This window comes from Molothrus ater, chromosome 24, assembly GCF_012460135.2.
Source record: "Molothrus ater isolate BHLD 08-10-18 breed brown headed cowbird chromosome 24, BPBGC_Mater_1.1, whole genome shotgun sequence".
NCBI lineage: Eukaryota > Metazoa > Chordata > Aves > Passeriformes > Icteridae > Molothrus > Molothrus ater.
The window spans coordinates 6,534,078-6,589,107 of record NC_050501.2 but is presented as its reverse complement, the minus strand read 5'-3'; the positions used below and the strand labels follow the sequence as shown (position 1 = coordinate 6,589,107).

Below are 55,030 nucleotides of genomic sequence, written 5' to 3'. Positions count from 1 at the left end.
CTGCTCCATCAATCCAAGGCAGCAGCAGCGCCTCACTGTAAATGCCAGCAGTGGAGCTGGCACACCTGCCTGCCCACGGAATCCAGATATCCCACAAACACTCTGACAACCCTCTGCTCCCACAGACCTGCACAGGGAGGTTATCAGCAAGACCAGGGCATACATTTCCTTTTAGCCATCATTTTAACCATCACACTTGCATGTTCAGCATTTGACGTGCCTGGAAGGCAAGTCAGAATCCATCTCCCAGCATCAGAGGCCACAGCAGCTCCAGCAAACACAGCATAAACCACATTCCACAAGATCAAAGCTACTGCAAAGCCTGACACCGAAGCCCTGAATTACCCCAGTCAGCAGCTGAACACTTCTGGCACAAACTCCCTGATTCCTCACAGATCAGGTAAGTCACACATCCTGTACCCGAGCAGAGGGATGGTAAAGTGCTGAATACGTTTAGGGTTGAAGGAGCACAAGACTCCTGAGAGTTTCAAGTCTTCATTCCCTGTCTTACTTTGGGAGTGCTCTTTACTGGGTGATGCAGTTGTCTCCCATGTCCTGAGCGTATCTGTCAGATATTGCAGTCCTCAAGTCCTCCACCTCTTTGTGAAGCTGTTTTACCTCCACCAGCTTCTTGGCCAGTCCGTCAGGGCTCAGCAGGTCGTCCTTCTCCTTCACAGGGTGCTGCACAGCTGTGGGGTCAGAGGAGGGAGGAGTTCCTTCACATGCAGTTCTCAGCAAGGACCGCACACATTTGCAAATCAGCCAGAAAAACCAACTCACATTTGCAAAAGAGGTTGTAATAACTGAATGTTAAGTAGAACATGCACCTTTGAAGCAAGCCAACCACAGAAAGAGCATTCAGAAGCCCAGAAAGAGCACTTTGCATTGCTCTGTGTGAGTTATTTCGTTCTGCCACAGCACAGAAGGGTTTGTTCTGCCATCACTCAAAAGGAAGCGTACTCACAGTGAATGCCCAGGAGCAGAGAGAGGTTGGGGTCCTTGCCCTGAGCCCTCTGGGTGACGATGCTGTAGACAGAGTGCAAATCCTGCAGGCAGCTGGCCAGCTCCCCGTGCAGCTCCTGGGCCAGGCGGGCTGTGTCAGCAGGCAGGGGCTGGGCCGTCAGCTGCGCCTGCCGCAGCTGCTCCTGCAGCGTCAGGTTCTTCTCAATCAGCTCCTGGTTCTGCAGGGACAGCTGGACACACGGACAGGGCACGTCAGAGGGCACCTGGGGCAGCGCTGCCACGCTGCATGCAGCTGCTGTGTGATGGGAGCCCTGGGGGCAGGGGCTGGGTGCATGCAGCCCTCAGGCCGTGGCCCGAGCAGAGCAGCGAGTGTCACTGCCACAGGGAAAGTGAGGCTGCACTGTCCCTGCCAGGCCAGAGCAGTAAAAGCTTCCAGGAGCTGCTGCACCTTGCCAAGAGGGCTGGGAGGGGGCTCTGACCCCGGGGCTGCGCTTGGGCTCCTGTTCTGCTGCCCCCAGCTGGCAAACTCGGCCTCCTCCATCCCATCCCCATCAAGTTCCCGAGGCACAACCTGCTTCTCCTGCTTCCCAGCAGGGCACAGCTCCCTTCACAGCCCTGACAGGACAGCTGACTAGCAGGAGAGACTGAGCTGCTGACTGAATTCAGGGCCTTGCTCAGAGACAGTCCATTGCTCATTCAAACACCCCCTGACCTCTTTCACGGCAGCCCGGAGCTGCTGCAGAGCATTTTCCCTTCTCATCGCCTCCTCTTTCAGAGCTTGGCTTGTCCCCTCCTCCTGGGCCACCTGTTCTTCCAGGTTCTGGAACACACCATGGAACACAGTAAGTAACTCCTTTCACAGCATATTCTCAAGTCCCAGGTCCCTCCCCATCACCTCTCACCTTGACTTGCAAGGATAACTGCTCCATCTTCTTCTGCTTTTTGTCCACAATCTGGAATTAAAAGCAGAGGCATCAGAAGTGGCCACCCAGATGCAGTAATACCACCTGGAATTCTCCTCCAGTAGGACAGCATCTCCTTCTCTTTGCTGTCCATTTACTGCTCTAATCACAGATGCTCTCAGGAGTGGACTTGGATAAAAGGCACCATTAGATTTATCAGCTAAAACCAGACACTGTATTCTTGTGGTTTCCCTCTCCCCTCTTCTGCATTCTGCAGCTTCTCCCCAGCATTACTGGAGAAGTGTGTGGTTATCACATCAAGAACAGCTTTTGGCACCCTGCAGTCTGCAATTCCAGGAACTGCTGCTTCAGTGTGTCCTTAAAAGTCCCCGATTTCCTCTGAGTGCCTGGTGGGACTCAGTGAAAGGAAAAATGGGTGATTCCTGACTGGGACAGCCCCTTACCTTCCTGAGGCAGTCACACTCCTTCTTCAGAGAGTCATGTTCCATCTTCTGCCTCTCCCCATCCTGGGCAGGGGGGCCTCTCTCTGCACTCTTTGCATACTGCTGCAACTTGTCCTGCAAGCTGCAATTAGCAGAACACCATGGGGGAAAAACAGCTTTAGTCACCATCCCTCCCTTACTTTAAGGAGGGGAACAATATGAGGAGTGAAATTAATTTCATATCAAATGTCAGCATTGCCCCGTTTGCATCCCAGTCCCCCACCTGCCAGGGCTGTGCATCACCCTCCTCGTGCAGCAACTCCTGCAGTGCCAGGATGAAGCTGATTCCTCGTTCCTACCTGTGCACAGTGGCCAGGAGCTCCCTCTCCTTGTGCTTTTGGGTTTCCAGCTGCAGCTCTTGCTCCCTGAAAGCAGCCTGGACATCTCCAAGCTCTGTTTCCAGTGTCAGCACTGTTTCCTGCAGGGCAGTGGTCTTCAGTTCAGACTCCTTCAGCTGCAACAAAAGGGGAGTAGATGCAACTACAGAAAAGTCACCTGAGCAAGTAAGTGAAGAGCCAGCATTGCAGCTCAGAGGAAGTTTTTACCTTCTGACTCTGTTTCTGGTGGTCCTCAAGGGTTGGGAGATCAGCCAGGTAGCGTTCCAGGGTCTCAATTCTCTGCTGTCTCTCTCTGTTTTGTTCAGATTCCTTCTGGCATTTCTTTTTAAGGTTATTAATGTGTTTGTCTCTTCCCTTTACCTGTAGGAACAGTTACAGACAAGTTTAGTTTATTTAATTTCTTATTTATTCTTCAGTCTTATGTTAGCCCACTCATTTAGCTTTTTTGCACACCACACAATGCAAAATACAAGATCCCCTTTACTCATTTCTGCTCATTTAGCTAAAGACAGGCAATTTTTTGGTTAAAAGAGGGGGCACGGAAATGCTTCTAACTGCAGGAGGAAAGGCTTTTGCTTGTAAACCATAGTCTACAACAAGATGAGAAAATACCTGTAATTACAGACCACCACAGAAAAGTTTCACCTCAGCACTACACTGACAAGAAAACATCTCTAGAGCATCTCTAGAGCAACAGGATCATACCCTTTCCTCCTGTTTCTTTAACTCCTCTGCATGTTTCTGCACCGTTTCCTTCAGGGACTCCCGGACCAGCTTCACATCCAGCTCTGCAGCAGCCAGCTTCCTCTCCAGCTCCATCTTCTCCTTGCTGAGGCTCTCAGTCTTCTCTGTGAACTGTGCTCGCAGGAAGGCGTTCTCCCGCTGCAGCTCCTGCAGGCACACACGGCCCCTCAGTCTGGGGCTTGCAAACTGCCCCAGGGCTGTGTCCTCATCCTCCCCAGTCCCCAGACATCCCCCAGCCCATCTGACACACCCTGGCAGTGCTGCATCACCAGCACAGCTTTAACCCAACCAAAGGAATCTCGGGTGATGGCGACTCCACACAAGGGACAATTTATGATCTGACTGTGCACAGCCCTGCTCAGCAAACTCCTCAGCAGCAGCCTGGGCCATTGCATTCAGCCCCTGTTCCTCCCTGGCACCTGCTGTACCTGCATCCTCAGCATGTAGATGTCTCCATAGGACGCTGGGCAGCCCAGCAGGGCGCTGTGCACCTGCAGCTCACTCTCCCGGACCTTCTGCTCCAGCTGGGAGATGTGCTGCCTCTGTCTGCAACAAAACAGGCAATTCACTGTTCTCAAGCATAGAGAGCAGCGGCGCGGCACCGACGCAGCCGGCGCGGCCCCGCTGCTCCACTCAGTGACAAGCAGAGCACAAACACAACTCTGCCACTCAGGGCTCACCTGCAGAGAAATAAACACTTTAACCTTTTTTACAATTCTTATTAACTTTTCTTCCCTTCCCTCCCTTCAAAACCCTTCCCCTAACCATGATTACAGATAAAACACACAAGCCTTGCATGTTTTGGAGGATCCAGCTGGACTCTGGAGCTTAGGAGTGGAATGAACAGACAACAGATGACTCAAAACAAGGAAGAAAAAGTATTTGCAGTCCAGATGTTAAAGGTACTTTTCATTAGGACTTACTTTTCAAAAAGCTTGTGCACCACTAGCCGTAGATAAGAGAAATGTTCTTTGCCAGCCCAAAGTCACAAAACCCAAATTTAAAGTAAAGGTCTCAAAGTCCTTATGCAAAAGAGGCAGTTATTTTGACATTCCAGATAATCATGACATGAACAGAAATCTTTATCCCTTATAAAACACAGAAAACCATAACTAAAATTAATTTATTTGAGCCCTTCAGGATCATCATCCTAATTCCAAAAAGGAGAGAAGAGCTCAGATTGTTCTCCAAGGTCCTTTTATTGTTCTTTGCAACAAAACAAGATCAGCGGGGCAAAAGGGACTCTGAGACATGAGCCTTCCTTGGTCCTTTCCAAATGGAACGGGACTGGACCCTTTGCATCACGTGCCAGTACCAAAGCCTCACCTGTCAATGAGGAGCTCCTTCTCCTTGAGCAGGTTTTCATTGGAGTTCAGGATATTGATCCACTGGGCTGGGTCAGGTGCAGGCAGGGATGGGGAATACAGTGAGGAATGGGGGCAGGTGCCTCCATTTTGTAACTGCAAGAGGAGACAAAACAAGGAGGGAGAGGTCTGTGCCCCACAGGGGTAATTGCAACACTGCTGCAGCTATTTTGCACACTGTGTGCTCATCTGCATGCCAGGGCAGGGCTATTTCAGTCTCTGTTGATGTCCAAGAACAAGAAAGTTTGCCCAAGCACAACTGGAGATTAACAAATAATTTTAGATCACTGTCCTAGCCCGCTGGAAACAATTTGTCTCCGTTAGGGTACAGCTGGTGGGAGGTAGTAAACAAACTGTTTCCACCTAGTAAACTGCAGCTAATTTCATGCATTTTTTTTTCAAAAAAAGTCCTTCTTAACCCTAGCTAGAGAACAAAGCCATTCTAGACACTGCTTAAAACCTCTTGGCATGCTTTTTCTTCCCAGTTTCTATCAGACAGGGCATTTCAGCTCTTGATCTGGCAGGTGCAGCAGCCCTGTAACACAATCCAGGGCTGCTCTGCACCCGCAGCGCGTCAAACGATACCTGTGACACCACGAGCTGTAAAAACAGACCCTCAGGAGACTTCTGCTGTCACTCAGGGAGAAGCAGGAGACATTTTCCCCCTGGCTCCTTAGTCTGGGACAACAATTCCTCACTACAGAGACAGGAAGGGTTTCAGACTCACACAGGCGCAGCCGCCTACCTGCATCTGCTCCACCTGCAGCCGCACCTTGTCCAGCTGCTGTTTCCAGGCACTGAGCTCGCAGACTCCCTGGTGGGGGTGCAGGGTGCAGCCCTCCTGCGCCCAGGCTCGGCCCGGGGGAGCTGCCGCAGGTTTGGAATAGAAACCGTTGGCCTGGAGTCCCGCTGGCAGCATCCTGCTCCCGCTGGGCCACGGCGCGTCGCGCGGCTCGCAGGCCCCGTTGGCGCCCGGCGCCTGTTTGCTCTCGGGCAGCACCTGGTAATGGTCCTTCCCTGCCTCGGAGCTCGGGGTGAACTGCTGGCACCTGTGCAGAGGCTCGGGGCACAGGCTGTCCAGGAGCAGAGACTGGTTCAGGGTCTGCTCGATGGCAGGGGTGTCGAACTTCCAGGCTCCCTCCGCGCGGGTGCGATCGGGAGGCCGGGCGTGCTCGCAGCCGCTGTCCCCCGAGGCCCTGCAGAGACGCAGCAGCTCCCGGGGGGGCACCTGAGAGGACTTGGCGGTGCTCAGGTCCCCGTTCCTGGCGAGCCCTGGCCCGGCAGGCTGCGCAGAGCCCTGGTCCCCGGCAGGGCACAGCTTGGAGGGCGAGGCACCCAGCGTGGAAGGCATAACGTGGGCTGTTGGAATGGTCACCTGGGCTTTGATGGGGCGGAATGAGGAACCGCTACTGGAGTTGCAAAAGTCTGGGGGAAGAAGAAGAGTGATACTCTGTTTACAGTCCTGAAAACACAATCCTCCAGTCAGCTTTCCAAAATGATCTTAGAACCAGTTCCTTTCCCACTGAAAACGCCCTCCAAAGCAGCAGCGTGACTCAGGCACACACCTATGCTCCCCCTCACTACAAGTTTCAGGAACCTGCTGACCTTTTCCTGCCATCACGTTTAATCCCTATTTTTAATCCTTGTTTTTAAGCTACTCTAGTATAATCTCGAATCAATGTTATCTTTCTCTAGGTTTAGAAGTCAAGTCCTTGATACTGAATAAAAAGGCTGAACTTACAGATCTGAACACTGAGCCCGCGATCCTGCTCTGCCCGTCCCACAGCTCAGCGACTCCAAAGGGTGAGCAGAGCTAACAGGAGCCTTCCCTGAGCCCATGATGAGCCTGCAGCATCGCTGGCCCCGAGGATCTGACCTTCCAGCTCCTCCAGGACACCACCACGGCAGAGCCCGTCCCAGAGCAGAGCAATGGCTCTCACCTACGGCCACAGGAAGTGAGACAGAGCCCCTGTCCTGCCAGCGGGGCACCAAACCTGGCTGCGGGCAACTTGGGTTATTCTTAGCAGCTCTCAGATTTCAATACAGCGACAGCAAGGGCTGAGAAAGGCAAACAGCAAAGTGTCTGCTCCCACTCCTGTCCCGAGACGTTCTGTGTCGCAGGAACTCCAGGTTTGTCCCAGGAACACACACTTGATTTCCTCATGCCTTTGGCCCAAGGCCCAGCCCCACGTGATGCTCCAACAACTCACACCTGTTTGTACCCTCCAAGCACTGCTACAACAATGAATAAACACTACAATTTAAATACAGCCCAAATCAGACTGTGAAAAGACCAAAACCACACTAAAGGAAATGGCAGGAAGCACAGGGAAGTGAAATATTGAGAACTGTCACAAAAAAGGCACTCAATCCTTTCATCACAAATGAGCAGTGAGGGCAGAAAATCTCTCAGCACTCCAGAGAACACCATGCTACTGGGCATTCACCTTGGCACAGGGAAGGGACTGCACCATTTCCTTTTACAGCCCCTAAGTTTATCCCCTGGTGTCACTGCCAGGAACCCGAGGTCCCTGAGCAGCACGACGCGTGGGGGGTGCTGCAATCAGCTCCCTGAGTGTGCTGAGGGCCCTCACAACAACATTTCTGATGGATGTTCTGAGCCCAGCGTGCCCGGCAGCAGCCAGGCCTGCGGGTCACCCTCGGCTGTGCCATCACCAGAGCCCAGAGGGGACATTTCCCTAAGGAAATCATCTCCCCTGCCCCCAGCTGCCAAATGGTGCTTTACCATCCTGAGAGAGGCCTGATGGAACACTTCAGCATGTGCTCGTGTAGTGTTTCCAGCAGGACTCCAACAGCCAGAGCTGCTAAAGCCTCCACTTCACTGCCACATTACTGACATCTACAATCTTAATAATCATTCCAAATGCCAATCTCATTCCAAAGGCTCCCTGGAACACGGGGATGTGTGAAGTGTTTTAAGGAACACCACAAACTCCCTCATTACTGAACACAGGATCAATAAAAGTTAAAAAAACAGGTGGAAGGGATTGCTGGAACCAGAAATTTCACAGAGCGTGCCTCAGCTGAAGGCCAGGCTGCAGAGTTCTCAGCTCTGACACCGCAGAGCCAAACACAAAGGCACAAAAAAAAAAATTAAATCACCCAACAGACTTGCTGATAAATCTGTCACTGGGCAATAAGAACCAGCAAGTCACCAAGGTGGCCTTTGGCCCGTTAAAAGCCCTGCAGTGAGACAATAACCGAGCTCAGGGAAACAGTCAATGTAACACAAGCCTCCCTTGGTCACAGCCCAGCCCCTGGGGTGGAAACAGCTGCAGAACTGTGCCAGGCTGTGCCCCCGGGGTGCCCCTCACCCTCGGTGCTGTCCGAGCAGGAGGTGCCAATGCCCCCGTCCCTGCTCTCGGCCACGCTGGGGCAGCGGCTCAGGGACCTCAGGGACGCCATGGCTGCCTTCCACTCGCTCTCCAGGAAGCGGCTCTTCTGACAGCTGCTGGGGTCTGCAGAGGAAAAAAAACAGGGATATTTATCCCTTAATGGAGCCATATGTAATTACCAGTGCCTCCAAACCCCAAGCTGGTCCTTGCTTCGCTCCCTGAGTTCCTGTTAAAAAATATAATTTGCTAAAGGAAATGGCAGGAAGCACGGAAAGTGAAATAATATCAACAGGAGACTGAAAAACAACCTTGGTAAGGAAGTCAGAATGCAGAAGCTGTAAATTATATTCCCATTGATTAGTTTGGTCATGTTACACCCAGCTAAACTAACTGCTCTGACTAAAAGGAGCAGCAGCACTGGGCAAGTTAAAGAGATATTTTTGCATTAACTCTAAAGAACTCTCCCAGATTCATCAGCTTAAGGGAGAAATTCCTTACCAAATGACTGCTGAAAAAGCAGGCAAGGGGAGAAAATAAGACTTTTTTTGAATAAAAAGCTTCTGGTAGAGAATCTTCTGAGGGCCATGTGTCTCCTCAGAGAAAGTGAAACAGGATCTGACAGCAGCAGGGTTTGGAGAAAGGACTGTCCTTACCCAAGGGATTCTTCTGCAGCAGCCTCGGGTCTGGATCTTTCTCAGGAGCAGCCATCTTATCTACCTAGAGAACTGGATAAATGAATAAAAATCTTATTTTAAGTGAGTATAATCCACGCCCCATTCCCACTAACCAACACAGCAGCTACTCATCAGAATAACACAGCATTTGGTATTTAATTAGCTTCTTCTCCCAATAATATCTGGTTTTTCCCTGCAGCAACACTTAAAATAAAAAAACCCAAACAAACCCTTGTAGATTATCTTTATGCCTGTTTGCGCCATTCTCCAGGTATTCAGCAGCACCTACCAGCTGTTATCTGTGTCTACAGAGATTAAAAATTTCTCTTTAAAAGTCTCAACTCTCAACCAGATCATTTCTGCCCTCTGTAGAGGTCACTGAGCAACTACATGAGGAAAGAAGTCCTTCAAAAATCAGCCTTTCTGTGCCATGAACGGCAATCTTCATCTGCCCAGAGTTTTGGGTTAATTTATCTATTTCTCTGAGTGCTTCAGTCAGTGAATTTCCTGTCTCTGATAATGCAAGTGCAATTTACAAATTACACGCTGGAAATTCAAGGCCTCTACAAACCCATACTCAATCCTCACTCAGCAGCTGTTACAGATTTTTGTTAAACTGATTGAAAGAGCTCAGATAAGATATTCATTCCTAGAAAACATTCATATACACAGATGCTACAACCTAACAGAAACATTGGGAATACAACAGGGTAACGAACCAGAAACAGCATTTTACTCAGCAAAGAAACGAAACGCTTCTACATAAATGCAGTGCTCATTATGGTTAATTTAGGCGTGGCTAATTTAGGCGTGGTTAATTTAGGCATATATCATTTTAGGTCAATTTCTGACGGGATGGAGATCCCGGTCCGTGAGGGTCGGCTGGGGAGGGGCAGATCCTGAGGAGCCCCCGGTGGGTCTGGGGGCTCAGCACCTGATTTAGAGGCGGCGGGGAGGGGGTGTGGGTCCTGTGCGCCCGGTCCCGGAGGGGCGGCCACGAGGAGCGGAGAGACCGGTCCCGGACGGGCGGGAGGGTCCAGGGTGCGGAGCCGGTGTGGCAGCGGCGCTGCCGGTGCCCGGTGCCGGTACCGTGTGGGTGCGGCTCAGGGCCGGTGCCGGTACCGATACCGGGCTCTGTCTCTCACCTGCCGCCGCCACCGCCGCCGCTCCCGCCACCTCCGCGCGCCGCGACCGTTACCTCCGCCGGGAGGGGCGTGGCACAGCGCAGGAGGCGTGGCTTCACGGCGTATCAACCAATCGAATATTCTGACCCCGCCCCTAACGGTGCCTCATTGGTTTGTCTGAACGCTGTCCCCGCCCCCGCCGCGAAGGGCTCTGGCGGGGGAAGAGTGGCCGCGGGCGGCACCCGTAGGGCGGGTGCTGGGGGGGGCTCAGCCCGGGGACATGGAAATGGAGGATCGGGGGCGCCTCTGGATCGCCTGCCAGGGGAGCGACAGGACGAGAGGAAACCGCCTCAGGCTGCAGCAGGGGCGGGTGAGGTTGCACGTCAGGAGGCATTTCTCCATGGAAAAGGTGGTCAGGCACTGGCACAGCCTGCCCGGGGCAGAGGTTGAGTCACCATCCCTGGGAGTGTTCAAAAACATGCGGATACGGCGCTTGGTTTAGTGGTGAACGCGGCAATGCCAGGTTTACAGCTGGACGCGATGATCTCGGAGGTCTCTTCCAGCCTATACAATGCCATGATTTGATGGTTTCAGCGCCAAGAAAAACCACGGTAGGACCAGGCCCTGTCCACACGTTTATTTACAGCAGAAGAGCCCATGGCTGGGCCGGCTGGCAGCGCCACAGCGGGCGCTCAAAATCCCCTCCTTGCCGAGCTGCAGGCAAGGAAAAATTAAGACTGTCACTTAAAATTAAGGAATTAGATGGATCCTCTGGGGGCTGAGCCTTCCAGAACGTGTTCAGACCCACCGTGCTGGGCACGAGCCAGGGCAGGGCCGCTGGGTGTCAGGGCCGCTGGGTGTCAGGGCTCAGCCGCCTCTCCCTGGGGGCTGTGCTGCCCTCCAGCACCGCCCTGGCCCTGCTGCCCTGCCCAGCCCTCCCGCAGCTCCTGGTACAGCTCCTGGTGCTCCTCCTTCCAGCGCCTGAAGGTGTCCGAGGTGAGCGCCGCCTCTCCCAGCAGCTGCTCCAGCGCCTGCAGCTCCGCCAGCTTCGCCTGCCCGGAGCGACACCGCACGTTTTGGGGGGCCAGCCGTGGGCAGGGGGCTTGGGGGGCTCGGGGGGCTCGGGGCCGCACCTTGAGCGTGCTCTGCAGGGCCCGCACGGCGTGCACCCGCTCGTTGATGTGCGGGTTCCTGTTGCGCCGCAGGAAGGACTTTCGGCACTGCTCCTGCGTCAGGACCCGCCGCTGCCCCGTCAGGGACACCCCGCCCTGCCGCAGGCACCGCGCCAGGCTCGCCAGGTCCTCCCCGCCGGGCTCTGCGCAGGACAGGGCACTGCAGCAGGAGGGCAGCGCCCGGACCCCGCGGTGCCCCGAAGGAGTGGGGTCGTGGAGTGGTTTGGCTCGGAAGGGACCTTAAAGATCATCTTGTTCCATACTGCCATGGCAGGGACACCTCAAACTGTCCCAAGGTGCTCCGAGCTCCATCCAGCCTGGCCTTGGCGCTGCCAGGGATCCAGGGCACCCTGTGCCAGGGCCTGCCCACTCACACAGGGAAGATTGTCCATCTAAACCAATCTAAACCAACTCCTGCACCAATCCAAACCAGCTCCTCTAAACCAATCTAAACCAGCTCCTCCTAAACCAATCTAAACCAACTCCTGAACCAATCCAAACCAACTCCTTCTAAACAAACCTAAACCTAATATTTTTATTTTAAATCCATCCCCCTTTGCCCTGCCACTCTGTGCCCTCATAAAAAATCCCTCTCCATCTTTCCTGCAGGCTCCTTCATCCCGAGATGGTTCACAGCCAAACACACCCCAGCTGGAGTTCCCCCAGCACACCCAGAAGGGAGGGAGGGAGGGACACAAGGTGACAGGGGGTCAGATGTGCCCCCCTGCACCTACCCAAGGGGGAGCAGGGCCGGGGGCTGCCCTGGGGGCTGCTGCCTGGGGAGAGCTGTGCCTTCTCCTGGGTGTTCTGCAGCCTCTTCCTTGCCTGGGGGAGAGATGGGCAGCAGGTGACACAAGGAACTCTGTCCCTCTGTCCCCAGGGTGTCCCCCAGGGCCACTCACCGAGTCAGATCCGTGCCTGGGGGACTCATCATCGGGGTCCTCAGCTTCAGTCTCGCTGTAGCAGTCTGGAGGCCACGGGAGCAGACAGAAATCCCTCCCAGGGCTGAGAATCATCCCAGCCACCCCTCGGGGAGCGTTTGTCACATCCCCCCGCATCCTCCAAGTGCCCCTACCCCATGGGGACCCCCTCCCACCGACCCCAGCCCGGGGTGGCCTCCTCACCTTCCTCCTTGTCTGGGACTGCCTGCTGGGCCAGTGTGTGCTTTGTCTTGGCTGTCACCAGGTGACTGACCCACCTGGGGAGGGACAGCAGGGACAGCAGGGCCAGGAGGCTCCTGGCCAGCCCGGGGTGCTGGGGCCAGTGCTGGCCCTTGGCTCTGTTACTCACATGCTCAGGTCAGCCAGGGTTTCAGCAGCAAACACAAAGGGTTTGTATGTCTGGTGGCACAGCTGGAACACGCTGGGGACAGGGGGGTGGCTGCTGTGCTGCTGTGGGGACACAGGGGAGCCCCCAGCCCCCTCCAGCCCCCAGTCCAGCCCAGCTACAGTCCCAGATAACCCCAGGAACACAGTGCAGGCCTTGCTCGGAGTGTGGGGACCTCACCAGCCCCGTGGGGACCCCAATGGCCCTGTGGGGACCTCACCAGCATTGTGGGGACCCCAATGGCCCTGTGGGGACCCAGCAGCCCCGTGGGGACACGCAGGTGGTTCCCAGCAGGACACACCCCACTCACTATTTCTTCTTCTGCTCCCTGGTGCTCTCCAGGTTGTAGGTGGCCACATTGATGAGTCCTGCAGCCCTCTCATCCTGCGGGGACAGGGACAGCCCTGTGGGCACCGCCCCGGGAGGTGCCAGCTGCCCAGGGCCACCCCATGCCCCCCACTCACGTTGGGGTGGCTGTACCAGTAGAGCGTGTGGCCCTTGAGCACCACCCAGCAGCGCTTCCACTTCTGGGCCATGAATCCCACGTGCTCCTTCTTCTTGAGGAGCCACCCGTCACAATCCGCCCGGCCCAGGTCCCGGCACGACACCCGCCGGCGGCTCAGCCGGGTGGCCACGCCTGCACCAGGGCCCGGGGTCAGGGCAGGGGGAGCAGAGCCCCCCGGGCAGGGCAGGGCAGGGGGAGGAGAGACCCCCGGGCAGGGCAGGGCAGGGGGAGCTGAGCCCCCCAGGACAGCCCCCAGCCCCACCAGCCCAGCCTGGCAGGGCTCTGCTCACCTTTAGCTCTGCTCACCTTTAGGTCTCCGTCCCGTGCTGGGGCTGCCCTGGGTGGGGAGACAGGTGAGATTTTAGTGACAGTGCAGGGCAGTGTTTGCTGAGCCCCCCCAGCAGCAGCACCGCAGCCATAGGGACCCCCGCAGGGACCCCAATTCACACACCCACAGCAGGGGCTCAAGGGGAAGCCCTGAGACCCCCAGCTCTCACCTCTGCAGGGCCGGGCTCTGCTGCCCCTGCTGCCCTGGGGCTCAGCTCTGTGCCAGAGAGGTCAGGGACAGCAGGGGTGCCCAGGGGGGGTGCCCAGGGCGCTGCCACTGTCCCACAGCTCCTCTGCAGCGCCTGTGAACAGCGAACGGGGCTGCAGCCTCGTGTCCCGGGGGAGCTGCTCCATCCCCGGCCAGCCCCGCTCCATCCTACCCTGCCCAGCCGGGCCCGGCAGCTCCTCCACAGCTGCCCCGGGCAGCCTCAGATCCCGCTCGGCCTCTTCCTGCTCCTCGTCAGTGACGGGATCCGGGACAGACTCTGCTCCCGAGTCCAAGTCGGCCGCGACGCTGGGAGGAAAAGGGGACCCCTGAGCCCCAGAGCTCCGGGGGCGCCGCCGGGGTCCCTGATCCACCTCGGGCTGGGGCACCCACGGCGCTGCCTGCCCGGGAAGGGGCTGGAGGGGGCGCGGTGGCAGAGCTCCAGCCCGGCTCTAGCCTGGTTCCAGCTCCAGCCCGGCTCCACTTCCAACCCGGTTCCAGCCCAGCTCCAGCCTGGTTCCAGCCCCGTTCCAACCCGGGTCCGGCCCGGTTCCAACCTGTTTCCAGCCCGGTTCCAGCCCCGTTCCAACCCGTTTCCAGCCCGGTTCCAACCCATTTCCAGCCCCGTTCCAACCCGGTTCCGGCCCAGTTCCGGCCCATTTCCAGCCCCGTTCCAACCCGGTTCCGGCCCGTTTCCAGCCCGGTTCCAGCCCGGTTCCAGCCCGGTTCCAGCGGGCTGCCCTGCCCGGCTCGGCTGCTGCCCGCGCTGCCGCTGGCTCTCCGCACGCCTTTCCATTCCGGGAGGGGAGAAGGGTCATGGCTAAATATAGTTCCAGCCCCACTAAAACGTTACCAAGTGAATGAGTTACAAACTCCCCTTTTTGTCATTCCTTAAGGCTCCTGGCAGCGTCCCGGGCTGCTCACAGGCAGCTGCTGCACTGCTGGCACCTCTCCCCCTAAAAAGGGCCCTGGGTGCACCCAAACATCTCCTTGCTGGCCAGGCTGGGGGTGTTGGGGTGTCGGGATGGGGCTCACCTGGAGCTCAAGGACACGGGGCTGCCTGGGCTCTCGCCACTCCTGGTACCAGGGGAATCTGCAGCATCCAAAAATGCTCCTGGGGGCTGTGGATGGAGCATCAGTGCCAGCCCCACCCCACCATGGAGCCCAGAGCTTTAGGAATCCCCAGGGTGATGGGAGATGCCCAGCTCTGAGCATCTCTGCCTGATTCCCAGCATGGCCCAGTGCGGCACTGGGGCTGGACTGGGAGCACTGGGATCACTCACCTGCTGCCTGGGAGAGGGGGGTGAGCCGGGCAGGTCGAGGGGGATCTTCTTCAGCACCAAAGTCACCCTGTTCCCCTTCTCCAGCAGCTTCCTCGCCAGGCTGACCGGTGTCCAACCCACCTGCAAATGCTGGGTGAGCTGTGGGCCACCACCCTGGCCCCAGGGGTGCTTCGTCCCCCAAACCCACCCCAGCCACCGATCCCACATCCCCCAGATCCTCCTGGCAATGGCTCCTTTGTCCCTTTCCCAGCCATGGTTCCTGCTTGTTGCTGTTCATAACTCCTGCATCCCCCACCCGAGCCCCTGAAGTGCCCGAGCCCTCCCTGCCAAGCCCAGCAGGGAGCCCTGGAGCCCTGTCCCCACTCACCACCACCTGCTCGTTGACCTGCACGATCTCATCCCCGGGCAGGATGTGGCCCCCGTGGGCAGCCAGGGCCTGGGCAGAGAGAGGGGACAGTGGGGTGCCCACTCCTGTTCCCTCCCTGCCGGGCTAATCCCACTCAGGATCTCCCCCAGCCAGGGAGAACCAGGGGGGTTAACCCTTAACCCGACTGCACAGCACCCCCGGAGCTGCTGCTGGGATTGGGGTGCAGAGGGGGCTCCCCATGCCCGGGCTGTGCTCACTCGTGGGATGAGCTGCACGGGCTCAGCCACAGGCAGCCCCCCCTGCTCTGGGTCAGGGATTAGGGCCCTAATCTGGGGGGATGGGGATGGGGGGTGTTCCCCCATAAAAGGGAGGGGGTGACTGAGGGGCAGGGGGTGACAGGGCCCCTCACTCACCTCTGGGGTGGTGGCAGACACGAAGTGCAGGCAGGAGCTGGTGGAGGTGATCTCAAAGCCCTGGGGGGCCAAGGTGGGGGTTTGAGCAGGGGGTCCCGAGGCAGAGGGGGGCCCTGGGGTGCAGGGCACTCACCAGTCGGGCGCTGAGCAGTGCCTGGGGGCTCCCCAGAACATCACAGGGCGGTGTTGGGGTGTCAGGGGATCCTGGGGGGCTGCTCCATTGGCTGGGGGGCAGCGTTGGCGTGCTGGGGGACGCTGGGGGGCTCTGCCACAGGCCGAGGGGCAGAGTTGGGGTGCTGGGGGACGCTGGGGGGCTGCCCTGTGGGCCGGGGAGCAGCGCCAGCCCCACGCTCTGCAGCACAGCCCTGCGGTCCAGCAGCGCCGGGGGGCTGCAGCCCACGATGCTCTCACAGATGCCCTCGATGTGCTGGCACTGGGGGTGACAGCGAGGGTGAGGGGGGCCCAGGCAGCCCCCCGGGCCTGCCACCCCCTCCTCACCCAGCACTCACAATCTGCAGGATCCCGCTGCTCCTCTGGGCCGCAGGGACGTCCTGGGGGACAGGATGGGGGGTGAGCACCACGGGGTGGCTCCATCCCAGCTGGGGGGTCCCTGTGGGGAGCCCCCTGCCCCCCATGTCCCCTCAGCAGAGCCCTGGGGGTCAGGAGAGCAGGCACTCACCGCCTGCAGCGTCTCTGCCAGCTGGGCACACAGCAGGATGATGTCCCGGCTGGCAGAAAAGTCATTGAGGGTGGAGAACAGGTACCTGGGGGGAAGAGAGAGCTCAGCCCCAGAGCGGGGGCACCCAGCACCCAGCGGTGCCCCCACCTGCCCCAGACCTGTTGAGCCAGGAGAAGAGTTCCTTGGCAGCCCCGACCAGGTCGATGACTCGGGCCAGGAGGGTGAGGGAGGGTGGCTGGGGGGCATCCCCTGCCCACAGCCCCCCCTGCACCAGGCTCTGGATGCCCTGTGCCAGCTCCTGCAGCCTCTCCGTCAGCGTCCGCAGGCTGGTGCTCGCCAGCCCTGTGTCCTGGGGGGACAGGGGGTGGACAGGCAGGGTGGCATTCGGGGTGTCACCTTCACCCAGCCCACGGTGTCCCCATGTCCTTCCCTCTGCCCAGCTCAGAACCCCTCTCCACCGGGTCAGGGTGTCCCTGTGTCCCCACTTCCATCTGCCCCCTTCCACCCAGCCCAGGGTGACCCCACATCCTCGTCCTTCAGCCCAGGGGACCCCCATGTCCCCCTGCTCCTCCCCGGGATCCCAGCACTCACCAGGTTCCGGAGCTGCTCCACGGCCTCCAGCAGCAGCTCCTGGTGTCCCACGGGCCGCACGCCCAGAGCCTCCAGGAGCCCCGGCTCCAGCCCCAGCAGCTCGGGCCCCGAGAGCCCCCAGGCCTCGAACGGGTACCCCTGCACCGCCGCGTCCAGCCCTGCACAGACCAGCCTGGCAGTGCCCCCTGGCAGTGTCCCCAGGCCGGGTGACCCCAGGGGTGACCCCTGGCTGGTGCCAGGGTCCTCTCCATGCACCGAGCTCGAAAGGGTGGGAACGGCCGGACCCCACCCCGGGAATGCCCCTCCGGGCAGGAGAACAGGAACGGGAAGCACCGCCACCTCCTGCCCCATGTCCCCAGGCTGGGGACACCCCACCCCAGAGCCCGAGGACAGCCGGGACTCACCTCGGAGCCAGGCGGCCGCTTGTGCGGGGCCCCAGGAGCGCGGGGGCTCCATGGGGGCGGCGGGGCAGGAGCGGCGGCGGGGCAGGAACGGCGGGGCAGGAGCGGCGGGGCAGGAGCGGCGGCGGGGCAGGAACGGCGGCGGGGACCGGAACGGCGGCGGGGCAGGAACGGCGGCGGGGACCGGAACGGCGGCGGGGACCGGAACGGCGGCGGGGCGGGCGCGGCTCTCACCTGCGCCGGGCGCGGTCTCACCTGCGCCGGCAGCCGCAGCCCCATTGGCGCTCCCCGGTGCCGCTCAGCGCCGGGCCCGCCTGCCCCGGACGCTGCCGTGGGGCGAGGCCGCAGTGAGTCACAGCCCGGGCGGTGACACACGGCCGCTGGAACCCCGGGAAATGGCAGCCGGTGTCACCCCCAGCCAGGGCTGAGGCCCCACAGCGCTTGTGACACCAGTGGGACACCACAGGAGCCCTGTGACACCAGTGGGACACCCCCAGGAGCCCTGTGGGTGCAAAGTTAGGTCACAGAGACCCCCAGCAGAACCAGGGGGAAGCCCCTGCTCAGCCCTGGAGTTTTTGGGGTGTCACCCCCCACCCAAGTCATAACTCACACCCCTTTACAGGTGGGGAAACTGAGGCAGCCCCGTTCCGGCCTGCAGAGGGGCTCGTCCGTGGTTAAGCCCAGCCCTTCAGCCCCCCCAGATCCGGGCTGGGCTGGGCTGGCCCCCCCGCCCGCCGTGTCCGCTCCGGGGAGCAGCGGGCGCTGATCGCGGCTGACAGCGGCTGCTCCGCGCCCTGCCCGGGGCCGCCGGCACGCACGGAGCCCCCGCCGGGATCGGGGGGTCCCAGCGCAGCCCCGCTGCTCCCACGGGCCCGGAGCCGCTCGCCATGATCATCCGCCCCCGCCGCCTGACCCCGGGGTACTTCAGACTGCTGCAGGTAAGGGGCGAGCAGGGCCGGCCGAGCCGCGGGGAGCCCCGGGTGCTGCTGCCCTCGCTGCCCTCGCTGCCCTCGCTGCCCACCAGGCCTGCCATGGGAGCCGTGCCCAGCTCCAGCCCGGCTCCACACTGGCGGTGACGATGCTGCCGATGGGGGCCCACAAGTGCTGCAGGGGGCACCCTAAAATCCCCCTGAGACCGCCAGAGGGGCACAAAGCTGTTCCCATCGCCTTTACACCCCCCAGTGTGATGGGGCCATTCAGGGCACAGCCCCGGGCCCGTGTGCCCGGGGGTTTGGGGTATTCTCGAGCTCCCCTGTGCCCTCTGTGTCCCCACAGATGCAGCTGGCAGCGGGACGTGAGGCTGAGCCGGGGGGGCGGCTGCTGACCCCCCTGGCCCTGCTGCTGGCGGCCGCCGGGCTCTGCCTGTCCCTCTACAGCGCCCGGAGAATGGCTGACCCTGCCAAGGCCCCCCCGGCGCCGTGACGAGGGGCTGGGGGGCCCTGGGACGGTCCCCGGGGGTGTTCAGGCCCTGGGGACACTCCCCGGGTGTGTCGGGGCCGTGGGGACCGTCCCCGGGGGTGCTTGCTGGGGTCCCCTCCACCCGCCCCAGCTCTGCAGCTGACCTGCGCCACATCCAGCCCTTCCCACTGCCATGGGTGCCCTGGGCATGGGGGACACGCCGGTCCCCGCCTGTCCCCGCCTGGGGCAGCCGGGATGCAGAACGGAGAAGCCGCTCCCAGCTCCGGAGCTGCCGGCGGAGCCCGGCCCGAGCCACGGAGGGACAGCGGGATCAGAGCACCAGAGCAGAGGCTGGACGGACAGAGGGACGGCAGAGCCGGGAGCTGCATCCATCCCCATCCCCCGCGGGAGCAGAGGGGGCTGGGGACCCCGGTGGTGGCCACAGAGCCCCTCTGTCCCCATGGGAACCGCGGTGGCCGCGGCCCCGCAGGAATGAGGCCAGCGCCGCGTTAGATAACGGGCAGGGGGGACACGGGCGGTGACGTGACCCTGGGCAGGGACATCACATCCGTGTCCCTGGGCACATCCCATCCCCTGTCCCTGGGCGGGCACGTCCCACAGCCTCCCCAGCCCCCGCAGAGCTGTGGCTCTCCCTCCCTCCCTCCCTCCCCCGGAGCCTCGGGGACAAATCCGGGCAGGCTGCGTGGAAATAAACCCTTCCTTAGCCAGCACAGCCGTGTCACTGCTCTGTCACTGCTCTGTGTGCCCCAGCACAGCCGTGTCACTGCTCTGTCACTGCTCTGTGTGCCCCAGCACAGCTGGGTCACTGCTCTGTGTGCCCCAGCACGGCCGTGTCACTGCTCTGTCACTGCTCTGTGTGCCCCAGCACGGCCGTGTCACTGCTCTGTCACTGCTCTGTGTGTGCCCCAGCACAGCCATGTCACGGCTCTGTCACTGCTCTGTCTGCATTCCCAGCACGTTCCCAGTCCCCAGCTGGGCAGGAGGGATGAACTGAACGGGGACACGAACTCTGCAGGAATTCGGTGGCAATTGTCAGGAATTCGGTGGCATTGTGGCTCAGTGTCCCCTCAGGGGCACCGTGGCAGATGCCAGGCAGGGAGGCTGATCACCTTGCAGCCCGCCAGGAGCATGAAATCACTTGCAGGAGTTGAGGTTTTGGGGTCAGGAACCTCAAAGTGTCCTCACCAAGGGGACACCAGCGCTGCCCTCTCAAAGGCCAAACCAGCTGCAAACCCAAGTGCTCCATGCAGAGGTGACTCAAGCTCACATTCCCCACAAAAAGCTGCCAGGGTAGAGGGACTTTCACCACCCTGCCAGGCAAGAGTTCCAGGATGAGGCTCCTGGCACGGGCACCTTTGGGTAATGGGGAAGAGAACAACACTGAGGTGTCCCCTCACCCCTTGGGGGGACTGTCACCCTCACACTCAACGCTGCCACACTGTCAGTTGACATATTTTAATGGGTGCATCACTGGAATAACCTCTGAGGCAAGGACAGAGCAGAACCTGCTCCAAAAGCAGGCAGACAAGCGTGCAGTCCCAGCAGCACTCAGAGAACAAGGAATGAATGTGTCCCTTCCTGGAGAAGGAGGACGCTCAGGGAGGGCGCCCAGGCTCCTGCTGGCTCCTGCTCCTCGTCAGTGCCCTGGCCAGGGGGGCTGTGGGAGGAGCAGGGTGGATTTGGCTGGCAGAGCTGGGACACGTTTTTGTCACAAAGCTGAGGACAAAGGCGTCCTTACAGAGCCACTCAGCCTCCCAGCGCCCCGTCCCTGCGCTCAGCCCGACGTCTCCATCTCGGTGACCTCCTCCAGGGGCTGGGTCTGCACCTCCACCTTCTTTGGGGGGACGTAGGAGCCCATCCCAGCAGCACGCTCAGCCTCCTCCTGCGTGTATGGAGCCTCTCGCAGCTGCTTCAGCCTGGGGGCACACGGGGGTGAGATTGTACCTGTCCAGAGCTGCCCCTGGCACCCCCTCACCCCGGGGAATTTGGGTCTGCCCCCACCCCTCACCTCTTCTTGTGCACCTTGGATCTGAAGTGCTCCTTCATGCTGTTCAGGTCCACGAAGTAACGCCTGGGGTGGGAAAGGATGGGGGTCAGGGGGACCCCGAGACTGCAGGGGGGCTGGGGGGGGGGGTCCTGCCGAGGGGCCAGGGTCCCACCACAGCCCTGCACGGGCCTGGGGTCACCCTGAGACCAGGACAAGATGCTCCCCCAGGAGTTAGAGGGGAAGAGGGGACAGGGACCCCCGGAACCAACCTCCGAGGGGACAGGGACCGCCAGGGTCTGAGCAGCCCCTCCAGGGGACAGGGACCCCCAGAGCCTGATCGCCCCCTCCCAGGGACTCTCCCGGGACCCCATCCCAGGAACCTCAGGGACCGGGACAACTCCCGCACCTCCCCCGGGAACCCGCGACCCCCTGGGATCCCCCGGTATCCCCGGTATCCCGCCGGTATCCCCGCCGCACGCACGCGCAGTGCAGGCAGTAGAACTGCGCGCAGCCGGGCAGGTCGGGGTCGATCTCCTGCCGCAGCAGCCGCGCGGCGTTCTCGGGCTTCAGGTCCACGTGGATCTCGTCCAGGTCGCGCCGGCGCCGCTTGGTCTTGAGCTGCCGGGCGAGCGAGTGCGCGCGGTGCGCCCCGGTGCGCCGCCCGTTCCGCGGCGACATGGCGGCCGCACGCCCCGCTGCGCCGCACTGCGCAGGCGCGGGGCTGCGGGACACGCCCACACATTGAGAGCGCTGTTTATGGCCGCGCCCATCCGTGTGAAGCCACGCCCAGACCCGCCAGGCCCCGCCCCCAGCCCGGTGTTCCCCGTCCCGGGACGGTCCTGGGACGGTCCCGGCGCCCCCCCAGCTCCGCTGCCACCGTGCCCGCTCTGCCGCCGTGTCCCCCCGTGCCCCCGCGCTGCCCCGGTCACCGCTGCCATGAGCGGGGCAGGGCTCAGCGTGTCCCGCCGTGTCCCGCCGCCGATCGTGTTTCCCCCGTGATCAATTATAGATGGGGACCCGCGGCGGGGGGAGCGCGGAGCTCCGGCGCCTCCTCTGCACCATGGGCGAGTGTCCCAGCCCTGGGGGTCCCAAGTGGGCGAGGGGCAGCGGGGGGCTGGGGCGGGGGGCTCGGGATGGGATTTGGGGGTGACCGGAGGAGCCGCCCCCGCGCTGCCCCCGGCTCGGCCCGGGCTCAGATTCCTTTTGTGCGGAACAAGTGGCCGCTGAAACTTTAATGAAGCCACCGGATCGCCCGTCCTGCCCGCCCCGCTGCCCGCGGCTGCCGCCGGCTGCGGCCCCGCCGAGCCCCTCGCCATGGCCCAGGGCTTCTGGCGGCTCTACAAGGCCAAGGTGCTGCAGACCCTGGGGGCGCCGCGCCCCGACGGGGCCCTGCAGGACGAGGTACGCTGTGGGGTCCCCAAAAGGGGCCGCCCAACCTCCCTGTCCCCCCCCGCCCGCCCGCAGCCGCGCCCTCACCGGGGGCTTCATTGCAGGGAGACCCGCCCGAGCTGATGGAGACGGCCGAGCCCCCCGCGCTGCTGGAGGAGGGAGCCAGCCCCGTGTCCCAGCTGGCCCGGAAGGTGAGGAGGGGCTGGGGCCGCGGGGGCGGGGGGGACACCGGCGGCCGGAGCTCCCGGTGACCCCGGCGCTGCCCCCCCGCAGGTGCAGGGGGTCGGGGCCCGCGGCTGGCGGACGCTTTCGTCCCTCTTCACCCGCGAGGACGAGCACCAGCTGCTCAGCCCGGAGCCCTGCCCGGACCAGTGAGTTACAGATCGCTGGGGGGGACCCCAGAACCCGGATCCGAGCCCCCCACACCCCATCACCTGCATCCCCCTGCCCGGCCCGCACCCGCGGGGGGACAGCGGGCAGGGACGGGGCACGGTGGGCTGGGGGGAGGTCCCAGGTCCCTGCCCCGACATTTCCGTCCCCGCTCTCTCCCCCCAGCCCTCTGGCCGCCGAGCCGCCCGAGCCGCCCCACAGCGAGAAGGCCCCCGGGTTTTGGGATCTCTTCGCTACCAAGTGGCAGCAGGCGGCGGGGCCGGACAAGGCGGGGCCGCCCCCGGAGCCGGACGAGAGCCCGGGGGAGCCGCCGGGTGACGACGGCAGCGACCTGCGGGAGCCGGAGGAAGGGGCCTTCCACTGGGGCTTCCTGGCCGGCAAACTGGCCGAAATCCGCAATAAAACCGCCCCCAAGGGCAACTAGAGGAGGGTGCAGCAGCCGGACTCGCCACAAGTTATTTGCGGCCCCCGTTGCTGGTGGGCAGCGCCCCGCCCGTGCCCGAGGGCTCTGCCCTGGGTTTGGGTGTCACAGCTGCACCAAAGACCCCAAAATTCCCTTTTTCCCTGAGCTCTGCCTGCTACTTTCCTTCCCTCGCCCCCCAACAGCCCCATTGAAGCAGCTCAGCCCCGAGGGTGGGGAGGGGGAGCTGCCCCCCAGCCCTGGGGCATCCCCCACAGCCACACACACATGCCAGGCTAGAAAACAACCCCAAACAGATTTATTGAGGGCAGCTCTGGCCCCAGCAGCGCCTGTTCTGGGGAGGAGGGGGCTGAGGGGTGGGCACTGCCCACGGGAGGGGGCTCGGGCTCTGCCCACCCTGCAGCTGGAGCAGGATTTGGGTGGTCAGTGGGGGCTGCGGGCCTGTGCCACCCTCCTGGGCTGGGGACAGGAGAAGGAGGGGGACAGCAGGGGGACAGCAGGGGGACAGCAGCCTGCCAGCCCTGAGGCCCCGGGGATGGCCCTTCCTCACCTGCCCTCAGGTGCTCCCACCACACTCAGCCTGTGCACCTGGCAGCTCTCCCAACCCGCAGCATCCCCACGGCACCGGGGCCAGGGGTGCCAGCAGAGCCAGGGGTGCCCCCAGCCCCTGGGCCACATCCCGCGGGGGCTCGGGGCCCGGTCCGGCCAGCGGGAGCCCCGCGGGTGTCCCGGTCCCGGCCGGGCTGTCCCGCTCACACCGTGGACTCCCTGGCAGCCGCCCAGGCTCTCTGGCAGCCGTAGAGCCACTTGATGACGCGGGCGTTGCGCTCCACCACCGAGACGGCGGAGCCCGCCCGGGCGTCCGGCTCCTCCTCGCCCGGCCCCGCGTCCCCCTCGCTGCCCCCCGAGGCCCGCCCGGGCTCGGACTCGCCGGAGCCGGCCCGGGCCGAGCCGCTGTCCCAGCCCGCGGGCCCGAAGCGCTCCCGGCCCAGCAGCTCCACCAGCGCCCGGTCCAGCCCGCAGTAGTTGAAGAAGCGCTCCTGCTCCGACAGCGGCAGCGACACGCGCAGAGCCAGCGGCTCCTTCCCGGGGGCACCGGGCGGCTGCTCCGCGGGCACGGCCGGGATGCCGCCGCTGTCACCGCTGCCGTCCCCTCCCGGTGTCCGCGCCTCCTCCTTCTCGGCGGGCGCCCACAGCATGGGGGTCTCGGGGCTCCGGGCGGGGGGCGAGCTGGGCGGGCTGGCCCTCAGGGGTCCCTGGAAGAGGCGCCGCACCAGCCCCGAGCCCTTGGCGTTCTCCTTGTCGCCGCCCAGGCAGTCCCGTTTCTGCCGGTAGATGATGAGCGAGTCGGGTCTGAGCAGGCGGCGGCTGCCGCTGCGGCGGGACACCGGGGACGGGGGGCACGGCAGCTCCGGGCCCAGCTCCCCGCACTGCCCCCGGGCCAGGCGGCGCCGCCCGTGCGGGGAGAGGCGCGGCGAGCCCCGCAGCGCCGGCTCCTGCCGCCGGCTGATCACCTGCTGCGACTTCACGTACTTGGCCTTGTCGGCCTCCAGGCGCTCCACGGCGCTGGCCCTGCGGCCCCCGCTGCCCCCCGGGCACTCGGGGCCCCGGTTCAGCCAGGCCAGCGGCGAGCCGCGGCCCGGGGCCATGAGGCGCAGGTTGCTGGAGGCGCACACGGCGAGAGTGGGGCTGCCCAAGGGCACCATGGCCCCGGAACGGTGCTGCTGATCAGAACGGCGCTGCCGATCGCTGCTGATCGCTGCTGATCTCTGCTGATCGCTGCTGATCGCTGCCGATCGCTGCCGATCGCTGCTGATCTCTGCTGATCGCTGCCGATCGCTCTGCGCCCTGCGGAGGGGCCGGGCAGGGCTGGTGGGGCCGCTCAGGAAGCTCCTGGGGCTCCGCTCGGCTCCTGGATCTGGGAGAGAGGAGAGTCAGGCTCAGCCCGAGAGTGCAGCGGTGAGGAGGAGGAGGAGGAGGATGGGGCTGAAGCAGAGCTGAGGGTCCCCTCAATGCCACACGGACAGCGCGGGCAGGAACAGCCCCGGGCAGGAAGGGAGAAGCGCCGAGCATCCGCCGGCTTCGGCCGCATCCCAGGAGCGGCTTCCAACAGGAAAAAATACCGGAGCCGGCCGCCGCCTTGTCTTCCCGAGCGGCGGAACAAAGCCGAGCGCTGCCCCGGGGCCGGGGGGGTCCCCGAGCCGTGCCCCCCACAGCCGGCCTGGCCTGGGAGGGAAGATTCCCCTTCCTCCGTGTGCGGAGGGCACGGAACCAGCCCTGGGGGACAGCAGGGACACGGGGCCGGGCCGAGCAGAGCTCACGGGAGCAAACAGCCCAGGGAGCCTCAGCCACGCAGCTCCACACGCAGCCCACGGGCTCCACACCGCACCCAGGCCGAGTACACACGGGGAAACTGAGGCACGCGGAGTGTTTGGCCCTGTGCTGGTCCCGGCTGGGGACCGTCACCCTCCCCAGCCCAGCCCCGCGGTCCGGACCCGTGCCAGGAGCCGTGCCAGGCAGGTGGGGGATGCTCTCGCTCACCTGAGCCCTCGCAGGGATGCAGGGATGGGATGCAGGGATGGATGCAGGGATGGGATGCTCCAGTCTCACGAGGCTCCTGCGGCAAACTGAGCCCAGAGCCGGGAGCAGCCTCATATAGAGAAGATGAGGAAGAGGAAGAGCCACCCATTAACCCGTGCCAGCCCAGCCCCGCGGCAGGAGCCCACCCGTGCTGACCCTGGCCAGCATTAACCCCTCTCCTCCCGCAGCTCCAGCTCGCCTCTGCTCCTCTCCTCCCTCCACTTCCTTACGAGAACCCCGCCGGCCTTTCGGGATCTGCAGCAGCGATTTTTGCCTCCAGTCTCTGTCCCCCTGCACAGGGCAGGTCAGGAATGGGGCAGGGAAGCCGCGTCCCCTCCAGCAGCTCCTCCTTCTACACCCACCCCAGGGTGTGGGGGCAGCTCAGGAGCAGGAGCCCACCTCAATCCCCTCCCCAGGATCCCACCCAGGTGGGGAGGAGGAGGAAAGGTCCTTCTGGCACCTTCTCCGGTGGCGTTGAAAGGGTCAAAGCCAGCCCCGAGCCGGCCGTTCCTGCCTCTTCCCCCCGGGAAGGGCTGTAAATCGCAGGAAGCCACAATGGGCTGGAGCTGGCCCAGGGGTTATTTTTACCACTGCCCTCTTCCCTTCCCGAGGGCCGAGTGCTCCCACAGGGACAATCCCGGCCCCCTCCATGCCCAGCTCCAGCCCGGGGGGCTGCGAACGTGGCACTGGAGCAGAGGGCAAGGAAGGAGCCGCTGCCCCCCGGGCTGGGCTCCCGGGCCCTCGGAGAGGAGCCAGAGCCCCCTGCAGCCCCTGGCTTGGGGCAGAGCTGGGGCGCAGCCGGGCTGATCACAGCGACCGAGGGGGCTCAGGGCGACAAAGCCCCGGCACGAGGGGGGCTCTGTCCCGAGATCTCCGTCCCCACCCCAGTTCCTTCCTGAGGAGCTGCCGGGAACGGGGCCTGGGGCTGTGCCCGGCACCTTCCCGGCCGATGGCAGCGGGGCAGGAAGGGGCTGGGGCCAGGACTCCTGTGCGGGAAAACGGGGGCTGAGATGGAACCTGGGCAGGGTGAGAGGGGCCAGGTCCTGTTTGAGCTCTGCAGGCTGTAAAAAACCCCCGTGACAGCAAGGAAGGGACAGACCAGCTCTGTAATAAACCTGGAGAGCAGCACGGCAGGCAGCACTCGGTGCGGCTGCACTGCAGCAAACGCGGTGGAGGACAGGGAACAGGATCGGGCCAAGGGATGGAGAAACCCTCGGCAGCTCTGGGATCTGCCTCTGGATCCCTCAGCGGAAAGGCGAACGCCACCGGGCGTGGGAGGCTTGTCCGACGAGTTTAAAAACCTCCAGGGTTCAAAGGGGCACGAATAAACCTGAGAGCAGCGCCCCAGCCGAGCGTGCCCGGGCAGGGCGGGACGGGAGCGGCCCCGGGGCTGCTCCAACCCCAAAAGGCTCCAAAGCCACGGCAGGGCAGGGCTGGGACACAGGGACAGCCAGGACAGGCCCAGGAGGAGATCCCGGGGCTGCTCCAACCCCAAAAGGCTCCAAAGCCGCGGCAGGGCAGGGCTGGGACACAGGGACAGCCAGGACAGGGCCAGGACAGGGCCAGGAGGAGATCCCGGGGCTGAGGGAACCAGCCCAGGGTCAGGATGGAGGCCTGAGCCCAGCACTGCTGCAAAGGTTTTTAGGTTTTATCTGGTTCCATCCCAAACCTGAGGGTGAAGGAGCCTCTGGAACGAACAAGAACAGCCTGGGCTCAGCTCCTCTTCCAGCAGTGGTCACTTGACACCTCCCTGCTCCTAAAAATGGGGTTTCAGATTTCTCCAAACCCTTCCAGAGCTCCTGAGCAGCACCTGCAGCAGCTCAGGCACTCGGGGTGGTTTGTGGCATCCCAGGCACATCCCTGTGCCTTACAGGGCTGCAGCACAGAGATTTCCTTGGCTGCCCCTGGCAGCAGCACCCAGCCCACTGAGGTTGGTGGGTGAATGTCCTCACTGGCTGCCCTGGGCCAGTCCCTTCTGTCCCCAAAGCAGCTGGAGGGACCCAAACCAGGAGCCAGGGATGTCCCAGGGGCTGTGAGAAAGGGGAGAGCCCCAAAACCCCGGGCTGGCTGTGCCCCAAGGAGGGGAGAAGCTGAGCAACGTCCCGAGGGCTCTGCCTTGCCCACAGAGCCCCAGGGAAGCTCTGGTTGGACCAAAACAAACCAAAACCGAGCTCTGGTTGGACCAAAACAAAGCAAAAGCACCAACACAGCAAGTTCCCAGCCCTGGGAACGGGGAGGGGCAGGCTGGAGCCCGAACCTCTGGGGCTGGGCTCTCCCAGCCCAATGAGCTTTAATTATATCTCATTTCTGCACCAGGGCATTTCCCTGCAGGCTTCCCCACCCTCCCGAGGGGCTAAATATATTTGAAGTACAGCACATATATATTATATATGATATATACATATATGTGTGTGTGGATATATATATAATGTGTATATATATATATATAATCTCAGATTTACTTTTCTTCATTTTGTGGGGAAGGAATTCAGCTTGTGTCTCTATTTAAAATCACCACTCTTAAAACTAACCCAAAAGTGGGACTTTTTCCTTTACTCCAGGTCTTTAATCCCCCTAAAAAAAACGAATCTAAGCCCAAACTGCACTGACCCAAGCACAAGGCTCCAGCCAGGTGGGCACGTGCCCATTGCAGGTGGGAATTCCTGGCACAGGAACCCACGGGGCACAGGGCTGGGCTCGGGTTTCCTGTGGGTGTAAGAAACTCCAAGAGAAACCCAACTCACAGCATTTCCAGTCCGCAGGTGCCTCTGTCCAGAGCGCTGCTAATTAAAACATGCAAATGAGGGCCACGCTTTCCTGTCATGGGTAAGTAATGATGTTTCCTCACCCCTGCTCCCAAGGCTTCTCAGGGCGTGTGGGAACAGCAGGACGCTGTCCCTGGAGGGCAGCACTGACACTGCACTCACTGAGAGCACTTCCCCATCAAGTCCTAAAACCTCAGCGAAATTCAAGGTTTTATTTCAAAAACAGTCATGAACTTAATAAATTACACAATAATTTTCCTCATTATAAATTCTCCATAAAATATATTTTACAGTTTTCAAAGAAAAACATGGAAAAAACCCAAAAATCTTTCCCAAGTGCTGAAAAGTGTCTTGACTTCACGTCAAGCTGGTGAACAGCCCCGCAGCTGCTACAACAACTTGATTTATTTTCTCAAAACAAAAGACCTCAGACAACAAAAATCAAAGAGAACACAGAGCTCGAGGACTACCAGTGTCACCCAACGGCGAGGATAAGCACCATGAGAGGGATTTCAGGTACCCCCAACCTATAAAGTGGCAATCAGTGCAAAGAAACACTTTGGGAGTCAAAAACCCCAAAACTTCCCTGTGCCAGCCCCTGATTTCTGCCCTGCAGGCAGTGGAGCCTGCAGAGGGGACCCAGGTGATTCACAGAGCACCTCAGAGGGGAGCAGTGCTAATTCTGGTTCTGTTCTGTTATTCAGGCTGGGCAAGGGAGGGGGATGCTCACCCCTTTGTTTTGAAAAAGCCCCCAAGTTTAACGGGAATTACAAACCCCCTTTTCTCACCCTGCTGAGATGTGAGAACTGGGAGGCAGAGTTGGCACAAGCAAAGTGTGTTTGTCTGAGGATCACTCCCTAAAAGGATGAAGTGAAAGGAAATAACAAGAATTACAAACTAAGGCCAGCTGGGGACAGCCACCAGCTCACACAGCACCAGGTAAGAGCCACCTGCGGCCTGTAAAGCCTCAGAAGTTGGGTGGAATCAGAATCCTTTGCTTTTGGAAAACCAAAAAATAACATTTTGTTTATTTGCACTCGGAAAATAAACACTGAGTGCCCAGAACTGCTGTCCCAACACCAAGAGGGAACAGACTTCAAAAAGCAAATTGTACAAGGAAATACTTACAGCCATTTCCAGGTAAGATTTGGGTGGGGGGGGGAAAAATCAAATTCAGTTTTGTAAAGAAAACCAGCCTTTCCTGCAGCTTGAAAGGCAATGTTAAGATGCTGCTTTTTTCCAAAAGGTCAGAGTGGATGGGAGAGGTCAGCCCTGCCCCAGAGGAACAAAGTGCTGTGCTGGGACAGAGCTGCTGCCAGCCCTGCAGTGCCAGGGCCCCAGTGGAACCTGTCCCAGCAGCAGCAGAGCTGGGCACCAGCAGCTCCCCCTGCTCCAAACCAGAGCAAATAAAGATCACTTCTTTAAAAGGAGGAAAAATGAAACACAAAACCAGCTCAGGCTGCCGCCCTTCCCGTACCTGAGCTCTCTGCCAGCAGGTGTGAGCAGGGGACAGAGCCACCTCTGTCCCCTCATCCCCACTGGGTCTGGGGCAGGGCCACAGAGCAAAGGCCATGACCATTGGGTTATCAGCTGGATTCAGCTGGTGGGAAAACTGCTGCCACCACGTTTAGAAGGATTTTGAGAATGTGCTGCTGGATTCCCTCATCCGTGTTTCCACAAACTGAGGGCACAGAACTCTGCTGTGATAAATCCTCAAGGTGCTGTGGGAGTATGGACACCAGGGCAGAGAGCGTGCTGAGAAAAGGCAGATTAATTGATTAATAAAAGCCAAATCAAGTGATCAGTGAGCCAGCCCCCCTGCCAGCACCTGACTGTACATTTCTAATTTGACTCCCTCAGTGACGAGCTCGTTAAGCTCTAAGTGCCAAGACCAGCCATGTTAGCACTTGGAAAGCAGCTGATCCCCTTGCATTGCTTTTTTTGTTTACAAAGTCAAGTCTTTGAAATTAGATAACAAAAATAAATAATGAAGTCATTCAGGCCTGGGGAAGAAGGAGATTTTCTCACTCACTTTCTTCACCCAGATTTCTAGCAGACCCCAATCATCCAGACCCACAGCAAATAATTTAAGTGCCACACACTCCCAGTCACTCATATACATAAATATATACACAGACTACATTACAAAGCCTCAAGATTTGCACTGCCAGCATGCAAACCTTTTTTTTTTTCTTCTTTTTTTTTTTTTTTTTTTTTCCATGAGAGTTCCTAATACTGCCATAGGAAACTGGAATGTGTGAGGCACTCCGTGACAGAGTGCTGGAAATCAAGTAGTGTTGGCTCCTGCCACATCGCCGTGCCAGCGCAGCCCGAGGAACACCCTCAGCCTCACCCGGGATTTCAGACGCGGCCAACTCCACATTCCTGTCGGGAATCTCCAGCGAGCGAGGTGCTGAGCACCCCCTGCAGGTGAGCCGGGGCTCAGCCCCTCACGTGTCCCAGCTGCTGTCCTTGAAGGCGATGTTCACCAGTCTCAGCTCCAGCTCGAAGGCGTCGGGCCGGTCCTGCGGGTTGGCCGCCAGCATCTCCTTGATCAGCTGCTTCATCCTGGCGTTCATGGACTTCTTCTTGACGGGGATGAGCAGCTCCATCTTGGGGTTCTCCAGCAGCGCCTCGCCCACGGGCACGATGGCCGTGCCCTGCCTGACGTAGCTGCCCAGCAGCTCCTTCTTGGTCTCGGTGTCCACGAAGGTGATCCTCTCCAGCATGGCCCAGATGATGATGCCCAGGGCGAAGATGTCGGCCTTGGCCGTGTAGTGGCCCTCCCAGACCTCGGGGGCCATGTAGAAGTCGGTGCCGCAGGCGGTGGACAGGAAGCACTTGTTGACGTTGACGGGCTCCTCGGCGCTGTGGCCCGAGGCCGAGCACACCTTGCTCAGCCCGAAATCCGCCACCTTCAGCGTGGGCTCGGCGGGCGCGCGGCCCTGCGAGATGAGGATGTTGTCGGGCTTGAGGTCGCGGTGGATGATCTGGTTCTTGTGCAGGAAGGCCAGGGCGCTGCTGAGCTGCAGCATGAAGCTGGTGTTGGTCTTGCGGCTGGGCTTGCGGGACAGCAGGTACTCGTTCATGTCGCCGCCATCGCAGAAATCCATCACGAACCACAGGTAGTAAGCACTTCTGGGGTCAAAGGCTATTTCTCCTTTTAACGAGGTTTCTACGAGCTGCAACGAGGGGAAGAGGTGATGTGAGTACCTGGTGATGGTGGGAAGGAAAGGATTCGATGGAAAAATGCATGAAATCAGGATCCTCACAGAGAGGGGAAACTCGGGTTAGTTACACAGAAGGAACTGTTCCCTGTGGGGCTGGTGAGGGCACAGGCTGCCCACAGAAGCTGTGCCTGCCCCTGGACCCCTGGAAGTGCCCAAGGCCAGGCTGGAGCAACCTGGGACAGTGGAAGGTGTCCCTGCCCACAGGAATGAGATGGGGTTTAAGATCCCTTCCAACCCAGACCAGTCTGTTTGACCCTCCTCTCAACAATCCAGAGAGCAAGGTACTGCAAGGGGGAAAGAAAACATGATGCAAATGTTTTTATGTAAAAGAGAAAAAAAACAAAATCACAATGTATTTGCCAGCTTCCTTATCTTCCCTCGTGTGGAGCGTATCAAGCTCCGGCTCCTGCCCAGAAGCAGAGCTCGACCCTGATAACAGAGTTTTTAAAGATACCCAGTGGCCATTGCCCTCCCATCTGTCCCAGCTGGACAGTGTCCCACCCTGACAAAGCCTGTCCCACCCACTTTGCCAACAGCTTTTCGGGATAAACAAAGTCTCACAAGTGACTCCGCACTGCTGTATTTATCCAGGAGAGATTTTTAAAGCCTGGTCTCCATTCCTGACACATCCATGAATTCCAGCAAGTTCACACAGGATCCTGAACTCAGGAGAGCACTGATCTGCAGGCACAGCTGAGCACGGAACACCCTTCCCACCATCATTATCCACAGAGTATTTTCAGGAACAGCCAGTTCTTACAGCTGCTCCACACAGAAAGCAAAGCAAAACCTGCAATCATTTTACTAATCCTGTTTACACAACTGCATTTGCCTCTGCAGCTCCTCTGAGGTGGCTCTGGAAGGAAAATCCTGCAATTATTTCTGTTAGTAGTAAACCAATGGATGCTAAATCAAACTGGCTTTCAAAAATGAAGGGGTGTGTTAATATCTAGAGAGGAATTTTGAAATGCTTTTAAAAAGTGACCTTTCCAAGAGAAAAAAATGGTAGCAGTTTACAGCTATCTTCTTTAAAGAGTAAATCTATTTTAGGGCTAAAAATTGCCTTCTTTAGGGTTTGTAGTCAGGAACTGTGAGATTAAAGTATCTCAGGAGAGCAGGGAGTCTCCCCTGCCAAGAGAGCACCAACACAGAGTCACAGGAGCTGCACTTGCAGATATTGTGAGAGCCAAGACAACAAAATCCACCCCTCACATCTGTGCCGGTGGCAAAGCACAGCAGACAATGCTGACTGAGGACTCAAACTCTACAGATTTGGTTCAGCTGGCGCTGAGAATCTGCCCAGAGCTCTTCCCCAGGCTCCTCAGCTCCGTGCCATCCTCTGGGAGAGCAGAGGGGCTCTGACTGCCCTTGGCTCAGCCCAGGCTGCTCCGGAGTGACCCTGGCAGCAGCTCAGCTCTGCCCTTTGCCCTCCCTCCTGCAGCAGCAAAACAAAATCCGTGCTGTTTGCACCCGGCAGGCCCGAGCCCTGCGCCAGCTGCACCCCAGCACCGCCATCCCAGCCAGAGCTGGGAGCTCTCCCCACCTTCAGCTCCACCCCGGCGCCTTCAAAGCTCCTCCCTGCACATCTGCCCTCCCTGGCAGCTCGGCAAACCAGGAAGGTAAGGCTCTGACTCCTGCCCTGGCCAGTGCTAGTTTAGCCCAATCCTTCCCTGAAAACAAGGCAGGAGCAGCTCCCGGGCCACGGGGAGCTGGCACAGCCAGGGATCCTGGTTCTGGCACAGCAGGGTGGCAATGAAAACTGAAATAAGAACAGCTGACCAGGGAGGACACAGCAAACACCGAGCAGGCTGTGGCTTCTTAAACCAGGAACACTGATTTCTGCCCGGGGGTGATTTACACTTAGGGCTGCTTCTTGACAAATCATTGTCTCCAATGGCTTTCCAGAGCTACTGATTCTTCAAACATACACATCTGCAGACTTCAAGGACACTTTCAGAGTGATATGTGTTCCCTAATTTATACTCTTTGAAGAGATTAACAGTTATTTATTAAAAAATAAAGCCAGCTCGTTATGTGCTACCAATTGATGCTTGCTTCTCAAAGAATTTTTTAAGCACTGGCTTCCTATAAATCAAGACACTGATTTCCAAGGCACCCAGGATGGAATTCCTCCAAGCTGTGTCCCAGGACAGGAGTGCTCTTTAACCTGCACCTGCCAAGAGCTCCACAGCCTGCACCTCCCCTGGGCTTCACCTGCAGGGCTTCCTCAACTTATCAAAGCAGATTTGCATTAAACACAAATTCTGGGGTCTTTCAGAGCAGCACAGCTTCAGACACAAGATCCAGGTGATTGCTGAGGTTTTTTTGAAAGCTCTCTATTAAATTCTGGGTGTTAGCAATGCAGACAATCCTCTGGCCTAGCTGAGGATGCCTCAAACCCCTCCTTCCTTCCCCCCAGCTCAGCATCACCCATGGCTTCCACCCCATCCCCTCAGCCTCGTGTACCTGCAGACACAGGGAGGAGCTGGAGCCAGGGGACTCCAGCTTCAAACCCAAGGTCCAGGTGATTGCTCAGTTTGTTTCTAAAGCTCTCTATTACATTCTGGGGACAAGCAGTGCAGCCAATCCCCTGGCCTAGCTGAGCACGGCTCAAACCCCGGGGCTGCTCCACCTCCTTCCCCCCAGCTCACTGTCACCAATTCCTTCCACCCCGTCCCCTCGGCCTCGTGTACCTGCAGACACAGGGAGGAGCTGGAGCCACGGGACTCCAGCTTCAAACCCAAGGTCCAGGTGATTGCTCAGGTTCTTTTACAAATCTCCATTACATTCTGGGGACAAGCAGTGCAGCCAATCCCCTGGCCTAGCTGAGGATGCCTCAAACCCCTCCTTCCTTCCCCCCAGCTCAGCATCACCAGTTCCTTCCACCCCGTCCCCTCGGCCTCGTGTACCTGCAGATACAGGGAGGAGCTGGAGCCATGGGCCATCTTCTGCACCATGCCATCTTTCTGCAAGATGCACTCCTCCAGGTGAATGACGTTGGGGTGCTGGCTCTTGATACTGCTAAGGGCCCAGAACTCGCGCAGAGCCAGTTCCACGTTCTCGGGAGCGTGGCACCGGATCTTTTTGACGGCCACGCGGGCACAGGTCCTCCTGACGAGCGCTTCGTACACCACACCATAACTGCCACGACCAACCTCCCGAATTAGATCGTACTTAGGCTGGCTACTCACCATCTTCAGGAGCAAAGGTTCTGGGGAAGGGGGAGAAACCCACACAGCTAAAGCTTAGGCACAGGAGCCGGGCTGTATTTCCCCCCCTAGGGGCTGGCCTGCCCAGACCCCACCACTAACGGGGGTTCAGAACGTTCCAGAAGCTCCTCCATAAACCTGCACCTCCCTGCCAGGGACCAGGTGAGAGTGAAATTACATCTTTTTGTTACAATTTCAAATACAGCCCGGCGTGTTCAAGGTGGCAACAATTCAAACCTAGACTGGGATGGTGCCGAGACAGGGCTATGGAGAGCGCCCCTGCTCCTCTGCCTCAGCGTCTTCCGTGAGCATCTGCAGGAATAACAGCAGGCTGGCATGCTCCCCATCCAGCCTGGAGAGCACAGCAGGTCCCAGCTGAAGGCCCTGGGTGGGCTGTAATTTTAATTAAACTGCCTTTTTCTGGAGGTGGCTGCAGGAGCAAACGTTTCTGTTATGATTGTTTAACTCAGAGAAGAGAAAGCTTCAATCGCTCCCCGTTTATCTTTTGAGGTGATTGATTTTTCACCAAGCCTCCTCTGCATGAGGAATCTACAGCTATGAAAGGTTAAAAAGGATAACTGATTGCAGAAGTTTGCGCCCAGCATCTAACTTTCACTTTTGCTCAACAGAGCAAGGACAAAAGTTAAGTTATTGCTCTGAAAGTAAAACAAGAGACACACACACAAAAAAAAAAAAGGAGGGAAAAAAAAAAAAAGCCACCAAACCCTGCTGCAGATTTATGAGCCTCCCTGCACGCTGCCCTACAAGATTACAAACCAAACACCAGCACCACCTTCACACAACCAAACCAAAACGGGTCACTGACTAGAGACAGCAATAAATTAAAATAAAAAAAATTAAGAGCTTGACTAGCCAAGGATCACTGGTCAAACAGAATGAAACGCAAAACCAAAAGTAAAATAAATAAATAAAATCACACTGATAGATCAGAACTACAATAGCTTTAAGACAGCCAGTGATAAAGGTAATTCTCTTTATGTCAGGCAATAAGGACCACATTGAAATGGCCTGTTATTAGTAGGAAGATCTCAAGTATTTCCACTGCTTTAGGCAATATTTTCTTTTTTTAGAAAAAAAAATAAAAAAAAAAGAAAAAGAGAGAGAAAAAAGGTATCATCAGTCTCAGGCAATGCTAGAGAGATATTTTAACCTTTCAGCAAAGCTGTGTGAGGGACATTGGCAGTAAGGATTTGAACCGAGATGTGCCGTGTGTGAGGAAGGCGGGAAGGGCCGAGGCTGCACCTGCAGCAGGGCTGGAGCTCCAGATCAGAGCCTGAACACCGAGATCCGAGGGGCCAACAAGGGCAGGAGCTGTAAATTCCCATCGGTACCGAGATCCATGGGCCAACAAGGGCAGGAGCTCCGGGGCAAACACCGCGCCGCGTTCCTCCAGCACGGGCACAGCGGGTTCCGAGCGGGCACAAACCGTCCCCTGTACCGGGAGCTGTTCCCGAGCCCCGGGGCCGCCCCCGGCCCCGCTCCGGCCCGCGGTGCTGCGGGGCCCCGGGGCCGGCCCGGCAGAGCGGACACCGGGCCGGGCAGCGCCGCCCGCCGCGTTAACGGCGGCGATTATAGAATAAATATATAGAGGATATAGAGAATTAATATAGGTAATGTAAATGCACCCCTCCCGCTCGGCGCGGCCGCACCGGGCCCCCACCTGTGAAGGGAAGCACCAACGTACCGCTCGCCCCACAGCGGGGGATGATGCCTGCCCGCTGGGCCCCTCCCGCCCAACCTGCAGCGCGGATCCCGCCCGCTCCAACCCCCGGGGGCCCGCGAGGACGAGGGGCCGGCACCGGGCCGAGCCGGGCCGGAGAAGCCGCGTTACCTCAGCGCCGCCGCCGCCGCCGCCCGGCCGCCATCTTAGGGCTGCGCTCCGCCCGCCCGCCTCTCTCAACGAGGTCACGCCCACACCGCCACGCCCACCGAGTGGTCACGCCCACTCCATGCACACCGCCCTGTGATTGGTCAGCTGAGGGGGCGGGGCGAGCGCGGTGGGTAATGTATAATTACATGAATTAATCAATTAATTACTGAAATTTCTGTTTATTAATTAGGAGGGAATTGTTCCCTGGCAGGGTGGGCAGGCCCTGGCACAGGGTGCCCAGAGCAGCTGTGGCCGCCCCTGGATCCCTGGCAGTGCCCAAGGCCAGGCTGGATGGGGCTTGGAGCAGCCTGGGACAGTTTGAGGTGTCCCTGCCATGGCAGGGGTGGCACTGGATGGGCTCTGAGGTCCTTCCAAAACAAACAGTTCTGGGACTCTATGGTTTACTGCTTGGCGTCCAGAAAAAATCAGTACAGCCCCTCTGGCCCTTGGTTGTGCTCTGGCTTGGTGTGACAGTGACACAAGAGCTGTCGCCCCTGTCTGTTCCCTGTTCTGTGCCATGGCTCCCTTTCCTCCTCAGGCTGCAGGGCTGGAAGTGCCCCCCATGCCCGGGAGCCCTGTCACAGGCCCTGCTGTCTCCCCAACCATTGCAAAGCCACCCCAGGGGCATTTTTGGGAGAAGCCAGGGCCACCCAGTGCTCAGAGCCCTGTGAAGCCAAGCAGAGGGAGATCCGTCCCTGTAGTGGGCTCTGCAGGGTTAATTGGGAAGGATCCCGGGGTGATTAATGTCCTGGGTCCTGCCTAAGCTGTCCCAAGCCAATTAGGGCCCAACGAGCCCCTTGTGGGTTGGGAAAGCTGCTTAGGGCATTACACCCCCTCCGTTCCTGTGAATCCCCTTAACCGAGTCCCGAAGCAATTAATTAATCAATGTCACCCGGGCAGGGCCGGGTCATGTCTGGGTCCGGGGAGGGTCTGATCCCAGCGCTGCCCTCCTGGCTGCCCAGCCAGCCCCGTTTGCTGCCAGGGCCTCGCTGGCAGAGCCCCAAGTGCCCGAACGGGAACGATTTTGCAAGATGTGCCTGGCAGGTCTGGGCACAGTCACTCACTGCACACGTGAGCCAGGGAGGAAGGAGCCCGAAACAGCTGAGGGACTGCCCTGGAGGGAACAGGGGGGGGTCAGTGCACCCCAAAACAGCTGAGAGGCTGCCCTGGGTGAGGACAGCAGGGCTCAGTGCACCCCAACACTCTGTGCCTGAGCACCCAGGTGCCCGTGTGTCACACATCTGGGTACCTGTAGATCCATTTATCCATGTACTGGTGCATCCCTGCACACCTGTGTGCTCACAGAGCTCACCTGTACACCCCCGTACCTGTGCACTGGGGTATCCCCTGCACCCCATACCTGTGCAGCCAGGTGCCCCCTGCACCCAGGTACCCCCTGCACCCCATACCTGTGAACCCAGATATCCCCTGCACCCCATACCTGTGCACCCAGGTGCCTCCTGCACCCCATACCTGTGCACTGGGGTACCCCCTGCACCCAGGTACCCCCTGCACCCCATACCTGTGCCCCCAGGTGCCCCCTGTACCCTGTACCCGTGCCCCCAGGTGCCCCCTGCACCCTGTACCATCTCCTGCCCGCAGTCACTGTGCTCACCCTGCCCCACGCTGTCCCCACTGGTGCCCCCTGTGCCAGGGGTAGGGTTACCCTGGGCAGTGCAGCTGCCAGCTCTCCCTGGGGCCAGCCCTGGCCCCTGCCCAGCCGGCTGGCACCGTGTCCAGGGCTCTGCTCACCCTTTGCCCCCACAGCCGTTTCTGGGTCAGCTCTTGAGCCCCCAGCAGCGAGGCCAGCTGGGTCATGGCAGTGCCAGGGCAGTGCCAGGGCTGTGCCAGGGCAGTGCCAGGGCAGTGCCAGGGCAGTGCCAGGGCCCTGGGGAACAGCTGAGCAGCCCCCACTGGGCCTGGGCTCATCGAGGAGCCCCCAGCCCTGCCTGGGGAGGGGGCACCCTGTGTCTGTGCCAGCCTCGGGGGCTGTGTGTCCCCAGAGCTGCCTCTCCCCTGCTGGCACTCAGGGAGCCACGGTGAGCTGTTGGCACCCCGTGTTGGTCATGTTTTGGGTGGGGAAAGGGACAAAGTGTACAAAGCACCCCCTGCCGCAGCTGGGCCAGCTCTGACAGATTTCTGGAACCACCACCCCGCCCTAATGCCCCCGGGGCTGGTGCGTGCCCCGCCTTGTCCCCAGGGCGATGTTTTGGGGTCCCGTTTGGGGCAGCGCGTGGCCCTGTTTACCCCGCAGCGGCTCCAGCCCGGGCACGTCCGCGGCACGGGCGGGCAGCGCCTCCTGGACAGGCTGTGCCCATCTTGTTTACCGGCCCTTCCCGGCCCGGAACGGGTGTCAGGTGCTGTCCGGGACACCCGACACCGCGGCGGCGGCGGGAGCCGCGTGACACCGGGATACCGATAAATAGCGGGGCGGGGGGCGCCGGCAGCGAGAGGGAGCGCTGCGAGGAGAGCACGGCCGAGCCCATGGACTTCCAAGCCGGTATCCTGCAGGATGGCAGCCCCATGGAGAGCCTGGAGAAGCAGCTCATCTGCCCCATCTGCCTGGAGATGTTCAGCAAGCCCGTGGTGATCCTGCCCTGCCAGCACAACCTCTGCCGCAAGTGCGCCAACGACGTCTTCCAGGTGAGCGGGGTCCCTGTGCCCGGCCTGGGGACACCGGGGTGTTGTGGGGACACCGAGGGACCCTGCCCGTGTTCACGTCCCCCTCGCAGGCCGCCAACCCGTACTGGCAGAGCCGGGGCAGTTTGATCTCGGGGGGCCGGTTCCGGTGCCCCTCGTGCCGCCACGAGGTGCTGCTGGACCGCCACGGCGTCTACGGGCTGCAGAGGAACCTGCTGGTGGAGAACATCATCGACATCTACAAGCAGGAGTGCTCCAGGTGGGCGCCAGGGTTATGGGGACACGGGCATGGCCCTCCCGTGCCCCAGCAGCAGCACTGAGACCCCAAGGGATCGCACTGGGGGCCTTTCTGCTCAGTCATCCCCAGTTCAAATCTTTTCCTGACTCAAATCTCCCTCCCTCGATCAAAATCTTCCTCCCTGGACCCAAAACTTCCTCCTCCAACCCAATTCTGCCCAGCAGTTTGTGCCTCTGGCTGTCCCAGGGGGATGGCAGGTCCCTGGGGGTGGTGGCACCTCCTGCTGTCCCCGGTGCTCCTGCTGGAACATTCGGGGGCAGATAAGAGGTGTGGGGAAGGAATGCAGGCTCTGCTGTGACAGCAGCACCGGGGCTGATAAGGGGCACAGGGACGGCTTGGGGGAGCCCAGTGGGGACCAGGATGGAGCTGGGAGGGGACAGAGGGGTCACAGGCTCTCGAGGCAGAGCGATGGCCCCGGCCAAATCCCCTGGACCACTGTAAATATTGTGTGAGAGCCATGGGGACGGGGACGATGGCACGTGGCAGGTGTCCGTGGCTGCCGGGGGGGCCGGGGGGCCCGGGCCTGTCCGTGTGTCAGAGCTCTGCCTTGTCCCCACGTCCCTCCTCACTGCCGATGGGACAATTGAGCTGCAGCCCCCGTCTGGGAGCCCCCGGGGCTTTCTGGGTGTCCCCACCCCGGTCACACGATGGGTGACAATAAATCCGGGCAGCACAGGGCTAAAATTAGGCACTGGTGAAGCGCCTCTGGATCGCAGCCCCCCCGTCCCCAGTGCCACCCCTGCCGTGGTGCCCTAAACTGGGACACACTGGGGTGTGCAGGGACAGAGGGGCTGGCGGCTCCAGAGGAGCAGCTGTGGGATTGTGCCAGGTCCCCTCTTTCCTGGGGACCTGATTTTGAGGTGACAGAGGGGGTGTCACCACGGTGGGGGTGAGGCTGAAGTGGGGACACCGTGGTGGCAGGGGTGTCCCTGTAGGGGGAACATCACCCTGGTGTGGATGTCACCCTGGTGTGGCTGTCACCATGACGGGGACATCGCCCTGGTGTGGATGTCACCATGACGGGGACATCACCCTGGTGTGGCTGTTGCCCTGGTGTGGATGTCACCATGATGGGGACATCACCCTGGTGTGGATGTCACCATGGTGGGGACGTCACCGTGGCCGTGCCACCCTCTCCAGCAGGCCCCTGAAGAAGGGGGAGCACCCCATGTGCAAGGAGCACGAGGACGAGCGGATCAACATCTACTGCGTCACCTGCGAGGTCCCCACCTGCTCCATGTGCAAGGTCTTCGGTGCCCACAAGGACTGCGAGGTGGCCCCTCTGGAAAGCGTCTTCCAGGGACAGAAGGTGCCCTGGGGGGGGACCCGGGGGGGCTCAGGGCCATGTGCTGAGCTGGGACAGTGACAAATAACTGCGGGGATGGCTCATGGGGTATTAATAGCCCCCGGGTGGCTTTGCCCAGGAGACAGGCTATATTTAGAGTATTTAGAGCAGCCGTGGCTGGTGAGGGGTGTGGGGGAGCAGAGCTGGGATGAGCAGTGCCCAGCCCGTCCCCAGGCTGGGATGGGAGAGGTTCCTGTCCCCACAGGAGCTAAAACTTCTCTCTGTCACTCACCAGACTGAGCTGAACAACTGCATCTCCATGCTGGTGGCGGGGAACGACCGCATCCAGACCATCATCTCCCAGCTGGAGGACTCCTGCCAGAGCACCGAGGTGAGGAAAGGGGGAAAGGAACCCCCAAAAACCCGGGGGTGAAACCTTAACAGGGCACGGGGTGGAGCCCGTGGAGCAGGGATGCTGCGGGCGCCGGAGGGACTCACGGGTGGCATCCCTCGTCCCTTGTCCCCGCAGGAGAACAGCGAGGCGGCCAAGAGGGAGCTCTGCGCTCGCTTTGACGCGCTGGCGGCGCTGCTGGAGGAGAAGAAGGCGGAGCTGCTGCAGCGCATCTGCCGGGAGCAGGCGGACAAGACCGCCTTCATCCAGAGCCTCATCTGCCAGTACAAGGAGCAGCTGGAGAAGTCCAGCCGGCTGGTGGAGACGGCCATCCAGGCAGCCGAGGAGACCGGGGGCGCCGCCTTCCTCATGGTGAGACCCCCAGGCCCGCCCCGTGGGGTCCCACTGCTGGGGACAACCTGCTGGCTGCTGTGGCTTCACTCACCTCCTTCTTCCTCTTCTCTTCCTCCTCCTCCTCCTCCTTCCCCTTCTCTTTCTCCACAGAACGCCAAGCAGCTCATAAAAACGTAAGTTGCTCAGACTGGAGGAATCTCCTCAATCCAAGCCCCACGGGCAGGATTCGGGGAGTGGGGCTGCCCCACGGCCCCCAGCTCGGGGAGGGGACAGGGACACACGCACACATCCGTGCTCTCCCTGCCCAGGATCGTGGAGGCCTCCAAGGGCGCCCGCCTGGACAAGATCGAGCAGGGCTATGAGAGCATGGACGCCTTCTCAGTGAGCCTGGAGCACCTCACTGAGGCCGTGCACGCCCTGGACTTCGACCCCGGTAATTCAGCCCCCAGCTCCCCCTCACCGACCCCCACCCAGCTGGTGACACCCCCTGCTCCTCCTGGTGCCTCCTGGTGACCTCTGGCCGCTTGTTTGCAGCAGAGGAAGATGAGGAGTACTTTGATGGGGAGGAGGAAGAAGAGGTGGAAGAGAACGCAGCGCCCGAGAGGACAGTGATGGGTAAGGGGCTGAGCCCACCTCCCCAGGAGCCTCCAGCGCCCACGGGGGAGCTCTGGGGGCTTGGGCTCTCCTTCATCACCCCATCCTCTCCCTCGGCAGCTTCCCTGTAGCCACAGCAACGTTGGAAACGCCCCCGGGCACGGGATGTCCGGCGACGCCTTGGGGATGGGGGGGACACAGGGCAGGGCCCGGCAGCCTGGCGAGCCGGCGCCTGCCCCAGCACAGGACACTTTTCTATACGGGTGCAAACAGGACAATTCCGCACGTTTTGTAATTCCCTTGTTTTGTATATAATTGTCACGCATTTGAAATCCGTGTATTTTGTAAAGAAAACCGCTGCCTCGGGTGGTTCTTTCCTTCCTCGCCTCTCGCTCCCGCCGTGGGCACCGGGGGTGGCTTTGCCGGGCTGGTGCCATCAGCGGCGTCCCTGCCGGCGCCCGGCGTGGCACGGGGACACCTCCGGCCCAGCTCTTCATTTCCAGCCCCATTAGCACCTCTGGCAGCGCTGGCAGCCGCTCCTGGCCGCCCGCCCGGGATGTAACAGGTCGGCACCCGGCAGGATTTATCTCCTGGGCATGGGGTGTCCTGTCCAGGGCTTGTCCTGGGCTGGAGATGGGGCACGGGGGGGCTGAGGATGCTCCAGGCTGGGCCAGCCCCCGAAATGGGGATGGTGTGGGCATCGAGCTGCTGGTTTGCTGCTGAGAAATGCACCTGGGGTGAAATGCATCGACTGAGCTCAGAAATGCACCTTGGGTGAAAAAATACACCACAAATCTGATATGCATCCTAAATGCAAAAGCACCCCGTAAATGCTTTTCTCCTGCAAAAACATGAGTCCTGCTCAGAGGGGAAACCAAGGCAGCACCCAGAGCTGAGCCCCGAGTGCAATTACCGCAGGGTAATTAACGCTGCTCAGCCAGGGGGGGGGCAGGAGCCCCTGCTGTGGAGAGGGGGGTGTACAGGTTTATCCATCACACGGCTGGATCCAAACTGGGGGGGTTCCAAAGCGGGGAGGGGTGGTCACCGTGTGCTTCGGAGGGGACATGGGGATATTCCATAGATTCCATCCCCCTCCGCACCCAGCCCGGGCCTGTGCGGCTCCTGGGGACGCTCGGGGGGGGGTCCCAGAGCAATCCCCCACCCCAGCAGCAGCACAGCCCCCCGGGAGAGGGGCCCAGCCCGGGGCAGGCCCCGCGGGCGCTTTGCAGCCGGCCTGGCCGTCCCTCCTCCAGCCGGGATTTGCACACGAATCCCGGCTCTTCACACGAGCCAAGGCCACCGGCTGCCACCAGCGCCGGCCGCACGCCGGGGTCACCGCGCCGAGCCCCCGGGCCGCAGGAGGAGGAGGAGGAGGAGGAGGAGGAGGAGGATGGCGGCCGGCGACGAGAAGCGGCACCTGCTGAGCGAGGGCAGCGGCGGGTACGGGGGTGCCCGGGGGGCTGGGGGTGCCGAGCCCCCTCTGCCCTGCGGCTCCCGAGCGGGCTCTGGGGGGGAACGGGCTGGGGGCAGCGCTCGGGGTGCACCCGAAGCCCCCCAGCCCCACGCTTGGCCGGCAGGTGCTACGTGGGCAAGGACGGACAGAGCGCGGCGCACGGACAGGAGCCCGCCCTGGAGCTGGGCCCGCGGCGCGGGCAGCACTGCCACACGCGGGGGGCTGGCAGCCACCCCGGGCAGCAGCAGCGGGCACGGAGGAAGCTCTACCTGGCCGCTGGCATCTGCCTCTTCTTCATGGTGGGGGAGGCCGTGGGTGAGTGCGGGGTGCCGGCTCCGTGGGGTCACCCCAGAGCCCCCCTTGTCCTGGTTCCCCGCTGAGGGAGTGCCCAGAGCTCCCTGCTGCCTTTCTGTGGCTCAGAACGCCCGGCGGGACCCGCCTGTGGCTCGGTGTGAGCTGAGCTGTGCCCAGCTCGGGGCGGGACCCTGCCATGTCCCCCCAATGTCCCTGCAGGTGGGTACCTGGCACACAGCCTGGCCATCCTGACGGACGCTGCCCACCTGCTGACGGACTTTGCCAGCATCATGATCAGCCTCTTTGCCCTCTGGGTGTCCTCACGGCCCCCCACCAAAACCATGAACTTCGGCTGGCACCGGGCAGGTAACGCGGCGGCACCGCCCCGGGGGTGCCAGGGGAGTACCCCAGGGTGCCCTCCCCGTGTGGAACAGGGGCTCTGGGGTGCCCTGAGGGGCCTGGGGAGCCCTGGCGAAGTTCTGGCACCGTGAACAAGGCAAGGCAGAGGCGCTGCCAGCCCTGTGCAAGGAGCATCCCGGGGATGGGTGCTGGGTGCCCACACCGTGCCCAGCACTGCTGGGGATGGTGCTGGGTGCCCACACCGTGCCCAGCACTGCTGGGGATGGTGCTGGGTGCCCACACCGTGCCCAGCGCTGCCAGGGATGGTGCTGGGTGCCCACACCGTGCCCAGCGCTGCCGGGGATGGTGCTGGGTGCCCACACCGTGCCCAGCAATGCCGGGGATGGTGCTGGGTGCCCACACCGTGCCCAGCAATGCCAGGGATGGTGCTGGGTGCCCACACCGTGCCCAGCAATGCCAGGGATGGTGCTGGGTGCCCACACCGTGCCCAGCAATGCCAGGGATGGTGCTGGGTGCCCACACCGTGCCCAGCGCTGCCGGGGATGGTGCTGGGTGCCCACACCGTGCCCAGCAATGCCGGGGATGGTGCTGGGTGCCCACACCGTGCCCAGCAATGCCGGGGATGGTGCTGGGTGCCCACACCGTGCCCAGCACTACCAGAGATGGTGCTGGGGGTGGCACGGCAGTGAGGCAGCCATGGCGGGGTCTCTCCGCAGAGATCCTGGGGGCTCTGCTCTCCGTGCTCTCCATCTGGGTGGTGACGGGGGTCCTGGTGTACCTGGGGGCGCAGCGCCTGCTCTCGGGTGACTACGACATCGAGGGCGGGGTCATGCTCATCACCTCCGCCTGCGCCGTGGCCGTCAACATCGTGTAGGTGCTGCCACACGGCCCCGGGTGTCCCCTCCCCGAGCCTGCTGGCCCCCGGGGTGTCACCAGTGCCCTGCCCGCAGGATGGGGCTGGCTCTGCATCAGACGGGGCACGGGCACAGCCACGGGGCAGGCGGTGAGCAGCCCAACGCCAGCGTCCGCGCCGCCTTCGTGCACGTCCTGGGGGACCTGCTGCAGAGCCTCGGCGTGCTCATCGCCTCCTACATCATCTTCTTTAAGGTCTGGGGAGCTGGGGGCAAAGGGGGTGCTGGGGGCAAAGGGGGTCTGGGGGATAAGGGGGATCTGAGGGTGAACAGGGTGCTGGGGCCCATGGGGGTTTGGGGTGCCCACCCTGCTTGTCCCGATGGGGGTTTGGGGTGCAGTGATGGTGCCACGGGGGTCTCACCCCTGTCACCCCTCCCCAGCCCGAGTACAAGTACGTGGATCCCATCTGCACCTTCCTGTTCTCAGCGCTGGTGCTGGGCACAACGCTGACCATCCTCCGGGACGTCCTGCTGGTCCTCATGGAGGGTAGGGACCCCCGGCACGGGGACGGGGGCGCCCGGGGGTGCCCTGGGCCCCGTCCCTGCAGCCGCCTGGCTCTGCCCCCAGGGACGCCCAAGGGGATGGATTTCAATGCCGTGCGGGACACGCTGCTGGCCGTGCGGGGCGTGGAGGCCGTGCACAGCCTGCACATCTGGGCTCTGACCGCAGCACAGCCGCTGCTGTCTGTGCACATCGCCATCAGTGAGTGCCATGGAGGGGGACAGGGGGGACAGGGCCATCTGTGGGTGCCACAGCACAGGAGGGACAGGGAGTATCACAGCGGGGGGACAGGGCTGCCAGAGCCGCTGCTCTCCGTGCACATCACCATCAGTGAGTGCCATGGGGGGACAGGGGGGACAGGGCCACCAGTGAGTGTCACTGTGGGGGAGGACAGGGCTGCCAGAGCCACCAGTGAGTGCGACAATGGGCAGGGAGGGTCGGGGTTCCCCGCACCCCCATATTCCCGCCTTTCCCCCCTGCAGACGCGGCCGCCAGCGCGCAGGAGGTGCTGGAGGAGGCGAGCTCCCGGCTGCAGGGCGCCTTCCGCTTCCACAGCACCACCATCCAGGTGGAGAGCTACTCCGAGGAGATGCGGGACTGCCGGGAGTGCCAGCCCCCCCGCGACTGAGTGCCGCCCCCGGGACTTCCCATGTGCGGCAAATAAAGCGGAGCGCACGGGGCTGTGCGGGGGGATGCTGGCTCTGCCTTTATCTCCGCTATCTGCAGGAGCCAAGGACACACCCAGGGCTGCGGCAGCCCGACGGTGCCTGTTGGAGGCCGCATAATATTCCGTATTTCCGTCCAGCTGGGACGAAAGCCAGCTCAAACACCCTTTTTCCCTTTTCTGGGGAGTGCTGCGAGGCGATGGGGGGTGCTGGGCTGCCCAGGGACTGCGGGGGACGCAGCTGGAGCCAGGGAGGGAGGTCACACACGGCTCTTATCGCTCCTCTGTTTGCCCTCGGGGAGGTGAAGGACTCTCCCTCCCCGCAGGGCTGGGGGTGCTGCCCGGGTTATTCCCAGGGTGCCGATGGCAGAAGTGTTGCAGCACCCGAAACCTGGTGCCCCCCAAATTCCATAGCCTCTCCTCCATTCCACCATCCGGATCCTGCCTCTCGCCCCTCCTTTATTGCACTGGTAAAAGCCAATAACGAGTAAAACCCCGTCAGCAGCAGCGATCCTGCCCCCGCAGGGCTCCGCGCACCGGGAGCGGCGCCCCCGGAGCCCGGCCCGACCCCGGCCGCCCTCACGGCTTCTCCAGGCTCGGGTATTTCTTGCGCAGCACCGAGACCTGGTCCTTGAAGAGGACGGGGTCGAGGCGCAGCCGGGAGGACACCAGGGGCATGTAGCCAAACCAGTTTGCCAGCTGGTTCAGGCAGTCCTGGCGCTGGGAGAGGCGCCGGCCGCCGGCCGTGGTGCCCCCCGGCCCGGCAGGAGCGGGGTGCGGGCCCGAGGGGGTCCCCGCAGCCCCCTCGCCGCACTCCGCCTGCCGGGCCACCCCCTCCTTGTGCTGCTTGCGCTGCGTCACCTTGATGGGCGGCAGCTTGGTGACAGCGGCCACCAGCACGTTCATCAGGATGTCCTCGCAGGCCGCCAGCCCGTCCACCAGCTCCCGCAGCCCCGCGGGCAGGTACTCGGTGAAGAGGCTGTGGTAGTACCTGGAGGGGGAGAACGGGTGAGGGGCAGGGGCTGGCTGAGCCCCCGGCCCGGCCCCCGCAGCCCCGGCCCGGCCCCCGCAGCCCCTCCGGGCCCGGTACCGGTGGTAGAAGGCGGCGGCGGTGAGCACCATGGAGAGCTCGTTGGTCCATTTGGAGGTGTAGCCCCAGCGGCCCCGCTCGGCGTCCCAGAAGTGGCTCTGCGTGGGGAAGCCCACGATGCGCTCGGGGAAGCTGAGCCACACCGAGAAGGCAAAATCCACCTGGCACGGGAGGGGCACGGGAGGGGCGCGGTGTCACCCACGGCGGTGTCACCCACCGCGGGGACTGCGGCAGGGCACCACGCTGCCCCTGGAGGACAAGGGGACGTGGGGACGGCCACAGGGAGCCGGGGCCGCGGCCTCACCTCGCTGGTGGAGAGGGTGGTGTCCTCGTCCAGGCTCAGCACCGCGTCCGTCTGGATGGCCCCGAACGGGAAGAAGCGGTCGCTGAGCTGTGGGGGGAGGAAGGACAGGATGGTGCCCTGGGGTGGCTGTTCCAGATCCCTGCCCGTGTCCCAAATCCCTGCCCGTGTCCCTGTCCCCTGCCCGTGTCCCTGTCCCCTCACCTTCCTCCTGCCCTGGATGATGGTCAGGGGCACGCTGCTCTGGGGCCATTTCCCGCTCGGGGGCGGTGGCTTCTCGCAGCTCCACAGGACCACGATCTGCAAGGGGCAGGACAGGCGTGGCCGGAGGGGTCGGGTGGGTTCTCTTTGGACCATCCCAAAACCATCTCGTGGCAGTTTGGACCAGGATAAACCCCCAGGTGGTCCAAAGGGCTTGGGAGACAGCTGTGCCCACCCAAAGGTGACACCACCAGCCACCCCCTCCACCCCTAAAGCCACCCAAAGGTGACACCACCAGCCACTCCCTCCACCCCTAGACCCACCATCCCCTCTCCTGGCCCCCGCAGGACCCAGCCCCACCATCCCCCGGATCCATGGGACTCTGCTCCTCCCACCTGGGCGCAGTACTGGGATCCAGACACGGCTTGGATGAGCCTGAGGATGGGCTGGGACAGCGAGTCTGTCTGCGAGACCGCCCGGATGAAAGCCGTGAACTTCCTGGAGGGGCTGTAGCCTGAAAAAGGGGTGGGAAAGGGACGGGAGAGCTGCTGGGCACGGCCCGAGTTCGCGGGGCTCAGGCGGGGCAGGCAGGGCCCTACCGTGGTGCAGGTAGTAGAAGGGAAAATCCCCGAGGTGGGTGGAGAATTCGGGCAGCACCAGGAGCCCCCCGGGCAGCGCGTTCCAGAGCAGGCGGGAGCGGGAGCGGTGCGGATTCAGGCGGTCCTTGATGATCTGCCAGAGGCGCCAGTGATGCCCCCAGCGCCCCGGCGGTGACCGGGCAGGGGGCTCGGGGTGGGGGGCTCACCTCCAGCGTGGTGTGCACGATCTTGTCCAAGGAGGAGAAGTAGGCATCCCACAGGAACTGGGTCTGCTGCTGGAAGGCCAGCACGCGCTCGGGGTGGATGCAGCGCACGGCAGAGGGGATCTGTGCCGGGGGGACAGAGGGGTCCTCACCTCAGCCTCCCCCCTCGGGGCTGGGCTGCTCACCTCTGCCCCCTCACCACCCCAAGCATGCCAGGGGACAGCCCCTGCTGTGGCTGGTGCCACCCTCCTCCTGCGGGGCTGCATCTGCTCTCCCTGGAGCAGGATCGGGCCCAGGATTCCCAAGGGTTTGTGCCCGGGAAGATCCTTCCCACCTTCCCCCCGAGATGAACAGAGCCCTGGGACTGCACTTGGCTGGGACCCCCATTCCAGGCTGGCTCAGACCCTCCTGCACTGCCCACAGGAGCCCTGCCAGGCCCAGCTTCCAGGGACTCATCCCCAGACTTGTCTGGGGGCTCCACCCCACTGGGATTGGGGTCTGGTGCTGGGTGGGGCAGGATCTGGACCCGGTACCTGCAGCAGGAGCCTCTCGCTGCCCACGACAGCAGCCTTGCCCCAGTCGATGGCCTCGGCAAAGGGCAGCTCCCAGCCATCACTCAGCAGCACCGGGATGCAGGCAGCCTGTGGAGGGACCCCGCAGGCTGGGACAGAGCCCCCAGACCCCGGTGAGGGGGTCCCCTGTCCCCCTGCCCACCCTGTACCTGCAGAGCCTCGAGGAAGCGGAAGGAGCCCAGGCGCCTGCCCCGGGGCACGATGCAGAAGGTGGAGTTGTGCAGCAGCTCCTGGTAGTCAAACCTGGTGTGGGAGATGGGCAGGGGTCAGGCGTGGCCCCCTCCGCTCCTATGAGCACCCAGGAGGTGCTGCTGGCCCCTGCCAGGTGTGGAGCCAAGCCAGGGCAGGGTTAGGAGCGGTTTGGGCTGATCTAGGCTCTGAACGTCCCTGGTTTTGTGGGAGCAGAGTTCTCCTGGGTGCTGAAGGGATGGGCCTGGGGATCCCTTAAAGATGGGGGGTCAGGAAGGGACCGCAGCGCCCTTTGAAAGCACGAGGCAGCTCCTCCCACCCTCCAGCAGTGACACCCCACACAAAGCCACCACCCGGGCCCCCGAGCCCGAAACTGCAGCGACTCCTGAGCCGTGCCCAGACTCGCTGGGCAGGACCAGCCCTGCCTGCCCTGGCAGCGTTCGGGGGGGGCAGGGGGTGCCGGCAGCGCGGCCCCCCCGGCCGGGCTCGCCCCTGGGGCTCTCAAAGCCCCTTCTGTGCCGCGCTGGGGAGAGGCTCGGCCGCTGCCGGGTCCCTGCGGCCGCGCCGGAAAATCCAATATTGACTTTAGGTCGGGACAGACCCCGTCTGTTCCTGCCCGCGGGGAGGGGCAGCCGCTCCTGCATGGGCTGGGGGGGACCCGCATGGGCCAGCCGGGGCGGTGGGAGGCCAAAAAGAGCCCTTGCAATGCGTTGGTCCCAGGAGGAAGGGTGTCCCTGCCGTGCTGGTGCCAGGCTGGGAGCTGAGGCTGTGTCACCTCCGTGGGTGCTGGCGCACTCGGGCACGTCCCAGCGCTCCGGGATGTGGGAAATCAGCCCCAATGCCAAGGCACAGAGTTTCACAATAAATCCCGCCTCCGGATGAACCTCCCCAGTGTCTCCAAAGGTTGCCAAAATCCTTGACCCGTTAACGCTCAAACTCCCGGCGGGGCAGCCAGAGGGGTGACAGCGGCTCAACCAGCGCCCAGACCCCCACGGGACCGCAGCAGCGACAGCCACATCCCCGGGGCCAGAGCCGGCTGCCACCTCTCCTGGGTGCCCCAAACGCTGCCATGACCCCCGGCAGCCCCGGGGCTGGGTGGGCAGCGGGACCCGGCCCGGGGGCGCTGCCCTGGCCGGCAGCCGGTGCGGTGGGGCGGCTGGCGCCGGCCGGGCTGCGGGGCCGAGCGCTCCCGATGGAAACATTCGCTCCTGACGCGCTGCGGTTTCCGGGCAATCGCCGTCAGGGCTTCCTTGTTTTGTCAGGAGCCGGGACGGGCGCCCGCCGCGCTCCCTCCGCCCGGCCCCTCGGTGCTCCGGCCGGGCACGGTGCCACCGGCACCCGCGGCTCCGCAGGGCCGCTCCCGGCCGCGCTGAGCGCTCCGAGCGCCACAACCGCGCCACAACCGCCCTTCATCCCAGAACAGGACCGGATTGTTCAGGGCAGCCCCTCGGGCATGAGGAGGATGATGGAACCGCCAGCAGGACCTGCCTCTGCTCCCCGAGCGGCCTCCAGCACCGGACACACCGGGTGAACGGGGCCGCCGGGTCTCACTTTGTCCCCTGCCCGAGTGTGGGAGCGCCTCCCCGGGCAGGAGGGCCCCGGTCCCCCCGCAGAGCCGGCCCCGGTGGCGGTGCCCGTGGTTTTGTGCCCGGGGTCCCACAGGGAGGAGCAGGACGGAGGAGGCTCAGGGTCACACACGAGCACGCTGCCCGTGCCACGTGTTCCCCGTCGATCCCTGGCCAAAGCCGTGCTGGGAGAGGTGTAAATCTCCCTGTGTTTGCAAACAGCATTAGGGGATTACCTGGGTGGGCGGATGGGGGGAAATTCTCATCCCGCTGCCCCTTGGCACAGCGTGGGCTGACCCTGGGCCCCCTGTCCTGCCAGCCCCACTGTCCTGAGATGCCCCATCCCAAAGAGACTTTGCTGCAAGTGCTGACCCTGCTGGGCTGGTGGCACCCTCCAGACAGGGCCATGTGGTGCCTGACCCATCCCAAAGCCCCGGCTAATCCCAGTGCCAGCACCCCAGCTCCACTTTTACCTCCCAGCACCTCCTAAGACGCTTTGAGGATGATGCCCAACGTGGCCTCTCCCCATCTGCTCTCCAGCCCGGTGCCTGGGGAATGTCCCCAGGCAGTGGGATGGGCACCTGCCCATTGTCTGTGGGATGGGCTCTGTGTTTACCAGCCCTGGATTCAGCAGCTGGTGATGGGTCCCGAGGAGTTGGATGGGGATGAGGGGCTGGCGTGTGTCCCTGCAGAATGGAGCCCCCAAACTCACAGAACTTTGTACCCCCAATTTTTCCACCACTGTGTCCATCCCACGCGGCTGCCACCGTGCCCATTTGGGATGGGGGACGCAGGGGGACCCCCAGCCACCACCACCACCAATTAAACTCGGGGCTGCCCACACTGGGACGCCCACAGACCCACCAGTTTTGTGGGATTTCCAGTGCAGCCAGTGAGGGGGGGATGTTTCGGGCTCATCTCCAAGAGAAACGTTTATGTTGGGGGAGAGCGGGAGGGGGGAGAAGAAAAGCGTCATTCATCAGCGTTGGGCAAAAGGGAAATCGTATTAGAGGCGGTGGCAGCGATGGCAGATAAGAGCTGCTCTGGCCAGATTACTCCAACTTTAATAGAGAGCAGGAAAGCCCTGAGCAGTCAGCGCCTCGCTCCCCACCGTGCAGTGAACCCTCATCCCCCTCAGAGAACCCAAAACTTCCCTCTCACCACAGACACTCACGGCTGCACCCCACAGAGGCATTTGGGGGGACATTTGTGGGGTGTCCCATCGCCCCAGACCCCCCTTTCCCCCCATCCCTGACTCACCTCTCGTAGTCCACATTGTCCTTGTCACAGCGCGTGTCCTTGTGCTTCTCCCAGTCCTTGCCGTGCTTGCAGGTGGTCAGGGAGATGATGTCCTTCCCGTTGTGGATGTGGTGCAGCGCGTTCCGCGTGCCGGAGCCGATGCCCGTCAGGTACCGCTTCCCCTTGAACACCAGCAGGAATTTCTTCTTGGGGGGCACCGAGCCCCTCCGCAGCCTCCCCCCGTCGCCGCCGCGCTGGGGGTGCTCCCGGGGGAACAGCGGGATGGAGACGTCGAAGCCGGGCCGGAAGCTGCGGCTGTCGGAGCTGGCTCTGGCCAGGATGGCGTGCCCGGGGTCGAAGCCCAGCTCGCCGCCGTAGCTGGGCCAGGTGCCCGAGTAGAGGTTGAAGATGAGGTGGTTGCGGCCGCCGTTCCAGAGCGGGGAGCTGTGGATTTTCTCCTCCACGTCGCGGACGTAGTGGCCCGAGAGGCGGTCGCGGTCCAGCGTGTCGATGCTGAGGATGAAGAGGCAGGCTTCCTCGGGCCGGGCCGTGTGGTACCGCGAGCGCTCGATGGAGCTGAGGATTTTGCTGTAGGTCTCTGAGACGGGCTGGCCCCGCTCCTGGGGGTAGGTGAACACTTTGAAGCCGTTCCTCTCGCACCTGGAGAGGTCGAAGCAGGTTTCCATCCGGCACCTGCTGCTCCTGTAGATGCTCAGCCACGCCGCCCGCCGCTCCCGGGGGGACAGCAGGGGAGGGTCCCCATCCCTCTGCAGCTCCTCGGGCTCTGCAAAGCTTTTGAGGAGGGACTGATCCGTCCAGCGGGGCCAGCTCCTCCGGGCTTCTGCTTTCCTCGCAGAAAAGAAAGCGAAACGGTGCAGCTGGTCCCCTCCGAAGAAGAAAAGCAGGAGCCAAGAGGCCAGGAAAGTCAGGAAAATGTATTTCTTCCTGGTCTGCATAGGTTCACACGCAGCCCCAGCTCCTCATCGGGCACAGGTGGGGGCCAGAGTCCAGTCAGGACGATGTTCCCAGCCCCGAGTGGGTGGTGGGACAGCTCCTGGCCCCAGGCACTGTCCTATGTCCTTGCAGTCTGTGACAGTCCCCACTTTGTGCCCAGGGCTGTGCTGGTTTCTCGGGACCGTCCCGGAGTCTGGCTGCAGAGCAGAGCCCGGTGCCCCGGTGTCCCAGCCGCTCACTTCTCCGGGCCCCCGAGCCGCCACAATGACATTTCCATGGCTTGACCCAGCTTCAAATCCCTGGAGAAAGGGAGAGGTCGCGTCGTCACCGTCCTGCCGCCGCCAGCCGTGTCACCACAAGTGGCTCCACACACCCCTGCGGCGGGGCTCCCCTCCGCAGCTCCCTGGGGAACGAAACCCCGGGACAAACCCTCCCTGCCCTGCTCCGTTACCTTCGGGGGGTCGCGGCCCCGGGCGGGTGTCGGGCCGTGTCCCGGAGCCCCGATCGCCGCCTGCCCGTGGCTCCGGGCTGCATCCCCGGCCGGGCAAGGCGGGGGAGCGGCCGCCGAGGCTCCCGGTGCGCGGCCGGGCGGAGGAGCCGCTCCGGGAGGCTCCGCGCAGCCCCGCTCCGGGTGTGCGTCCCCCTGGTCACCTTGTCCGTCTGTCCCTGCGCTGGGCTCTCTGTTCCCGCGTCCCCCCGGTGCCTGTCCGAGACCCCGGCTGCTCTCCGCTGTCCTCCTGTCCCTTCCCGGGACTGCCTGTCCCCTGTCCGTCTGTCTGTCTGTCCCCTCCGGGGCTAACTGTCCCGCTGTCCCCTGCACCCCTCAGAGCTGGCTGTCCCCTGTCCGTCTGTCCCCTCGGGACTGTCTGTCCCTTGTCCCCTCCCAGATCTGGCTGTCCCTCGTCCGTCCGTGTGTCTGTCCCGCCCAGGGCTGGCTGTCCCCTGTTCCCGCCGGGAGCTGGCAGTGCGGTGTCCGTCGGTCAGTCCCGCGGGGCTGGCTGTCCCCGTGCCCGTGTCGCTGTCTCCGTGTCCGTGTCTCTGTCCCCCCTGTCCGGCCGGTCCCGGTGGTCCCGCGTCCCCCCCGCGCTCCACGTGCCCCCCCCCGCCCGCATCTGTTACACGCAGCCCTGGCCCCGCCCCCTCCCCGGCTTGTCCCGCCCCTCGGCCTCCCATTGGCTATCCTCTCAGAGGAGGGGGCGTGTCCGGCAGAGCCCCGCCCCCTGTGCGCGCCCATTGGCCGCGCCCACGTGGGAGTGGGGGTCCCGGGGGGGCCGGGGCTGAGGGGGGGCCGACCCCTGTCCCACTGTCCCCGTGTCCCCCTGTCCCTCTGTGTCTCCGTGTCCTCCTGTCTCCATGTCCCCGTGTCCCTCTGTGTCCCCGTGTCCTCCGTCCTCCATGTCTCCCTGTCCCCGTGTCCCCCTGTGTCCCCCTGTCCCTCTGTGTCCCCGTGTCCTCCTGTCTCCATGTCCCCGTGTCCCTCTGTGTCCCCCTGTCCCTCTGTGTCCCCGTGTCCTCCTGTCCCCATGTCCCCGTGTCCCCCTGTGTCCCCCTGTCCCTCTGTGTCGCTGTCCCCGTGTCCCCCTGTCCCTGTGTCCCTGTGTCCCCGTGTGTCCCAGGGTGGCTTTGCCGGGGTAATTTGGGGGTGCTGGGGGTGCTGTCCCCATTCCCCGAGCCGGGCGTGGGCCGGGCCCGGCAGCCCGGACAGGTCGGGGCTCGTCTGTCGCACCCCATCCCGGCACCCGCCCTGCCCCGCCGGCCGGGCAAGCCGGGACCGGAGCGCTGGATGGCGGCCACGGGCGGGACAGCCCGGCCAGCCCCCGCCTGCGCCTGCCCCGCCGGCCGAGGGCACGGGC

The 55,030-nt window shown here is 62.2% G+C and overlaps 9 protein-coding genes across 14 annotated transcripts; 3 read left to right on the top strand and 6 right to left on the bottom strand.

The window, feature by feature from the left end:
- Positions 1-164: 164 nt before the first annotated feature.
- CEP85 (centrosomal protein 85) lies at positions 165-10,034 on the bottom strand. 2 transcript variants are annotated; one of them, XM_036397006.2, is made up of 14 exons: positions 9,990-10,034; positions 8,824-8,895; positions 8,150-8,293; positions 5,560-6,239; positions 4,777-4,910; positions 3,879-3,996; positions 3,412-3,597; positions 2,914-3,066; positions 2,668-2,822; positions 2,330-2,450; positions 1,866-1,916; positions 1,676-1,783; positions 965-1,193; positions 165-689 (listed from the first exon to the last, which is right to left on the bottom strand). In XM_036397006.2, the coding sequence occupies exons 2-14, from the start codon at positions 8,876-8,878 to the stop codon at positions 526-528; spliced, it is 2,298 nt and encodes a 765-aa protein (XP_036252899.1). In that variant the 5' UTR covers positions 8,879-8,895; positions 9,990-10,034; the 3' UTR covers positions 165-525. The 2 variants fall into 2 exon arrangements, with proteins under 2 accessions (XP_036252899.1, XP_054373193.1); XM_054517218.1 differs by lacking the exon at positions 9,990-10,034 and having other exon boundaries at positions 8,824-8,908.
- Positions 10,035-10,828: 794 nt separating this feature from the next.
- CNKSR1 (connector enhancer of kinase suppressor of Ras 1) lies at positions 10,829-17,292 on the bottom strand. The gene is given in 22 exon segments (XM_036397107.1): positions 10,829-11,020; positions 11,102-11,283; positions 11,875-11,965; positions 12,043-12,107; positions 12,265-12,338; positions 12,431-12,502; positions 12,777-12,850; positions 12,931-13,103; positions 13,278-13,308; positions 13,469-13,556; positions 13,558-13,600; positions 13,679-13,812; positions 14,539-14,624; positions 14,787-14,906; positions 15,154-15,222; positions 15,567-15,626; positions 15,700-15,999; positions 16,076-16,117; positions 16,246-16,330; positions 16,404-16,594; positions 16,837-16,994; positions 17,241-17,292. Coding segments are annotated over 22 exon segments (2,382 nt in total).
- Positions 17,293-20,095: 2,803 nt separating this feature from the next.
- On the bottom strand, positions 20,096-21,341 carry ZNF593 (zinc finger protein 593). 2 transcript variants are annotated; one of them, XM_036397100.1, is made up of 4 exons: positions 21,125-21,341; positions 20,665-20,727; positions 20,395-20,572; positions 20,096-20,313 (listed from the first exon to the last, which is right to left on the bottom strand). In XM_036397100.1, exons 1-3 carry the CDS (start codon positions 21,319-21,321, stop codon positions 20,431-20,433), a joined length of 402 nt encoding a protein of 133 aa, XP_036252993.1. In that variant the 5' UTR covers positions 21,322-21,341; the 3' UTR covers positions 20,096-20,313; positions 20,395-20,430. The 2 variants fall into 2 exon arrangements, with proteins under 2 accessions (XP_036252993.1, XP_036252992.1); XM_036397099.2 differs by having other exon boundaries at positions 20,096-20,572.
- Positions 21,342-21,942: 601 nt separating this feature from the next.
- Positions 21,943-22,846, top strand: C24H1orf232 (chromosome 24 C1orf232 homolog). The gene is made up of 4 exons (XM_036397104.1): positions 21,943-22,044; positions 22,137-22,223; positions 22,306-22,403; positions 22,588-22,846. The coding sequence occupies exons 1-4, from the start codon at positions 21,958-21,960 to the stop codon at positions 22,844-22,846; spliced, it is 531 nt and encodes a 176-aa protein (XP_036252997.1). The 5' UTR covers positions 21,943-21,957.
- A 271-nt stretch (positions 22,847-23,117) lies between these two features.
- On the bottom strand, positions 23,118-25,418 carry FAM110D (family with sequence similarity 110 member D). The gene is made up of 2 exons (XM_036397080.2): positions 25,385-25,418; positions 23,118-24,761 (listed from the first exon to the last, which is right to left on the bottom strand). Exon 2 carries the CDS (start codon positions 24,547-24,549, stop codon positions 23,596-23,598), a length of 954 nt encoding a protein of 317 aa, XP_036252973.1. The 5' UTR covers positions 24,550-24,761; positions 25,385-25,418; the 3' UTR covers positions 23,118-23,595.
- A 2,963-nt stretch (positions 25,419-28,381) lies between these two features.
- Positions 28,382-36,561, bottom strand: PDIK1L (PDLIM1 interacting kinase 1 like). Of its 2 annotated transcripts, none has more exons than XM_036397044.2 (3): positions 36,480-36,561; positions 34,328-35,708; positions 28,382-31,370 (listed from the first exon to the last, which is right to left on the bottom strand). In XM_036397044.2, the coding sequence occupies exons 2-3, from the start codon at positions 34,610-34,612 to the stop codon at positions 30,639-30,641; spliced, it is 1,017 nt and encodes a 338-aa protein (XP_036252937.1). In that variant the 5' UTR covers positions 34,613-35,708; positions 36,480-36,561; the 3' UTR covers positions 28,382-30,638. The 2 variants fall into 2 exon arrangements, with proteins under 2 accessions (XP_036252937.1, XP_036252938.1); XM_036397045.2 differs by having other exon boundaries at positions 34,328-34,629; positions 36,480-36,518.
- A 2,427-nt stretch (positions 36,562-38,988) lies between these two features.
- TRIM63 (tripartite motif containing 63) lies at positions 38,989-42,434 on the top strand. 3 transcript variants are annotated; one of them, XM_054517223.1, is made up of 9 exons: positions 38,989-39,161; positions 39,251-39,417; positions 40,600-40,765; positions 41,037-41,132; positions 41,271-41,504; positions 41,637-41,659; positions 41,795-41,919; positions 42,021-42,101; positions 42,201-42,434. In XM_054517223.1, the coding sequence occupies exons 1-9, from the start codon at positions 39,003-39,005 to the stop codon at positions 42,209-42,211; spliced, it is 1,062 nt and encodes a 353-aa protein (XP_054373198.1). In that variant the 5' UTR covers positions 38,989-39,002; the 3' UTR covers positions 42,212-42,434. The 3 variants fall into 3 exon arrangements, with proteins under 3 accessions (XP_054373198.1, XP_036252932.1, XP_036252928.1); XM_036397039.2 differs by having other exon boundaries at positions 40,597-40,765; positions 42,024-42,101; XM_036397035.2 differs by having other exon boundaries at positions 40,597-40,765.
- Positions 42,435-43,470: 1,036 nt separating this feature from the next.
- Positions 43,471-46,228, top strand: SLC30A2 (solute carrier family 30 member 2). The gene is made up of 8 exons (XM_036397053.1): positions 43,471-43,530; positions 43,683-43,848; positions 44,047-44,193; positions 44,904-45,057; positions 45,138-45,294; positions 45,480-45,585; positions 45,667-45,801; positions 46,083-46,228. The coding sequence occupies exons 1-8, from the start codon at positions 43,471-43,473 to the stop codon at positions 46,226-46,228; spliced, it is 1,071 nt and encodes a 356-aa protein (XP_036252946.1).
- Positions 46,229-46,703: 475 nt separating this feature from the next.
- Positions 46,704-54,180, bottom strand: EXTL1 (exostosin like glycosyltransferase 1). Its single transcript, XM_036397007.2, has 11 exons — positions 53,629-54,180; positions 52,245-53,476; positions 49,380-49,473; positions 49,192-49,299; positions 48,662-48,781; positions 48,456-48,588; positions 48,252-48,370; positions 47,860-47,955; positions 47,659-47,745; positions 47,355-47,515; positions 46,704-47,255 (listed from the first exon to the last, which is right to left on the bottom strand). Exons 2-11 carry the CDS (start codon positions 53,177-53,179, stop codon positions 46,844-46,846), a joined length of 2,265 nt encoding a protein of 754 aa, XP_036252900.1. The 5' UTR covers positions 53,180-53,476; positions 53,629-54,180; the 3' UTR covers positions 46,704-46,843.
- Positions 54,181-55,030: the final 850 nt, after the last annotated feature.

Bases quoted from the DNA above. Each gene is read 5' to 3' on its own strand.
- CEP85 (XM_036397006.2), bottom strand. From the start codon at position 8,878: ATGGCTGCTCCTGAGAAAGATCCAGACCCGAGGCTGCTGCAGAAGAAT. The intron at 8,294-8,823 runs GTAAGGACAGTC...TTTCCTCTGCAG, and splicing joins GCTGCAGAAGAATCCCTTGG to ACCCCAGCAGCTGTCAGAAG. The intron at 4,911-5,559 runs GTAGGCGGCTGC...CTCCTCTTGCAG, and splicing joins TGCAGGTGGAGCAGATGCAG to TTACAAAATGGAGGCACCTG.
- ZNF593 (XM_036397099.2), bottom strand. From the start codon at position 21,321: ATGTCGCCGCGGAACGGGCGGCGCACCGGGGCGCACCGCGCGCACTCG. The intron at 20,728-21,124 runs GTGCGTGCGGCG...TTCCCACCCCAG, and splicing joins TTCTACTGCCTGCACTGCGC to GCGTTACTTCGTGGACCTGA. The intron at 20,573-20,664 runs GTGAGGGGTGGG...GTGTGCCCCCAG, and splicing joins TCCAAGGTGCACAAGAAGAG to GCTGAAGCAGCTGCGAGAGG.
- C24H1orf232 (XM_036397104.1), top strand. From the start codon at position 21,958: ATGGCCCAGGGCTTCTGGCGGCTCTACAAGGCCAAGGTGCTGCAGACC. The intron at 22,045-22,136 runs GTACGCTGTGGG...GCTTCATTGCAG, and splicing joins ACGGGGCCCTGCAGGACGAG to GGAGACCCGCCCGAGCTGAT. The intron at 22,404-22,587 runs GTGAGTTACAGA...CTCTCCCCCCAG, and splicing joins CCGGAGCCCTGCCCGGACCA to CCCTCTGGCCGCCGAGCCGC.
- FAM110D (XM_036397080.2), bottom strand. From the start codon at position 24,549: ATGGTGCCCTTGGGCAGCCCCACTCTCGCCGTGTGCGCCTCCAGCAAC.
- PDIK1L (XM_036397044.2), bottom strand. From the start codon at position 34,612: ATGGTGAGTAGCCAGCCTAAGTACGATCTAATTCGGGAGGTTGGTCGT. The intron at 31,371-34,327 runs GTACACGAGGCC...CCCTCGTTGCAG, and splicing joins GCTCCTCCCTGTATCTGCAG to CTCGTAGAAACCTCGTTAAA.
- TRIM63 (XM_036397035.2), top strand. From the start codon at position 39,003: ATGGACTTCCAAGCCGGTATCCTGCAGGATGGCAGCCCCATGGAGAGC. The intron at 39,418-40,596 runs GTGGGCGCCAGG...CACCCTCTCCAG, and splicing joins TACAAGCAGGAGTGCTCCAG to CAGGCCCCTGAAGAAGGGGG. The intron at 41,920-42,020 runs GTAATTCAGCCC...GCTTGTTTGCAG, and splicing joins CGCCCTGGACTTCGACCCCG to CAGAGGAAGATGAGGAGTAC.
- SLC30A2 (XM_036397053.1), top strand. From the start codon at position 43,471: ATGGCGGCCGGCGACGAGAAGCGGCACCTGCTGAGCGAGGGCAGCGGC. The intron at 44,194-44,903 runs GTAACGCGGCGG...GTCTCTCCGCAG, and splicing joins CTTCGGCTGGCACCGGGCAG to AGATCCTGGGGGCTCTGCTC. The intron at 45,802-46,082 runs GTGAGTGCCATG...TCCCCCCTGCAG, and splicing joins GTCTGTGCACATCGCCATCA to ACGCGGCCGCCAGCGCGCAG.
- EXTL1 (XM_036397007.2), bottom strand. From the start codon at position 53,179: ATGCAGACCAGGAAGAAATACATTTTCCTGACTTTCCTGGCCTCTTGG. The intron at 47,746-47,859 runs GTGAGGGGACAG...CTCCCCCCACAG, and splicing joins TCATCCAGGGCAGGAGGAAG to CTCAGCGACCGCTTCTTCCC. The intron at 47,516-47,658 runs GTGAGGCCGCGG...CTCCCGTGCCAG, and splicing joins CCACCCTCTCCACCAGCGAG to GTGGATTTTGCCTTCTCGGT.